Below are 71,735 nucleotides of genomic sequence, written 5' to 3' on the forward strand. Positions count from 1 at the left end.
TACTACAAGCTCTCATTCTCATCTCTACAACTACAGTTCAATACTGGAAAACAAGACTACTTGAAAGCCCTTTACTATGGCTACAGAAGGGTGGTTTCGACTGTAAGAGAAGAATCAGCTTACAATGTGTTAATTTCCAGCACCTTATTTTGTATCAAGCAGTCCTGTTTTGGTGTGGTCAAGAAGTATGGGCACGCATACTTTTATAGGGTTTAGTATCTTTAATTGGCATTTCTAAAAACAGTTTTATTTGCAGTTATTTCTTTAAAGTTATTTGTCAAAGGTATTTTATTCATTCTACTGAGAGGGTTCTAATGTGATCTTCATTCCTGTGCTTGCTCTGGTCACTGATGATGGGCACTGCTAGCATTTGGAGATTTGGTGGTAAGTGCAGATTCTACTGTTCTTCAGCTCTGCAGCAGCAGCAGGATCACTGGACCTTCTTAAAGACCTGCTTACACTTGACTCCACACACTCTTATTTCCTAGGAAGACAAAGGAATTCAAAGTTACAATTATAACATAGGACATATATATTACACATTCATCTCTATGTCCAGCTTAATTTGAATCCAGATTTCTGTCAAATCACACTTGGTAGCTTGTATGTGTTTTAGCCTACTTTCAAAAGAAATCACCTGCTTTGGATTCTTTTTCTGGTGAAAGGTGGAGTTAAGTTATTTTTGGATTTCAGATCTCAAAGGGCCAAATATATTCCTGGTGCACTGTTTTCAACTTGCAGTTTGTGCAACTGCTTAGGTCTTTGAAATGGGCATTCTCCATTTGGTGATGGATTTCAAGAACCAGCTCTGAATCTGTACATTGATGACAAAACTACAAATCAGCTGAAAGCCCACTATGGTCACAGCCAGAAAAGGACAGGTAGTTGGTACAGAAGATGCAATGGAGGCTGGGCACAGCAGCTGTGCTGGGACGGAACTGGACCACACTGGATGCTGAATGCTCTCTACTGCTCTTTGTGTTCACAAGAGCTTCTCAAAAATGCCAGCTTACTGCTCACTGGATCATGAGCTGTATAAATGCATAAATGGGTGCAGTGATGTTTACACCTTGCACTTTAATCTGCCAGGCCTGCTGTTGTTCACCTGACCTCACTGAAGATGCAGTTTAACCTTCTCCATTCCTGAAACTATTTAAGTTAGACTTGGGAAGCACACACAGTTCGTGCAGGCATGCGGGCAGGGGCTGACTGGTTTTGCCAGAAGGACAAAAAGGGGTAAAACGTCTTAAGGGACATAAAGACAAAAGGTTATGTATGAGCTAGCAGAAGGGATGGACCTTCTCTTTCTAGACAAGACTTTGAATAAAGCCATCAGAACACTCTGAGGGGAAAAAAGGGGCCGAGTTTCCTGGGAAGTTATGCACATTTCCTCATGGGGGACTTCGCTAAAGCAAAAGAAATAAAAGACCCTACACTGAGTCAGTAACATCACTGGCCTCTATTGCTAGGCCCTAGCAGGAGAAAGCACTTCGTGATGAACTGATGAAACAAGCAGACTGATACAGTATCTTAGTTATATTTTAATTAGGACCTGTTTCATTCACTTCTGTATAGTTAACCCAGAAGGAGGAGTATGCAGTAAGGGCTATGAGATCTGCTGACAATGACAAAATCTTACAGAGCAGAAGCAATCAATACAATAGAAAAGGGCAATAAAACTCAGAAGGAAATGGAGAATGGTCAAATAAGTCACTCACATAAACCAGAATCTAAGGAGGAAAAAGAACTACAAAGTACAGACCACAGAATGAAATGGAGAAAATGGGAGGTGATAAACTACTAAGTGATGTGGCACTACTCTCTGCAGAACTATGGAAAGAATTAAATTAACACTTGGCTCATTGTGTAAAGTTCAACAGGATCATAAAGCTATGGAAGTATCAATTTTTTAGAGGTAACTGCCCATTGTATCACAGGACTCTCAGGAGTACAGGACCCAGTAATCTTAACTGGTCAAAACCAAAGATACTAAATGGGACTCTTTTACTGCACGCTTAATGGAAACAGTTACATTAGCAAGGATTCAGAGAAATAAAGAGGACATCTTTTGAAGTTCCTGAAATACAAAAACAGAGAAGACTGAAATATTTGGGACTGGCATCTAAAATACTTGGCTGCTCCTTTTGCATGAAGCAATTTTGTACTGACTGTTGTGTACACATGAGACCGACTGCGCTAAATTGTACCAGTGCCATGGATGCCTGAATGAGCTGGCAGGTGTGATGCAAAACTCTTCAGAGCCTCCTGAAAAAGCAGCCTCAGATCAGCCAGGTTACCTTGGGGTGCTTGAAGTGCCACTACACATCTGCATTTGTGCAACTGAATGTGAATTTATGACTTCTAAAATCAAACTCTTGACAAGGTCAGGTACACGAAATGGCCTCACCTATAAGTCCATGGCTAGGTTGTATGGTATAGTAAAGCACAAAGCAGAGTAAGGAGAGCAGAAATCAGGGCTAAAAACATTGATGTTGGACACGAGAAATGGGAGGGATAATGACTGCAGAGCTGGCCCACAATAGAAACCAGGGTGTAAGCCCAGAGCACTTCAGGAGCAGCTAGTGCTATTGCTTCATATGGTTGCAGGCAAGCACACAGACGTGTAGGACTAAGTGCAGCAGGGTGTGAGCTGAACTGGGCCAAGCACTGTATGTCTAACTGCAACCTGCCAGCAGAGACTCTGAAAAGGCTGATGCTTGGTGTCATGGCACCAACTGTTGTGAAGCTGGGAGGCAGTGCAGAAACACTGAAGTATCTGTGTGTAGATAGAAGGAATACATACACATGGGGAATTCTGGAGTCTCCTCTTTATTGCTTCTTGCTTCTTCCCTCCTTTCAGTGAGCCCTAACCCCAGCTAAGTGAGCACTTGCTCAGTAACTTTCTCCCTACCTGTGTTCCACGAAGTATGTGGTACAGATGGGAAGATCTGCCACGTACATTCCCTTCCCAAACTGGCTTTCCTGATTTCTGGCACTTCCTGAGCACTGTTAGCAGCAGCATGGAGGTCGGTGTGCTTTTGCAAGGACTTCCTAACGGCTTCAGAGAAAGTCCATTTAGCCTGTGAATGCTACTGAGCACTGAACACAAACAGAGCCTGGATCTTATTATCTCAGCAGGAAGCTGCCTTTTACCCAAACTGATGAGAGAGCGATGATGCTGTAACTATGTGACAAAAGACCAAGCATCTTCTTTCAGGTCCTGTCAAGGAAGATAAAAATTACGATCTGCCAGAACATGACATGTAAAAGCCTTAATTGCTGCTTCAGTTCTGCGGGCTAGCATGCAGCCTGGCCTGCAGTTATTTTAACAGAACAATGCTGCTTCTCCCCCTCACGGCTGGCTGTCGAAAGCTAACTCCACCAGCTCCCACACCATGTGCTTCACAGACTGCACAAAGGATGTTGCTAAACGTCTTCCTCGGTGTAAACATTTCAAGCTGGTATGTCTGGACAGACAGTTAACACAGAAAGAGTTCTGCTTTGAAATCAGTCTTTTTAAGGGACACAAAAGTGTAATGGCTCCAAATGAAACTGTTTCTTCAGAAAGAAGTCAAATGTCACAACAACGCATAATTATGTCAATGTGAAACAAGATAACACAGCACACAGCCTGCTGCCTTACATCCAACCGGCTTAATGGGCTGCTATCTAAAACCTGTTACATGATCTTACCAGGTGCATTTCATCTCCTTCGATCCACTGAGTCCAGCCACGACCTTCTTTTTCTCCGTTCTGTACACAGAGAAGCTTATCTCCATCCCATGATACAGTGGTCTAAAAAATAGACATGCTCTGTGTTACTCTGATATTCCTATTCCTTGGTATTATGATTAGCTCCCTTAGAAGCAAAACTTCTAATATAAGAAACGATTCATGTATCTCATAAGAAGAACAATCGTAGAGCATTGCAATGCTTAGGATAATTACAAAAGAAATGAGCTTAAATACAAAGTTGCTGCCTGACTGTAAAACCCTGGAAAGAGAAGATAAAGTTGTTTAAATGCACAAAGAACTATCATAAAAATTGCTGTGTAAGAGCTCACTCCTTTCTCCCTGGTGATAGAGAACACCAGAAGGGATGTGCAGCCTAGCACTGTATTTGCAAAGGGAGCTGAAAACTTGAGATTGTTTTCTCCACTGTAAGAAGGATGCCCCAGATGCGGTACATGAAATCACCAACCAGCAGGCAGCTACAGATGAGCAAGGCTTTTAAACCCCTTCCTCCCATGTCTTGGTCTGCTGTCAAGGAGAGTGGTTTGGAAGTATCAGAAAATTGGCAATTTCGCCAGCACCTTGCTTTTTGTAACTGTAGCTGCAGGAGTACTGGAGCCAGGCCTGGCAGGTTTAGAGTGAGAGGAAAGTGCTGTAGGATTTCTGAATGCTGCTGTCATGAGTGGTTCAGTAGAACCTGATTGGTAAAACTACTTAAATGTAGGGGGTTGCATCCTACAGCTTGCAACTCTGCTTACTCTTTAGTGCCAGTTTCCCTTTTCCATCTCTCCAAGACAAAAAGCAACAGAACTCCGTAAAATATAGAAAGAGGGAATAGTAATGATTTGTGCTCCATGAGGAGAGTTTAACACCAATGTAAGCCCATGGCTTTTAAAACAGTTTGCTTGAGGTGAATCTGAAGACTAAATATGGAATTACTGTTTACCTTGTACAAGTCATCAGCTACTGCATGTACGAGTAGTCAGATACGGACAGAACAAGGGGACACAGCCTCAAGTTGTGCTGGGGGAGGTGTGGGCTGGATGTTAGGAGGAAGTTCTTCACAGAGAAAGTGATTTGCCATTGGAATGGGCTGCCCAGGGAGGTGGTGGAGTCACTGTCCTTGGAGGTGTTCAGGAAAAGACTGGATGAGGCACTTAGTGCCATGGTCTGGTTGGCTGGATAGGGCTGGGGGATAGGTTGGACTGGATGAGCTTGGAGGTCTTTCCAGCCTGGCTGACTCTACGATTCTATGATCTATCTTTAAAGGAAAACTTACTGCATCCAGCCTGTGTAGCTCCTGAGAAAAATCATCAGTCTAATGACTGATACCAAGACCATTAACCAAGCTGTTTTATCAGCCAATATTCTTGGTTATTGTCTGCCTTCCCTTTGAGAAATACAAATATTAAAGGGCTAAGGGTAAACCACACACTCTCTGATTTCTGTACATGGCCGTTTTGCTATGACGGTTATGAAGGACAGACTGTACTGCAGGAGAACATAATGTCCTCTTCTTTGTTAGCAGGAACAACCACTTTATGGCAGACAGATTAATCAGTACCAATTTTATCTTTTCTTTCTTTAGGTCAAACTGTAATGTCCCCTCTAGTAAAAGACACTGAAGACAGAAACTTCTCATTCAGACTGAAATAGGTTCTCTACTGAACTCTACTGAGAAGTGCACCAAGTATTAGTTGAGGTTGGATTTGGTGTGTTACATATGCACTGGTTGCTGCTAATATTCTGCCAACAGCTAAATAAGACAATGCTTGTCTTGAACCGTTCCCAACACAAAAATAATGATATTCCCAAAAATGTTGGTAAATCTCTTTAAAAGCAAACATTTCTTTTCAAAGGCTGGATCAGGATACTGCCATTGTATACATAGGAGTCAAACACATGAACAGGCCAGAAAGGCAGCTCTGTATGAACCTTTGGTTGCTCTTGTTCTTCTCTCCCAGCACACACTACCAAGCTAAAAAAATTATTTCCCATTTATGCAAAGATGCTTTTCTTAGAACAGTCAGGGTTCATAGCTAACCTGGTTTACCACCATTTCAATAATAACATCACCTAAGGCTTGCCTGATCACAGACAGAATGACCTTTGCCAGGATTTGGGGAAGCACAGCATCCCCAGGGAGACAGTTCCAATTCTTCATTTTCCTCCACAACCAAGAGGAGGAGAAGTAGACAAATGGAAGACACTGGAAAACTGCCATTTCCTGCTGGTAATAGAATCAGCTAGATGAAAATATAGTATTTCTCTAAAACTGCAGGCTCCAGCCTTTTTGGGCACTTAGTACTACTTGAAGGATAAATGGAAGGCATAATTTATTCCTTTCAGCTAAGCAGCACATAATTTAGTTCATCAGAAGCAAGCTTAACCTTTGCTCACTGTGCTAGATTGAAGCAAGCTGGAATGTTTTGGTGAAAAGAACTAGATAATAGGCAGTGAAAAGGAAAACAATGGTTGTGTCTCCTTCCCTCATCAGTCTCACTGAGAGTTCTGGGAAGAAGAAGGAAAACATTAGATAACATTCTCCATTTTGTCTCTCACTCTGCTTTGAGCTTCAGACCAAGCCACATCTCCTTAACCTCACTGCCACTAATCTTCCTTCTTATCCTCTTGGCTTCACCTTTATTTCTCTCTGAGAACTGGGGTAAGGTTGAGAGGGGCAGGGGAAGGTGTTGGGGTGGTTTGAGAGCCCCTCCTGGGGACTCAGGTTTCTGGGATGGGAGTTGTGTTTCTGAATTACTTTTAACTTGTATATTTCTGTATATAACTGTATATACTGTAAATAGCTGCTTGTATATTTGCTGCTGTAAAATAAATAGCTTCATTTATATTCCCGGAGGCCTTCTGAGTTAGCTGAGGCAATTCCAAAAGTGTGGGGGGGCAGGTAAGATCCAAACCATCACATTTTTAATTTGGCACCCATCGTGGTGCTAAATTTATTTGAGTGACTGTTAATTAGCTCTGGGAATTAAAATGAAGCTAATAAAGCAGCTACTGTATGCGGTTGGTGCGTTACTCTGGTCTGGTTTCATTTTCTTGGCATTTAGTTGGATAAAAGCTCAAATTGTTGCTTAATTTATTGATTTAGCTTATAAGAAGGCTAAAGCCAAGGTTTCAGATATGTTCTGGGTCTGGGCTGATTTGATTCTTGGTTATGCTGGTTTTAATGTCACTGAAAACCTTACCAGGAACATTACAGGAGCACTTATCAATAATGTGACAACCAATGGAAACACTGCCCTGATGAGACTAATACACCCTAAAACTGAGATGCCAAATCCCTGTAGTGATTTTTACACAAAACAAACCGTGGCAGGATTGGTGTGTATTATCCTGGCTCTTGTAGTTTTGATTTTCATATTAATTTTGGCATTATGTGTGAAAAATTCAAAACCAGCTTCTGTAAGAACTAGAAAAAAATCTGTCTCAAAACCAAATTCAGTAACAGTTTCTCAGCAATCTTCTTCCCCCCAGGCAGTGTCTGCACCCTCCTCTTTAGATTCTGGGAATTCGGCCAATGTTCCCGCCGGGAATGTAAACAACAACAATCCGCAGGATTTGGCAGGCATCCCAGGAGTACAGGCAGGTACCCAAGGTCAGAATGTTCCTAATAACAATGACAACACTGGTGACACCAGCTCAGCCAGTTCGAATCCCCAGCCAGTAGACCAGAATCAGAGCCCTGCTAAATCTAAGGCAGATTTGAACTCACAAGCTCCAGTTCAGACCCCCAATAATTCAAACCCTCCATCAGACACGTCCAAGTCTGTTGCTGCTCAGGCCCTTCTGGCACCTGCTAAGGCAAAAGCTAAGACAAAATGTGGTTCACAGGAGGATGTAAGAGAGGGGACCTCTGGTGATCAGCAAGAGGAAGAAGAGGAGGTAGTTAGTCTGCGAGACCTCGCAAATGTGCTGAGACATCAACACTCAAATGAGAAGAGCGCTGTGAGGTTAGCTGCCAAGAGAGAGGATGGTTCCCATGAGTTTAAGAGTGCTATGAGAAAGGTTCTGTTTGGCCAGGGACAATCAGGTCAAGAGGAGGAAGAGGAGGAAGATGACATCCAGGACTCCAAGGATCCTCTCAGACAGGTCAGGGAAGTTAGAAAGGAATACTCAAGGGAATCAGGTGAGCCAATCCTAAGCTGGCTAGTGAGATGCCGTGGCATTGGTGCTAATGCCCTGCAGGTAGGAGACAAATCTGCCAAGCAGCTGGGACCACTCACCAAGGAGAGTGGAGTGGACAAATACCTAGCAAGTCCTCTTGGTAGGGTTAGCTTGTGGACACGCCTTTTGTTGGCTGTGGCTATGAGATATCCTTCCTGAGATGATCTGCCATGGGCTGCCAAGAAGTGGAACACCACTGAGCAGGGAATTAAGCTTCTGAAGGAGTTTGCTGTGAAGGAAGTGCTTTATGGAGATCATGGCACACATGAACCTGATGACATTCCTCTTGGAACAGGTCTCATGAAGAAGCTTATTAAGCTTGCTCCTTCATCCTATGCTAACATCTTGGCCAGCAAGTTTCTATCAAGGGGTGGCAATGGAAGGTCTATCACTGTTGGTGAGTTCACTGACCAGCTCAGGCAGGTAGAGGACAGCTTGTCACATTCTGGCCTAGCCTCTGACATAAAAACTCTGGGTACAGAGCTTAAAGGAGGTATTGAGAATGGCATTAAGGAGAGCATGAAAGAACTGAAGGAGGATCTTAAAAACATTACCAATCTGGTAAAGGACACCATTCCTGCATCATCTGAATGGGTGCATGTTTCTGCGGTCAGGAACAGACGCCCACCTCCTGCAAGGCAATTCCCTCTCAGGAGGAGACAAATTCCACCCAGACATCAGCAATCACGTGCGGCACTGTGGATACTTCTGCGTGACACATACGGTGAGAACATGAACAAATGGGATGGTAAACCTACTTCAGCTCTTTCAAAGAGGGTCAGGGATCTGCAGAGGGGCAGAAACAGAGGCAGTAATGCCAGAAAAGTAGCTGTCACTTCTTCAGCTCCTGAGAGCAGCTGCAATTGTTCCAACAATTGCAATTTCTCTCACAGCAACACCAATCACTGTGTACACCCCACATGCCATGTTCAGCATTTGGGGTGCCCTGCCTCCAGCCAGGAGGAGGGATAGTGGAGAGAACCGAATCTATTGGAATGTATTCATTAGGTGGCCTGGCAGTTCAAGAGTTCGGAAATACAGGGCTTTAATTGACACAGGTGCTCAGTGTACTTTATTGCCATCAAATTGTAAAGGGACAGAGTCCATATCTATTTTTGGGAATCACTGGTGGATCTCAAGAGTTAACTAAGTTGCAGGCTGAGATCAGTTTAACTGGTAAAGAGCGGAAAACACATACTATTGTAACTGGTCCTGATGCGCCTTGCATTCTGGGCATTGACTTTTTGAGACAAGGTTGTTTCAAAGATCCTAAAGGTCACAAATGGGCTTTTGGAATAGCATCTGTAGAGATTGAGGATGGTAAATTGAAATTGTCCATTAGACCTGAACTTTCTGATGAATCTGCAGTTGTGGGACATCATGACATAGCGGACCTGGAAGTGCCAATTGCAACTCAAACTGTTCACCACAGGCAGTACAGAACTAACCATGACTCTTTGTTGCCCATTCATCAGCTGATTCATCAACTGGAGGATCAGGCTGTCATTGAGAAAGCTCATTCACCTTTCAACAGTCCCATCTGGCTTGTGTGTAAAGCTAATGGTGATTGGAGGCTGACAGTTGACTTTCGTGCCCTCAATGAGGTGACTCCACCCATGAGCACAGCTGTGCCGGACATGCTGGAGCTCCAGTACGAGCTGGAATCGAAGGAGGCTAAATGGTATGGAACCATAGACATTGCTAATGCTTTCTTCTCTATTCCCATAGCAAAGGAGTGCAGGCCTCAGTTTGCATTCACCTGGAGAGGAATCCAGTACCAGTTCAATCGTTTGCCTCAGGGGTGGAAACACAGCTCAACCATCTGTCACTCAGTCATCCACAATGCACTGGAGAAAGGTAAAGCTCCAGAGCACGTCCAGTACATTGACGACATCATTGTGTGGGGCCAAACTGCTGAGGAAGTCTTCGAGAAAGGTAACAAAATCACTGACATTCTGTTGCAAGCAGGTTTTGCCATTAAGAGAGACAAGGTCAAAGGACCTGCCAAAGAAATTCAGTGTCTGGGAGTGCGGTGGCAGGATGGTAGCCGTTACATTCCTCAGGATGTGATCAACAAAGTCTCCACCATGGCAGTTCCCACCAGTAAGAAGGACACACTTTCTTTTCTTGGTGGGGTGGGATTTTGGAGACTACACATTCCTGGTTTCAGTCAGATTCTCAAACCTCTGCATGATGTGACTCGTAAGAGAAACAATTTCGAGTGGGGACTTGAACAAGAAGCAGCCTTTGATCAGATCAAGCAAGAAGTAGTCCATGCAGTGGGCTTGGGACCTGTGAGATCTGGTCCAGACATTAAAAACATTCTGTACACAGCTGCCAGTGACAATGTCCAACTTGGAGCCTTTGGCAGAGAGCTCCAAATGAGACACGTGGTCGTCCACTTGGTTTCTGGGGACGTGGCTACAGAGGTTCAGAGACAAATTACACTGCAACAGAGAAAGAGATACTAGCAGCCTATGAAGAAGTGAAAGCAGCTTCTGAAGTGATTGGAACTGAGTCACAATTGCTTTTAGCTCCTAGACTGCCAGTTCTAAACTGGATGTTCAAAGGCAAAGGTTCATCACCACATCATGCCACAGATGCAATCTGGTCTAAATGGATGGCTTTGATAACCCAATGAGCACGAATGGGTAATCTTGACTGACCTGGTCTGGTGGAGGTGATCACCAACTGGCCGGAAGGCACAGACTGTTCCAAACCTCCAGAGGAGAAAAAAACCCATGCTGAAGAAGCTCCTCCCTATGGTGATCTCTCTGATCAGGAAAAGAACTATGCTTTGTTCACAGATGGTTCCTGTCGTCTTGTTGGGAACAAGCAAAGATGGAAGTCAGCGGTTTGGAGTCCAACCAGGAGAGTTACCGAAGCGAGAGATGGAGAAGGAGAATCCAGTCAGTTTGCTGAGGTAAAAGCTGTTCAACTTGCTCTTGATGTGGCTGAACATGAGAATTGGCCTATCCTTTACCTCTACACCGACTCGTGGATGGTAGCCAATGCTCTATGGGGTTGGCTAAAGGACTGGAAGAAGCATGGTTGGCAGAGGAAAGGAAAGCCTATTTGGTGTGCTGATCTATGGCAGGACATTGATGCACGGCTGGAGAGAACTCCAGTGAAGGTGCGGCACACCTTTTTTTTGTTTATTAAGTAGTCCATAAGCATTTGACTTTTTTAGTGCCACCTACCACATTGCATCAACTGCAGCTACACCTTTCATCAAAAATATGGTACTGACTTCCCACCTGCAGGAAAACACAGCAGTATCAGTTCTGGTTTTCTTTTACTTCCCTTCAGAGCACTGCCCCTATAACGTGGTGCAGAAAACGGCTGCAGTGCTTTAGAACTGCATGATGCACTCCATGCTCCATGTCGGTCCAGTAGTAATTCTCTGCTTATGAGAATGACCAGGCCTTCGCTTTACAACCGATTTTAGAAGGATTAAACAATGGAAGTGATGTCTCCTAACAGGTATCTATAGCTGCAGGACTCTGAAATGTGTCTGTGCTACTACAAACTTGCTCAGATTGTCACTGAAAGACAAGCTGGTTGGAACGTGGGCATTTGGTACCTGATGGACAAGCTCACTAAAGTTCACTGTAGTTAAAAATAAGGCACTTCCAGAAGCAGCATTTCCATTGCTAGCACAGGGATTTAGGACTGGACTGACAAATTTCAGATCAAAGCTGCTGTCAGAGAGGATCAGATCGGAAATGTTCAAATTCCCCACTTTGATTCCTTGCTCATAAAAGCAGTAAAGGAAGACAATGACTACAAACCATGTTCCAGGGAGTAGGGAAGTAAATGTGCTAAACCTCCAGGCTATGTACATGACAATATGTGGGAGGATGAGCAAGATCAGTGATTTGGACAGTGTATAATGTGTTTTTTTTTCCTTAGGAATGGCAGGGTTTGTTTTCTAACTGATATAAAATAGTATACAAATAATACAAAAATAGGCAGACTTGTGTATAGCCTCTGCCAGAAAATACACAAAGCAGAACATCCAATTCACTTTGTGCAAGGATCAGAATCGATTCTAAGACACTTACTGTTTAAATGAATGTGCAATAACTGATTTATCCTCTCTGCAATTTTAGCTAGATACAATTGCACATAAGAGTAACAGTTTGTCATTCAAAATTGGATTTGCTAAGTCGAGGTCACAGGTTTTCAGATGATTCTTGCTGATTGCACTTTCTGCATTCAGGCATTTTTAGGATACACAAAACCCTGAAGTGCTAAGCCCATCCAAAACCACCTCCCTATACAGCTCCAGTATCACAGCAAATGTTTTATGAATAGCTGGCTCAAAGCTGCTGATCAGTCTTGGGTTTTAGATATGGATCCAGCACTGCAGAATTTGAAGTTAATGACATCTTAAATTATATGGTAGAAGATTCTAGAGATCTCGTATCATTGTTCAAATGTGCTGAGCATATCATTTACAGGTCATAAGCAATAATGCCAAAAGACCAGACTCTGTGAAATAAGGCAGAGCAAAGGAAATGGCTTCTCTTTACTGATGCACAGAGACAGAACGAACCAAAGTTTCGGAGAGTCTGAGACAAGTCCAAGAGTAGACCTCTTCTCACTTGTGGCCAACAACTTGTAAAAGGCTATAAGTATCTACAGAAAGACCATCTCCTTTAAATTCAGCCCCTGAAAAAGACAGGTTATTCCAGTGAGGAGCTGGGGAATGCACCCGACTGCACTAGACCTGAGAAAAGACAACATCAGAACACCTCTTAGCAACACTATATGAGAAAATCCTGCTTAAGCCAAAAAGAAATAGAGAGCATTTGAAGAGGTAAAAGAAACAAAACATTAGAATCAGAAGGTTCAAACAAAGACATATTGCTGATCTCACACCTTACTAGGCAGCACAATGCATTTTGAGTCTTCTCATACTGTGAGGGATCCCTATTGAAATTCCAAGTGCTGTTGTTTTGGTGGCAGCAAAGTCTGAATTCCAATACCCAAACTAGATTAACAGCTGTGGATTCCATTTGTGGAACAGAGTAACCCTGCCTACATAGTTAAATAACCTTCATAAGCCATGTGATTTTATAACAGGGCTTTGCTCTGACCTTGCAGCAGTGTCAGTAAAATGTCAAGAACAACTAAACTTCATTGCATTTTTCCTGAAAACAAAGAGAGGAATCAGTTTCACATTAGGGATGTTTGTTTTCAGGTTTTTTCAGTGAACTTGTTAATAAAGTTTTTACTGCTACACTAAGCCAGCAGAGAGTGAGGGTACACAAAGCAAGCTTTCTCTGCTCAGTGTCAGATCCTGCCTTATTCTTGCATGTACTGGTACCTGTTTCACGCTGTAGGTGTTTCCTTAGCTTCACTGTTTATTACTAATGACGAAAAAGGAAAAGTCTGGTGATGAACAAGACATGGTTTTGGAGATGGTTTTCAACTGCTGTGAAGAGTATCTTTTTTCCACAGTAGAGTTTATTTGCATGAAGCAAGGTTTTATACTTAGTGCAATACTCAGGACGCTCACTAAACTAATCACAATGAGTAATTCCGAGGAAACTTCATTATGGAACTGGAGCTTCACTGAGAATGAAGATGGCAGAATCAAACATTCAGTTCAGGAAATAACTGAAGTTATCCAGCTAACTTTAACTTCCTTTATTCACCACACGTCTGGTCAGTGTTACCAACTGAACCCACAAATGAACTCTTCAAAGCATTAGAAACTTTATCAGACAGCCCAACTCAAACTTTACATGCTGAGCAAGAAAAGAATATCCTGAATACATCAAACTTTCATTTCACTTTGTAGTTCGAACTGTCAAGTTTTTTAGAACCCTAAATATTAAGCATGATTAAACTTTCAGAAACACATTGTTCATGAAACTGCATGAAACCAGAGAAAGTGCTATTTACTTAGGAGATAAATCTCTGGGGAAAAGCTCCAGGAGAAGCATGGTGGCACTACGGAGCTAAGTGACTGCTGATGTCTGCAGTTCTCAAAGACAAGCAGTGCTGCAGCTGGTTCCATACAGGGTGCCAGTAATACTTAGAATGCATGCAGTATCAACTGTCTTGGAAGTACCTTGTGCTGTGATGAGGGATCTCTCCTGTGCCCACACATCCATGTGGTCAATTATCCTAATCTCTAGTTCTGTGAAAAAAAATTTGTACCCTTAACTACATTAGTAGGGCTTTTGAGTGTCTCAAGATTCCAAAGGAGCAAATTTTCACCTCCCAACAGAAACAAGATCTTAATGGAATTGTTGTCAGTAACTGCTATTACCTATATCCCTCAAGAAAATAGAATCACCACAAAGCATGTTGAATACAGGAAAGCAAAACCAGGAGAAACTGAAACTGCTGAAGTTTATCCACTTCAATTAACTGTTTCAGAGAGTTCAGCCAGGCTTCCAGAGTGACCAGCTACAAAACTGAAGGGGAAGAGAGGGCCCATGTTCTCACAGGGGCATCCATTCCTGCTGTCTTTAGCCTTTACTCACCACAGACAGTATTGATTTGGAATTACTCCAGTTAAATTCTACCCTGAGGGACCTGAAGATGTGTTTTACAACTGAAAGGTGAAGGCAGTTTCAGTGTGTTATACACAAGCCCTAGCTTGTTGACGGTGCCAATAGTATTTTTACAGGTCTGTTAACTCCAGTCAAATGATACATTCTTCATTGAAAGAAAAAACAATCCGGCTCTACTGGGTGGTTTATTTCTAAGGTTCCTTTTGTTTGCCTCCTGATGGTTGCTCTGCTATGTAGATTAATAGTTAATTTGCAATTTGTCTTACCCATGTTACTCTGTGCTTCTCATACATTGAGCTACTTGGATAAAACTTGTCCAGTGGTCTGCTCAGTCCATGATACAAGTAACAGTAATTGATCCACAATCTCTCCCATTACACAGGGTGACTATTAATGATTAAACCATTTATGGCATGCAGTTTTGCAAGCCACAGAAAAGGAAACATCAGGAATGATATTCAACCTTTGCTTCTTCATAAGCCTGCTCAGGCAGTGGTCCAGTATCAACTCCATGACCCCTCTCTGGTGAGACTCTCTCTGGGCTCTCAGAGCTACTTTGTTACTTAACAACTGCAAGTTTTGCCTGGCGTTATGGTTATCAGATTTGGGTTGAAGCAGCCTGAGAAAAGCAGCTTCTTGCACTGCTCTGCCTTTGAGAAAACTCAAACTGAGGCCTCTAAGAAAACTGAACTATGAAGTGCAAGACACTGCTACAAGGCAAGCAGAGAGCCAGTGACCTTCCCTGCAGAAAGCTGTGCTGTTGGAGGCCATAAAGGCAGATGGAGGATTTCTGCAAGTTTCAGTGCGATGTGTGTAACTCATTGTTACTAAAACAGTCAGGGTTAGCCACGATGCCTTGGCCTTTCTGGGAGAAGGCAAGAAGATGCTTGTACCTTCTGCTGCCAAGGCTCTCAGAACTTTGCACTGAACAGCCAACATATAAAATGTTGAAGCAACTCTTGGAAGCAGGATGAAGAACGTTCCACTCCAAGTCAAATAGCTGCTGTAGTGACTAGAATAATCCTTCTCTAATTCCTTCTTTCTGGTCCAACATTTTAAGTTCTTCCCCATCATTCAATTTAGTTAAGTAGGACAGGGAATTCCAGCCTATTTATTGCATTCATGAGGAAATTAAGTGTTGTCAAATCTATTCATCATTTCAAAACCAGGACTAGGCAAGGGCCACCTTTCCACATCTTCTGAATCTGATTGTCCAGCATGGTGGTTTGGTTGTCAGACACATTTGGTAAGAACTCATTTCAGGTATACACTAGAGAGCTTCAGAGCAAAGTTTCTTCTTTCCACCCTGCAGAAGATGTTTTAGTCCTCCTTTAAATGGAGTTTAATTGTACTTATGTAGAAATAATGCTTATAGATGGTTCTGTACACTGACTCAAACACTGAGGCCTTCAGATATTTTCAGCACTTAAGCAGGTACTCTGATCATTGCTATCTTCTGATAATTACTTCACTGGGGCCGTAATTGTTCAGTGTACCTTGTTATCTGGATGGTCTCCAGCAGGCAAGAAATGCATGATGACACTGGAGCACTTCCCTGCACACAAACACTGCTTCTCCCTTCTGTGAACTTTGTATTCTACACTCTATCATGCCTCTAACCCTTTGTAACCAGGAGTCTTGAAACAAGAGTTGAGGTGTTCACTAGCTAGCTGTTACTATTTTCTCATCCTCACAGTCTTTCCCTTTCCTGCTGTGGAAATCTGCATATCCCAGCGTGGGAGAACAGCATCAGTTTTAAATGGCACTGTGTTTACAACGATTGAAACCCATCCATTCTCTTTTATAGGACTTCTCCTCTATAGTCTCTCCTGAAATATTTTTTTCTTATCAACTTGCTTCTGGTAGGCTATTACAGGCATCATACTTTCCAACTATCAGGAAAGAAGCTGATATTCTCAAGGTTTTCTGCTGTTAATTGATATTGATCAGTCATAAGTTAGAAAATATTGTCTCTCCGACAAGCAAAAAGAGCTCATAAGGCAGAGTCCTCTGTGTTTGCTTATTGACTGCGAGAAGATTTGTTCCAGTAGGCTAATTAATGCCTCTGTTCTAAAACTTACAGCCAGGAAGGAAGGAGTAGAACAACAAAAAGAAGGACAAAAGCTGCAGTTTCTAAGCTCTTACACATGGGGAGTAGTGCCTGAGCCTGCACTCAGTGGATTTCCTTTGCTGTAAAACTTTCCTCAGTGAAGAGATTCTGAAAGTCTGAAGCTAAACATCTTTATTGACAAACAAATGCCCCTGTGTAAATCAGTAACATTCCACTGAAGTTACCACTCATTTGGCAAGACTGTTTTGTGCTCCTGATCAGAATTACCATGTCTTTAATGTGAATGCACATCTCGGCAACCTGAGCAGCACAGGAAGCACTCTGGGGACAGTCACACAGGAGTTAACAGATGTGCTTTGTGAAAGGCCTCAGACCGCCACATTTTCTTGTGTGCCCGTGGTTACAGTTCTAATTCTTACCATGCACTTGCGATCATCCACCCCAGCTAAATCCTCCTCAAACTCCTTTCCCACATCGAATTCCATGATGTAGTTTCTAAAGGTGCTTAGCGTTTTAATGATCATATGATCCCCATTCTGAAGGATTTCTTTGTCAGGTTTTAGCAGGTTGGCTATTTTTCTGACGGCAACATTAACATCTGAAAAAGAAAAACAATTATTTTGATTCAGAAATTCGACCCCAACAAGAGTCTTGTAACTCTGGGGAGAACTAAAATGAACAAACAAATGGTTGTCTAGACCTTTCAGACCTGCTTTCTCACGAGGAAAAAGTCCACTGCAATTCTTTTCACTGTAACAAGTTTGTAACTCCGTGTTCTGACAAGGGAGCATCCTACAAAATACCATTTGGGTCTGGCAGTTAAGAAGGCCTTTGATATTTCTACAGAAGTCCTAGCACTTTATAGCAAATGCCAACACACAAAAATTAGATGCTAAACACATTATAGCCTCTTTACCATGCAGTAAAAGTTTACTCTTTTTGAAATGAGGGGCTTTTTGACTTTGAAATCTGCCACTCACCTCTTCAGGCTACGCAGCGCAATCTGTGTTAATGAAAGCTTCAATACAGTAAAAAGTAGAGGCTGCTTAAGACAAAAAAATTTTGCATAGGACATTTCTTAAGTGCATTCCTGAGAAAAGAGTTTCTCAGACAAACCATTTATGACTGCACAAGATAAACCAGCTTTACGTGAAGACGAAGACCCCCTCAGTATTTATTAAAGGAACATGGAAGAGACCTTACCCAGTGCTTTCAGATACTCCTCAAAATTGTCATTGCTGACCATTTTCCAGTAGCCATTGAAATCTGCAGGCATCCCTGCTTTAGGTGGCTGCCCAAAGCACAGCTTCGGAAGGGCGCTGCTTCCGCACCACACGGCTCACTGCCCTGCTTTGGGGAGAGGCTGAACTCTGCTTTCTTTTATCGTTTCTTAGACCATGGAGCTATGCAAGTCCTTCTAATCCGATTATTATTGAAGTGTTGCCTTTAAATCCTTCCACAAGGCTGAACCTCCAATATTTCCAATGACAGCAGCATGACTTCATTCAAACAGAATCAAGGGCACCAATTATCTGAAGATCCATTTTTAACCATATTACTTTTCATTTTTCATGCCTCATAGAAAGAAACCTTTAAAATAGCTTTAGTTCAGGATATTAGCCAAAAAACCACAAGTGCTTATCTGGTGTGGGGTTTGAGGCAAATCCTTCTTCCTTGAGTATGTTCCAGCTACTTTGTGTGCCCTTCTTTTCAGAACACAATCACACAGACTCTATCAGTAACAGTTTGTGTCTGGCCTCACTTTTAACTTGTTCCACAAGATCTTTAATTCTGGAGATGGCTACCGGTGGCTTCTGTTTGGCTAACTGAAGGCTCAAAAATGGCCAGTTCGATGGAGACCTGTATTAAGGCGCAGTGGTTGACTCTGTAGCTTGACAAATGCTGCACCACTGCTGAATGCACGCTCACAGTTAATTTAAACAGTGCTGAAACACAGAAATAACATTTCATAGAGATTCCATATTCTTTGAAGGCATCTTCTGTCAAAAATGAAATAGACTGAATCAGCAGAATAGGCAAGTAACGTAAGAGAATGGATTTTTCTGGCTATCATTAGGGCTTGAACACTGAGACAGCCTCTGCTATATTCATTTATTTTTCACTGAGTAGTTTCTAATGGACTGTCTGTCATTCATGAACCTGGGGGCTTACAAGTGCCATGAATGATGCATGCATTTTTAAGTGCTTGCATGAAAGCAAGATTTATTCCCATCTCTTGTCCAAACTGCCAAAGCACAAAAACTGGTTCAGGGCCCCAAAAAAAACAAAGCTCACCAGTAATAGGTATTTACATATATATATATATAAAGAAAAGTTTATTCTGCTGCTGAACTAGCTACATACTAAAACTCTCTGTAGGATTACTGAAATGAGATTCAGGAAAGTACTATTTTTGACCTTTAAGTAACACTGAGATAAATGTTTATTTTCACAAAGAAGCTGTTCTTTATATATTTTAAGCTATGCTCCTCAGCATCCTGCTTTTCTTAAGCACTACCACTATCCTGTAGCCCTGTATACCCCCACATTCCTCTCCCTCTGTGGTTTGAATGGGAGAGGAAAAGGCACGAAAAGACCTGTTCCCTGCCCTGCAGGCATGAAGCGGGGGGAGCAAGGGGCCCTTCCAGCATGAGGGGTGCCCGTGCAGTGCCCATGCTGGGATCGGGCTGGGATTGGCTGTGGCCTTCGTGCCTAGGCAGTGGTAACTCTGCTCTTTGTCTAGGAAGGGTATAAATATTGGGGGACTGCCCGCTCTTGGGGTTCCCGCCTTAGAGATCCTGCCTGCCTGAGCGTTCTGCCTGCCTGAGACTTCTCCCCCACCTGGATAGATTCTGCAGAAGGAGCCCGGCGCTCTGCTCCAAAGGACTGCTTCACCCATTAATGCCTATTAAGGTCTTAACGACTCTCCTTCGGCTTCTGAAAGAGAACCCCAGCGGACAGGCAGACGGACCACCCTTTTCAGGCAGCCCGACTGTGAGTTGTTTGGCTCAGCTTTATTATTAAGAAAACCCGCTATCATTTAATAGCTAAAAGCCTTTTCCAACTTCTGACTTCCAAAAGAGTCAGATTATCTACAGCATCCTTGTGCTAGTTAGAAGCAAGCTGGAATGTTTTGGTAAAAGAACTTGATAACAGGCAGTGGAGTGAAAACAATTGTGTCTCCTTCTCTCACAGTCATGCTGAGAACACTGGGAAGAAGAAGTAAACTTTCTCCATTTTGTCTTTCACTTCTGCCTTTGCCTTCAGACCTGGTCACATCTCATTAACCTTGCTGCCACTAACCTTGCTCCCTAACCTCTTGGCCGCACCTCTCTTCTTCCTGAGAACTGGGGTAAGGTTGAGAGGGCCGGGGGAGGTGTAGGGGTGGTTTGAGAGCCCCTCCTGGGGACTCAGGTTTCTGGGAGGGGAGTTGTGCTTTTGTATTGTTTATCCTTTGTATATTTCTGTATATAATTGTATATAACTGTATATATTGTAAATAGCTGCTTGTAAATTCTGCTAGCTGTAAATAAATTGCTTCATCTATATTCCCAGGGTCCATCTGAGTTAGCTGGGTACCTACAAAGTGGGGGAGGGCAGGGTAACCCCTAAACCATCACACATCCTGTAGATCTTCTCAAACGAGCCGAATCTGGTAATTAAAACTAAATTAATTTCTGTATCTAGTTTTGGGGGCAGGTTTCAGGAAAATAAAATAACTATTTTTATATAAATTCCTGACTCAGGCACATTAATTCCCTGCCTCCACAACAACCACATACAAACCCATGAATTTCAAACACTACATGAATTCAAGAAACTGAGGCACATTCCCTTTATTAACAAGGAGCAACTTTCTCAAGGACTTCACACGAAAACACATCCGCTGGGTCCATGCACACACCGCAGACATCAGTCGTTGAGCGGGTTTACTGTTGTGCTGTGCAACTTGAGAGGCTGAAGCACATCACCTTCATTCTTCCTCTCACTCTCTTCAGTGTAGATATTATGCTGTGCAATGTAGGATATAACCGAGTCTGGCACGAGGTATTTTACACTTAATCCTCTGCACAAGGCAGTGCGTATCTGTGTGGCACTGATTTCATTCTGAATCCATTCTTTCACCAGAAAGATATTGTGCTGAAATTTAGTTAAGAGATCTGATTCATTGATATACTGAGCAGGATCAGAGCCAGCACGGCTAATACAGACCAAACCAAACTTCTCCACTATTTCTTTGATGTGTTCTTCCTTCCAAAGATTGGGTGTCTTAAATGTCTGTAGAAAATCAGCCCCACAGAGCAGCTTCAGTTCTGGTAGAACTGGAAAAAGAAATGAGATATTTCTATACTTGTCTATTTTGATAGGAAGTTAATACTTAAAATCTGTTTTAATGCATCAATATTTAAAAAAAAAAATTACTTTCACTCCTGTTTCCTTTCAAAAAGGTTGCAAGAAAACTTCATCTAGGACTTTATGTGTTTGGTCACAATTTATCACCTACTTCAGCATCGCTCACATTATATCAAGTATTATCTGTACCATTTTAAGTGAGAACTATTTCTCCACTCAAGTGAGACACAAAAGGGAAGAAGCAAATAAGGAGAATTACTGCAGCACAAAGACTGGCCGTGGTTGCACCTGGCCACTACACCCCAGCCTGCCCTGCTCACTTTGCTCAGGTACCAACTCCAGCTGGTGAGCCCTCGCATGTTACCACAAACGGCTCCCCAGCCCTTAAGGGACCACAGATAATATCTACATACTGCCACATCAGCCAGACAACAACCCAGATTTCTCCTGGCTTTGTGCACCTGTATCACCTAAAACATGATGGACTCTACCCTCACTGGTACAGTAAGTCCAGTAGTTGACTTACCAAGTTTTGTTTTATTTCTAGAGCCATTTGAACCAGCAGAATATTAATCAGATAATATTTTGTGTCATGTGGCTGTGACTTTTCTGTTCTTGCACAGAGGTCTCCATTTTACATTTATTTGTGATTGTAGACCGTTGGCATATATGCAACTCTTATACAAACACTTGAAGTCAGCTATTTGAGAAGTGTGAGGCAGGAAAAGGATACCCTAGGTGTCTTAAGACTGACTCAGTTGTGCAGAGGTTTAGTATACCCCACTGAATTAACTACAGAAAGCATTTCTTCCAACATCCCTCACTACACACCTTCTGACCTCCACAAAGGTGACAGGGTACTGCACTGCACCTTCCTCTGCTCTGAATGCAAAAGCACCATAGGAGGACAACTGTATGGGACAAGGCTAGTTTGAAACATTCACAGACTGTCCACATACTTAGAAGTATAATGATGGGATTTTTAGGAATATGCAACAGTTTCCTCCCCATAAAAGCCTCAGTAAATTTTTGATATCCACACTTGTAAGGTCAGAACCTTTAGATTCAATGCTCTTGACACTTGAGGTACTGCAGAAGTACCTGCAACAGTGGTCTGGGATTCCTTGTTGGGACCAGGGTAACAGAAGTACTGAACTCTGAAAGAATGTCCCAGATACTTCTTGGCAGCTGATGAACAATGTGACACCAAGAACCTTGAAAAAGCTGATCTTTTCTGCTTCCTTTCTCCCAAGCCATCCTCTGCTCACCTATTTCCTTATGCCAGCTCCAATCTTATTGTTTTTCCACTCACAGATTCTACTCTTGCTTTCCAATTCCTTATCCTCACTTCATGTTTAGACTGTTTTCAGTCCATTGTTTTCCAGAGCCTTACCTGGGTTTTAAGTCACAGCTTATTTTTCACTTACAGCAACCTCCACAATAAACCAGTACTCTGACCCAAGCTGAATGAGAGCCAATGTACAGTGGAGCTTTCGTAGTAGCTCTGGGCTTCCACACATGGCAGTCTTAGGTTACTGGCAGCTAAATCAACAGATCTCAGGCTTTACAAACAGGCTGTCAATTCCACAAATACATCTCTGCCTGTTCTACATCATCTGTGCCAATGAGAAAAATCTGCCTTTGGCTTTTCAAGAACACTTTGCTCAATGATGATCTGCAGCTTCCACTACAGATGATGGCATAAAACCCAAATGTCCATTGCAATGCTCCAGTTTTGGACAAGGGAAACAGTCTTTATTCCAGGTTATGGTATGTCTGGATCAGGGGAATTTCTGCTTGCTATTGATTGGCATAGCTCAGTCAATACTGGTGTACAGAAATGAACTGCAATTCTTTAAAGTGTTGGGCAGGGAAAAAGGAAAGTGTAAGCTAAAGGATAAATAAGTATTAACACAAAGTAAGTAGCTGGATTTAAGGTCTAATTAAGGGAGACTGCTGTTGGAATATGCCAAGGAAAAGCATTCAAGAAGCAACAACAAAGTTGCTCACGTAAGGCAGAGGAGTGAGCTGCAAGGGTTTCAATTTGAAACAAAATTAAGACAATCAAGCATTTCTTCTAAGTAGAAGAAATATTGCATGTGACACTCTATTTGGTGAATCAAGGAGGAATGACAAATTCCTGGGCACTGAAATACAGAGAATGAGAGCTCTGTAGTGTTATTATTTTTAGCTTCATCCTGACTGGCTCTCACCAAACAGCTATTTCAAGTTTATTAAAACTGCAGTTGTTTGTCTATACCTGGCCTCAGTGAGCTTTTTTGCTTTCAATATATATTTAAAGGAGCTGGCTATTTCACGTGGAACAACAGATCCTGAGGTTCACTGGCATGCAAAGACGACTTGCAGTTCAGCAGGCATACATTTAGTAGAAAATACTCATTATGGAATTTTGAATTTTGCCACTGCCTAATTCAGCCATGAAACTGAACTTTGGGAAAGCTTCCATTAGGTGATTTAGCCTTTCTAAAACTTGTCACAGCAGACCCCAATTCAACACATTTTGTTGTTGGGAGAGTTGTTTTACAGAGAGGCGGGAAGGGTGAGAAGGGAGGAGGACCTGGTAACAGTTGCCTGTCATTAAACAGTTTGTGCTGAACAACATTACTTCCTCATAAAGGAGAACTCTATTCTGCTCTGCACTTCTCACTAGCTCTTGATTATTGCCCCTGCCATACCACACTAGTGGCCAAAGGGAGTGGGATGAAACCATCCTGCCTCTCTTGGTGGGCCACATGTTTAACACAGCCAAATCCATATCTCCGCCCTGTCAGTCAAAGCACTGAAAGCAGAGAAACTAAGTCACAGCAGGATGCTAGCCTGTCTCTGTGCAAAGCAATGGACTGTTCTTTGTGGATAGCTGTCAGACAAAGTAAACATTAAAAACAAAACTCAACACACAGCCACGATGTACTAGACAGAAGTCTATTTCTTGCCTATCCCTTTTCTCACCTAGTTTTTGCTATGCCTTTTGGTTTTGACTGTAGCAGAATCCTGTGAAGATGTCTGATGAATTCTAAACTGAGACTATCTTCTGGGAAAGGAAAACTATTTTTAACATTTGTTTTCTTGTCTATTTTTACATAAAATGCTATAGAGCTTGAAAGAACTATAGAAAAATAGCCAAGCCAATTTTTTTGTAATGGAAAATGAAATCAGTCTTTATTACTTTCACACTGATTTTCCTTAGTGCAGCAACATGGAATAATCAGACTTGTCACTTGCCAACAATCAGTAACCCACATCAGACACAAGATTCAACTGCAGTCTAAATGACTTGGGATTTTTTTCCTATATCATCTATATAAAGAGACAACTCACCTTCTGGAAACTTTAGTGTAACCATGAACAACATAAATGTATTATTTATATCCAAGAAGTGCTACAGGAACATATGTGCTAGATCAAAAAGCTAGCAGCATCCTAGCAAGTCAAAGGTTTAGGGAATGTGATCAAAAAGCAAACCCAAAACCAACAGTGTTTCAAGAACCTGCCATATTTTACTGTCTACAGAAGCTTTTCTGTCCAGAGCTGCAACAAACACCAGTGCACCAGCAGCACCACTGCTGTGATACCAACGAACTCTGTTCATTGCCTAAACTGGAATTACAGTTCTAAGTAATCCTTACACATCTTGGTATTTTTTTAGTCATATATTCTGTGCTTTGCAAAAACAAGGGGTCCACAACATACAGTCTGGCACAGCTAAACTCACTGCACAGCTAAACTCATGCTTGTAAGTCCAAGAACTAACACAATTCCAAAATAAGTCTCCTGTCTGTGTGTGAGTCACAACAGAGTAACTGCAGAGTAGCCCTACTGGCATTTGGCATGGCTTGGTTTTGGCAGGCAGCTTCAACCCCCAAAACCTACCAGCTATTACAGTCAGCCTTTTCATCAGTCTAGTTTGGTAAAGCTATGCTGTTTTTAATGCTAAACAAAGAGTTGTGGTTACAGTTATGAACCAACCTGAGTGCTGGTAGGAAAGGGAATCCTCTGCAGATCTCTCTATGGGCGGTTGGTTTTCCATTAATTCCTTCTTGGACTGGAGCAATCTGAGTGATTCATTGTAATGGTGCCTGCATAGAAAATAAAGGCTTCTGTGTGAGGTAATCCTCTCAGAGATGCACAAAGCGATTCCTGGCGCTTTCAGTCTGCTTTATGCACTTTGGATTTGAATACAATTTGCTAGGAATTAGCATATTCATTCTACCATGATATTAGTGTCAACATAGTCAGTATTTTGCAGAATTCCCAAGCAATCCCTGTTGCTGCACTTTGGTTTTCAAATTCTTCTGGAAATTCTACCATTATGGCAATTTGAGCAGCAATGTTACCTTTCAAACAGTGTGCAGGTTTCTGTGTGAAACAGGATGAAATCACACTTCCATCACTAATTTCTTGATTAAATACAATCCCTCATGATGATGTTTCCATAGTGTGTGCTCAGCTTTTAGGAGGAGCCATTCTTGTTGAGGAGAGCTTCCTCTGTTACACAAAAGATGCTCCCTGCATTTTTACCTTGTGCTTGTCCGTTTAATTAAAAGAATCAGGATCCCAAGAAACTCAAAATGCACATCTCAGAAGATTTTCCACATCTGCTATGCTTCTAATTTTACCGAGTTCAGATGCATGAAGGCATGCAAGGATCCTTTTGGCAGTTTCTTCCTGGTTCATATGACCTCATTCTTTTGCTGCTCCTGATCACAGGTGCCCCACTGTAATACCGGTACTGATGGTAGTGGTCCCTTCTTTGATCATGAGGGCAGTCTTAAACACCTAAACTTGCTTCCTTCCAAATCAGCATGTGTTCAGAACAGTCCCTGATTTGCACCATCCTGAGGTCTTTCTCACATTAGCACGAGCCAAGATTGTTTCAGGAAACAAGCTGGTGGTTAGGACAGACACAGACTGAAGGTGGTGTCTTACTTGCACACATATAGCCTAAGTGACCATCAGGTCTTGCACAGCTGTTCCAAAGCAGGTTACAAGTTACAGGTACAGCCTGAATTCAGTATGTGTACAAAGCCCTTTGAATGCCCAGCCTAGGGAATTAGTCTGTAGATCAGTGATTTAAATGTACACTCTCAAATCAAGCAAATACTTCTAGCCACAGGAATAAATCACCAAATGTTGACTTACAGATAGGCTGCATAAGTATCTCCAGTAACTTTGGATGCTCAGCCATTATCTAAAGAAGCTGCACAGACAAGAGGGGAGGGACATAATGGTAGCAGTAACTTGGCCTGCACCTCCTTGCATCTCTATTTGAAATCCTGCCTTGTAGTAAACAGGCTGATGCTATGTATAAAGTACACTAGCTTTGTACCGCGGACTGATGGTCTTGAGCCACCATGCAAAAATAATAGCTCTGGGCAAAGAGCTCACTGCAGAACTAACATTGCAAGTGCTGCAAACTCCAAACTGCCAAAAGGTATGTTCAACAGCTGTTTGCAGTGCTGGGGCAGGGAGGGTCACAGTATTCTAAAGTTACACCAAAAAGGACAAAGCAATCTGTCAGTTTATCAAGAACTTTCTGAACTGTTGTAGAGCTTCTGGGAGTTATCCACCCCCACACAATGAATTCACCCAGACTAGACTCAGACAGATGGAAGTTAAGGAATGAAGCTTTATATTCACAGCTTAGCACAATATACAAGCAGGTATCTACAAGATATTACAGGTATTTGCAGGTATACAAGTTAAACGTAATAGAGAAACACAATACCACTCCCAGCCAGCCAGAGTGCCCAGGAGGGGTTCCCAACCACCTTCTTTCCACCCCCCTCTCTTATCCCAGAATCTGCCTTACATGCAAAGTGAGTTGGAAGTATTTGCAATGGAGGTCAGAAGGAAAATGATTAGTTGGGTTACACAAATTCCAGGCAGAAGCAGTTAATATGATAGAAGCAAGAGACACAGACTGCCTTATCTATGGTTGTGTCCTTGGTTTTACACGTCTCAGCAAACATATGACTGAAGTAGATGTCACCATTGGGTTCTTTTTCCACAGCCTGTAATCTAATTTCTCTCATTAAAATGTTCCGGTTAGCTTGAAACCAGTACAACTGTGTAGGAAGCTTTGAGTAATGATGTAATTAAATCATGAGCACAACTTAATGGTAGTTGGGCAAGAGAGATCTTAGCCACTTTTAAATAAATTCATATTTTATCTGCTCCACAATCAAATCTACACCATAAGAGAATGAAAGTAGTTTGTCGCTTACTAACAGCAGCAACAGCAGCCAAGTGGAAAATAGCTCTTGTTCCCTGCTCCTTGAGATAGTCTCCAAAATCTCCATGCTCAATGGAACAGTCAGCTAATAGCACCACTACAAGTGGGACATGAGCTGCCCTGCCTAAAATTCTTTTGTGTCATAACTATCTGGGAGCCCCTGCAAAATCCACAGACTTTGATGGAATGTGACAATTTCATCGCACTCAGGTGAAACAGTACTGTAGGAAAGGCCCTTTGTGTCTCCTGGGACACAATGTTCTGCTGTAGTTAAGGGTACAATTCAAAATACTGATAAGAAGAGACATTTAGGTTCAGTACATTTTTTGCCTAGCAATAGCAAAATCTCTTTCTATTGGCACTAAAGTTTCCTATCTGAAGTACTTTTCAGTGAGGGCAGCAACTGGTTCTTCGACCAGGGAACAGGTTAGTAAGAAATCTCTTCAAGGATGCACGGATGGATAAACCTGCTGGCACAATAAATCCAACAGAGCTCATCTGGACTAGGAATGCTCATGAAGAATAGGTTTGCTTGTAAACTTGCGTACTTTCTGATTAAGCTCTCTACATGACTTGCTTAGAGACTTAAAAATAAGAGAATTAAGAGGAATACCAATAATTCTGCTGCAGAACTCTTTCAGTAACTAAAATTTTGCAAGACTCCCTTGTCAGCAGTTTTCCTCTCACATCTAACAACTTACAAGTGCAGTAGTGTAGTATGCTGTGTTTATGGGAAAAGCCTCTGCCTTGCCCCAGGGAAGGAGACTCCAGTGGGGAATACTGACCACACAGACTTTCTGAAGGAAAGTGATGTGAACCTTCACTTCTCACAGGTCTAATCTCTGTCTCACAGCAGATGATGCCACCTGCAGACATATTCTGCGTTGCTTGGGTGTTTTACATGAACGAGTTTTGTGCATAGAACTGGTAGCCTGACAGATTTTTGGCAACCAGCAACTTCATAAATGTAAGAAAATAAATGTAAATACCTTAATACTTTTATTGTCTCTGTCCATGTCTCCTGCTCACTCTCCCATGGATCAACCCGAATCCAATCAGATGTCTCCAGTGCTAGTTTAGCCATTGCTATGCGGTGCCTTGCTGAAACCAAGCCTTTCTTTCCATAGTCATCATTAACAGGAGACATTATGCCTTCAATCACCTGATACCTTCCTTTTGACATAAAGAAAGGAGAAAAAAAAAGTAACTTTCACAGATTCTTGATAATTCAGGGTGCATGTGACCTTGGGAGGTGATCTAGTCCAATCTCTTCACAGCATGGTTAACTTGGAAGTTAGAAGAGGCTATGAACAACTTGATCTAGGTATTGTTTTTAATACAGAAGCAGCACTGAAATTAAAAAGGAGCCTTCTTGTACCTCTTAACTGCTCACAATTGCTAGCAGTATGCTCATGCTATTAGATGATTCAAAAAAGGAAAGCTGGATGATCTTACAATTTTCAAGTATAGATGTTCATAGTTTATGACGGAAACTATCAGAATTGCTAGATATAATTCAGTTTGATGTTCCAATACCTACAGCTTTCATACAGCCAGAGCAATGGATTAAGTAACTGACCACTCCATTGTTCTCAAGCATCTGATGTTTGTTATTTATCAAAATCATTGTGCTTCTCATTGTGTTAAAGCAAGAATTGTAGGCTATTACTGCAGCTGTGATTCATGCAATTCAGACAAAAAAGACTGAAGAACAAAGATGGGGCTAAAGGAAACCAAATTGAGGCTTACAGTACTATGGTCGAAACTTCAGCTTAGCAATATTAACGACCCTTCCTGTCTGTTTTATCAGGATAATCTCATTTGAAAATATGCCCATATTTTCCCACTCTTTTCAACATAATATAATCATTAACACCACAAGCTCCTTTTGTTTAGACTGTGCACTTCTGACCTCAAAGCAGGAAACAAAAATGTATCTCTCATTTTAATAAATCAACAAGGAAATGAAGAACTGATATGAGCTGTGTCCCTCAAGAAACAGAGGAGAAAGTATTTTCAAATAAACAAATGGAACAAAATCATTTCTAATGTGACAGCTGCATTTTGAAGAACTGTGATATATATCATACTGAAGGAGAAAACAATCCTCTTTTTTTTTTCTAATTCAGTTGTTTCAACAGAGAAACCTCAAGAACACAGCAAGTTTGCTCCATTGTCTTATAATGAAAATGACACTTCTGGACTCATAATTCCTGATACTGGTGTATGACAATTTAACAACTGAAAATGACAGTTTAGTAACTTAACTTCTGATGTCAGAGTTCTTTTTCCCAAAAGAACTTAAGTGAGTTGGGCTTAAAAAAGGGCATGAAACTTCTGCAAGGTTTATAAGCCTAGCACCTGTTAAAAGGTCAGTCCAAACTCTTCCCTGTTTAAAATATTCTCCATGATCAACAAAGAGACAATTCTTTCCAGAAACATGGAAAGATGTGCATATAACTCAGTCCATTTCTTGATAGGAAACATTTTTGCTTGGCATCTGAGCAACAGTTAGTCTCTGATGCTTTGATATTATACAATGCTAGAACAAACTCCCCTTTAAAAGCAATGAAATTAGGGGTTAAATTCATTAATATGTTACCTTTATCTAAAGGGTTTTCTTACCCAGTGATTCTTTTTCTACCTCTCAGTTTCTATTTTAAATTAATTTATAAAATTTAAAAATTAAAACTGTGAGATCATGTTTTCCAAGAATGATTGCAAGTCTACCATATCCTTGTGAGCTGCAGATTTCAGTCTCTTGTCTGGCCTAGCACTGCACGAATTGCATAAGGTAACAGCTTCAGATACCATATTAGCTTATTCCAAAACAGAAATGAAACCAAATGGAGGATCAAAATTAAGTTTTCTACTACTTAAGATACCAAAGTCAAATGCAGTAACCATTTGAGATACTTCACAACAACTGAGTAACCCATCCCTAAGCAAACATGATGCACATGGGAACCTCTCACCTGAAAATATGAGAATATTGTATTAGTGCCTCTAAATAGCTTCTGTATTAAAGTAATAGTCATGTTTTCCCTTGAACCCACAAGGAATCAACAGTTATCCTCCCAGAACTCAGCCTACTAATGCAGGAAAACAAAGGCAATGATTTTTCATTGCTCCATTTAAACCAGAACGTTAACTTTTTTTTGTAGGCTAAAATTAAGAGGGGTGGAGGGATGTCTGGATGTCATCTAGGGAAGAAAATGAAACCAAATCCACCATGTGAGGAATAGATACAAGTAATCTCAAATATTTGAGTTCAAAGCAATTTACTAACTAAATAGCAAAAAGATACCATCCTCTGCTTACCTTCCCATGACATGTATGTAGAGATGGCCAAGCATGAAAAAAAGAAAACAGGCAAGACTTTAACTTGATATTCAGCCACCTCCTGTGAGAAGAATTCCACAGAAGGAAAATCAAAGGGGTAAATAATTCAGCGATCACTGCATTGAAAGTCTACATAAACAAGAAGTACATCAGAGCAGCAATGGACAATCTTTTAGGCTAGCTCTCCATAGGGTGGATGACTTCATCTTCACCACATCAGAGTGCTTGAAAGATGCACTCCCTGAATTAGATGAGGTGTGCAAACACCGCAGTGACAGATGCCATGTGAGTACTGAGACAAACATAAATCACACCCAGCCGCCTGAGCGAACTACAGGGCCTGAGGCTGCAGATTTACCTCTGCAGTCAGCCAGCCGCTCACGTACATGGCAGCCTCAGGAATTCTCCTTCAACAGCTAAGTGAGCACACACAATATCAGTTCTCAAATAAATGCTGACTTATCTCCACACACCACATCTACAACAAACATTTAATACCCAGATCTCAAAATGCAACTTCACTTCTGTAGAGTTGCTGGATTTGGACAAAGAGAATGAAAGGCACTTTCTTGACAGCTATGAAAAGGAAGGTTAAAGCTATTGTCCTGAGAGTGACATTGTGAATAACAAATTATTGTAGCTCTACCCACAGGACACCCTATTCTGAAATGCTCTCATCCAAACTGACTTCTGCCACATATCCTGACTGGAAGCAATGCTTTTCTTCAGAGATACTACAAAACAGACAGCTAGGATTCGAAAATCAATTGCAGGGAACAAATCAAATGCCACTGCCAGCAGGGGATGCTCACCTGTTAACTTAGTACATTTTAGAGTACGACAACAGAACTTTTGGAACAGGAAGAAACCTACATTTCTTCCACTTAAAAAACCCATTCCTTAAATTCAGAAAAGGCCAGGAGCTAAACTACATGCACAACTAACAGTATTCAGAAAAAAGAGTTTTAGCTGACAGAAGTCTTACAGTCTTGAGGGATGCAGTGTAGCTTGAGATAAGATACACATTTTATCTTCTCTGATTTGCACCTCTGCAAAGTGCTCTCTAAACCTTTAACTCTTTCTGAATGCTGAGACACACATGTCCTACTTCATGCTTCTTTCAAGGTTAGAGCCTTAACCAAGTACTGCTCTATTTAAGCAAGCACTGCTTAAATCATGTAATTAAAAAGCCCAACGAAGCAGCAAACCAAGCACTTGTTTCCTTTCCAATTTAAAATTTCAGTTAAACTCCCTCTCTGAAAATGTTTATCATATATGTAATAAGGAACTAGGACTGATCTGTATTGCTGTACACACTACAAACAACTAGCATCAAACCAGGGTTATTTGTATTGCTTTCAAATCCCTGTTACCAGAATTGTTGAAGGAAACCAGCTTGAAGTCTGTGTGTGGCTGCTGTTAAAACTTGTTCCTACCCCTTTCTTGAAGTATCAGCTCATTTGAACGAGGTGCTGCCCTTGAACAACAAAAAATTCTAAGTTCCCAAGGCTGGTGAGTGACCAATTACAGAATCACAGAAAGTTAGAGGCTGGAAGGGATCTTGAAAGATCACAGAGTCCAACCCTCTCTGCCAGAGCAGGATCACCTATACCAGATCACACAGGATCGCATCCAGCTGGCTCTTGAGTATCTCCAGAGAGGGTAACTCCACAACCCCCCATGGCAGCCTGTTCAGTCAGTCCTTGGACTTCTCAGCTCTGCTGCCCAGCACTGTATTTGACACAATCCATAGATTTGCCACACTTTATCCCAAGTTCCCTTAAGATGCTATCTCATTTCCCTTCACCTCTGTCTTGCATCTGTCTTATCACAAAAAGAAATATCTCTCCTTTTGTATTCCCCTTCCTTTAACTTCTGTCTTGTCTAGTCTTACCTAGACATAAATATCCTCCACTAGCAATACCTGGGAAACAAAGTTTTAAACATCTTCCACAGCACTGTTTCTTTGCACTTTATGGTCAGATATGAAAAACAGCCAAATAAAAGCATCTGGCATTAGATCTTAACAAACTAGACAGGCATTTGCCAGTCAGTGCAAGTGTCAAGAAACAATTTTAAACCAAGAGATTGTATCTGAGAAGATTCTAGCTTTGTGCAAAGAGTCACATTCACATGAGTAGAGCAAAAGCCAGATAAAGACAATCATTATTCGGTCATATGTAGCTACATTTGTTGTACTTAAAAAGTGGCATGACAAAATTTGCTAACAGATACTACGAGCAAAGGGATGAATTACTTGATGTGTGGCAATGAAACTGCAGATACTGCTTAAATGATCAGAAAAGCCCCTACTTAAAATGGGGATGTATGAAAAATAAGATTAGACAGCATTTGAAACTGAAGTCATGTGCAAAAAGCTGGCAGACAGAATTACTGGAGATGTCAGTCAGGGCACACATCAGGGACAGTCGTGTCACTCATAACAGTAAAACCTGACTGTGAAGCCAACTTCAGTCAAGCTACTGCACATTTCTGCCCGATATGCGATTGAGCAGAAATACCGAAGTAGCACCATAAGTAATTCATTCTCATAGCCTAAGAAACATCACCCCTCACAGAGACATAGAAGGCTGGGAAAGACCTCCAAGAACAGTGAATCTAATCATTAACTTAATTCTGCCATGCCCACCACTAAATCATGTCCCTCAACACATGCTTTTTGAATGCATGCACAGACAGTGGACACCTCGTTCCTAGGCAGCCTTTCCTGGCAGACTTAACCACTAATTTTTCCTAATGTCCAATCTCAATCTCGCCTGGTGCAACTTGAGGCCATTCCTCTCATCCTGTCCCTTGTCACCTAAGAAGCCTGACCTCCCACCTTGTTACAACTTCCTTTCAGGCAGTTGTAGAGACAGACAAGGTCTTCCCTGAGCCTCCTCTTATCCAGACTAAATAACCTCAGTTCCCTCAGCCTGTTCTCATAACGACTTGTACTCTAGACTCTTCACCAAGCTAATGCTCATGCTAATTCTTCACTAAGTTACTCTTTCAGGCATTCAGTGTTTATGGTAGCTCAGAGTGCTTTGTTCTCGCTGAGAGGGGAATCAATGTGAACACAGCAGACCAATACCTCACTTCACACAAGCTTTAGTAATGTATAAACATTGTCCTCCAGACCCAGGCTGCAACTAGTGCTTCTCAGCAAATAAGCTCCAATTTCTCCTCTCTTTCTCTGTATAGCCACAGAGGCAGTAACATGAGAGAATGACCAATTAATTTCTTCAGTGGGAATGGTTCTGCCATAAGACAGGTACCTAGAACTGAACCTTTTTATAGATGTTTCCAATCCCTACTGTTTAAGAACCTGTCTTCACCACAGCAAGCAAGACCATGTACCAATACATATCTATATTTACAGTTGCTTCAAGTAAAGCTGCCTCCACCTGGGATGGGTAAAGCTTCCACAAGCTGAGAAATTCCTAGTTTGCAGACATCCTTGGTAAGCTATGTAAAACGTGCAATGACAAGACTGCAGACATCCCAGACACAGAAGTCTTTTCTTTAATGCAAGAAGTACTTACACTAGTAAGACTCCACACTAAGTCAAAAAGCAAGTCACATCTATCCAGAATGAAGTGCTGATGTTAGTGAGGTGCAATGTAATGCACAACTTCCATTTCAGACTTTCAGATTTTCATTTTTTATCTGATTTTCACTAGACTTAAGCAAACTGCTCTGAGTAAGGGTTGATATCTTGTCAGAGAACCCTAGAAGAGAACAGACAATGTGCTGTGATCCAGACAGAATCACAATTAATTTCCCAGTTCAATCCCTCTTTCAAGGTAAAGAGCTAAGTTACTGGACTGTAACATATGACTTTGGTCTCACATTTCCCTTCCACTCCACACTTAGAGAAGCAGTTACAAAATTACAGTAAGAAAAGCCATTTCAAAACCCTTTTTAACCCCTTATTTCTAGTCCTGAGGGAGCAACAAAGCATTGTAGTTACAATACAGACTCCTAAAGACAGCCATCAGAGCTGGCTATGTAAATTCTTCCTCATGAAGCCATAGTATTCTCACAGTCGGTGGTGAATATGTAGCTGCTGCTTTTACTGCACAGTAGTATTAGAGGGTTACTAGAATCACCCTTCTCCCTCAATTTGACAGCCAAATTCCCTTTCCTGTTCAGATTCCTACTGAACCACCTCTTTAGGAACTTCTCTGCCAAGACCCAATTAACTAGGATTCCCTTCCAACCTCTTCCAGCAATATATGTATATATTTTAGCTGCCAGATGGGGGACAAAAACACACACACACACAAAAAAAGCCTCAGCAGCTAAGCAGCTGATCAAGCCTACAGTTCAGTGCCTCTCAGAAGCTCTTCTGATCCTTCCTTAAGTGCCTGATGTTACCTGCTTTTCTCCTTTGCTACTGAAACTCTCTGGCCCACCGACACATATCTTTTCTGATCTCCTTTATGAGGGAACTGTTTTTCTATGGGAGATAACTTGTACATCGTAGTGAAGGCAGACAATGAATAATTGATGTTTTATCTTTTCCTCAGTTTCACTCAGCTATCAAAATCACTAACTGTAATGCTTCTTCAGGTTAAAGCACAATATAGCATAACAGCATGAAATCCAAACATAAATGCTTCTTCCCAGTTTTGAAATTCTTAGCCATACTCTTCACAGCTCAGCCTGTTCCATGAATACAATCCTAAAACTGCTGACAAACTTTCAGTCCATTTCCATCAATGCCCATGCACTGAATCAAAGGAAAAGGTAGTGATGGACTTTCTATGCAGAATATGCCATAGAAACCTCATACTGAATGATCTGTAAATAGTATGAAGATTAAGCCAGCTGTAAAGTGATAGCTTGTCTACAGTGAGCCTTGAAACTTTTCCTTCCTTTTTCACAGGAAAATGTGGTGTCTGTGTGATCCTAACACCACCTTACTGACCTGTTTGGTGCAGATGATCTCTAGCCAGTTCAAATAATCGCATATGCATGTTTGTGATTGGGTTAAAGGAGCCACAGGCTAGAAGAATGACAGGTATCCTGCTCTTCATTCTGACAGCAAAACATTAGAAGTCCACCCTAAAAAAATAAATTAAAAAAGATTAAAATACAAACACGACAAAGAGCAGCCTGCCCATTGCTCCTCAAACTAAAAGCACTGTGCTCTAAGTCTCCACTCCTGAACACTGACAAAGTAGAGCAGTCCTCCTTATCATCACAGCACGCAGGAAGAACTAGCTCAGAAACACATCTCCTTTCATATTCATTAAGAAAGCATCGACAAGTTCTACTCCACACGCAGAGATGTCTAGAAAGTTTTCCCAGAGATTCATATTGTCACTGTTATAAACTACTGTCATCTTTTTCACATGATTTTGTATTTTTAACCTGCTTTTTTCCAGAAAGAAAGCTCTCATTCTGTATGTTAGCAGGACAGACTGCATTTTTGTAAGTAAGTTCTTACAGTGGACTCTTGCAACATATGGCAAAGCCCCATATTAGCAGCACTCAAACCTCAGCCTGACTTCCTTAGAGGTGGGCTGGTGGCCTATCAGTCAGACAGGAAATACTTCTAGCCAGATTACCAGCAACTGTTTATGCAGTTCAGCCGGTGATGGTTCATCAATGACAAGGAAGTGCAGGGAGGACCAACTACAACCCTCACAGAAAAACACAAAGGACAGTAAAAAGCTATGAACAAGGTGAACAGGTGGAGAACAGTGCTGTTAAAAGCCCTGCAGGTGCTTTTACAAACAGCCCTTTGATAATTTAGTTAAGCTCTCAGTTGCCTCAATGAAAAAGCACCAGAAATCAGCTTAAATTAGTCACTATGCTTTGAGCTACTTATTTGCATAGCTCTTTTAAAAACTGATACAGCACATATCTGGCATGACAGAAACAGTTGTGTCTTGCATACATACCTGTGAATCCCATTTTTAGATGGGGCTCTCTTCTTTCCTACAATTTAAAGTCTCTGTAATGCTTACACACTCACACATACACAACTCTCTGCCTCTCCCCTGGCCTCCAGCCCTCTCCACCCAGTAAAACAGTCTTACTCCAGAAGGCACTTGCATCTCAAACTTCAGAAGTCAGTCTTGGGCTAACCAACCGAATTCAGGAGAGTGAATTCAAAGGATTCTGTGCGCTATTAAGTCAAATCCTATTTGCCATCTGATGTGTACCAAAACAAAGTAGCTCAGAGACTATTTCTGTTTCCATTTCTTATATGCCCTTCTAATTTTTTTTCACAGTATCACAGTATCACAGTATCACCAAGGTTGGAAGAGACCTCACAGATCATCAAGTCCAACCCTTTACCACAGTGCCCAAGGCTAGACCATGGCACCAAGTGCCACATCCAACCTTGCCTTGAACTGCCCCAGGGACGACGACTCCACCACCTCCCCAGGCAGCCCATTCCAGTGCCTAATGACTCTCTCAGTGAAGAACTTTCTCCTCACCTCGAGCCGAAATTTCCCCTGGCGCAGCCTGAGGCTGTGTCCTCTTGTTCTGGAGGTGGCCACCTGAGAGAAGAGAGCAACCTCCTCCTGGCCACAACCACCCCTCAGGTAGTTGTAGACAGCAATAAGGTCACCCCTGAGCCTCCTCTTCTCCAGGCTAAACAACCCCAGCTCCCTAAGCCTCTCCTCGTAGGGCTTGTGCTCAAGGCCTCTCACCAGCCTCGTCGCCCTTCTCTGGACACGCTCAAGCATCTCAGTGTCCTTCCTAAACTGGGGGGCCCAGAACTGAACGCAGTACTCGAGGTGTGGTCTGACCAGTGCAGAGTACAGGGGCAGAATGACCTCCCTGCTCCTGCTGACCACACCACTCCTGATACAAGCCAGGATGCCACTGGCTCTCTTGGCCACCTGGGCACACTGCTGGCTCATGTTCAGGCGGGTATCAATCAGTACCCCCAGATCCCTCTCTGTCTGGCTGCTCTCCAGCCACTCCGACCCCAGCCTGTATCTCTGCATGGGGTTGTTGTGGCCAAAGTGCAGCACCCTGCACTTTGAGCTATTGAACCCCATCCCATTGGCCTCTGCCCATCTGTGCAGGCGGTCAAGGTCCCGCTGCAGAGCCCTTCTGCCCTCCAGCTCAGTCACATCTGCCCCCAGCTTAGTGTCATCTGCAAACTTGCTGATGACTGACTCGATGCCCTCATCCAGATCATCTATGAAGATGTTAAAGAGGATGGGGCCCAGCACTGATCCCTGAGGGACACCACTAGTGACTGGCCGCCAGCTGGATGTGGCACCATTCACCACCACTCTCTGGGTCCGGCCCTCCAGCCAGTTCCTAACCCAGCACAGAGTGTTGCCATCCAAGCCGCGGGCTGACAGCTTAGCCAGCAGTTTGCTGTGGGGGACAGTGTCAAAGGCCTTGCTGAAGTCCAGATAGACCACATCCACAGGCCTCCCCACATCCACCAAGCGGGCCACCTGATCATAGAAGGAGATCAGGTTAGAAAGGCAGGATCTGCCCTTCCTAAACCCATGCTGGCTGGACCTGAGATCTTTGCCATCCCTCAGGTGCGCAGTTATTGGCCCCAAGAGAACCTGCTCCATCAGTTTCCCTGGCACTGAGGTCAGGCTGACCCCTTTTCTTAAAAAAAAAAAAACAACAAACCAGTAAAGGTTAAGTCAGTGTTTTACAGCTGCCAATTCTATTGGTTCATGTGCAGAGTACCTGCAGCTGCAGCCTCGGACTGTACCACTTAACAGCATTCACTGCTTCTAGCAACAAGTTTTAATATAAACACAGGTCAGGGATGCTAGCATGTGCCTCTCCCGTTTTGGAGATGCAACTCAGGATTGTTTCTAGGGGTGTTTTTATCTGTTGCTATTGGTCAAAGACGCTCATCAAAGTGCTTAAAACCTCGTAAACTTGCTTTTTGCTGCTGCTCTTGTTTTGTTTGCTACCCATTTGCCTTATGTGCCTCTGTGTGACATGACACGTTGCATCATGAGTAGCTGGGGACTCGCCTACGACCGGCAGCCTTGACCCTGCCTGACCGAGCCTAGGGACTGCAAACTGCTTGCCCTTAAGCTAGGATACAGCTGCACAGCTGAGCCCGAGTATAGGTAATGACATAGCAGCGTCCGAGCAACGAGTTGCGACACCGGGACCTGCCGGCACACCGGTCCGGCCCGAGAGCAGACTCGTTGCTCTACACAGCGCTTGATCAGACCGCTCCAGCCTGCAAACCTGGATCCGGCTTTCCCAGGCGGCTGACCACTCCAGTGCCTTCCTGAGAGCCACGGAGGCCTCGCTTCGCGTCTGTGGGTTCGTGTCGGTGGGCCTTCGCAGCCGCCGTGCTCAATCTGCACCGAGCGAGCGGCGAAGCCCCATGGCATCATCACCCCGCGGCTGCGGCTCCGTTTCTCCGGTTATGCTTTTGGATCACAAACACTGAGACTCTTAACCAGTGAGCAAACTAACTCTCTGCACTCGTTTGTGAAAGTTCATGCTTCACCTTTAAGCGGCAGTTTGTGCTGCAAGACTCTCCAGTTACAAGCATTTTCTACCAACCTTTCCTAAACCATTTACATTGAGCTGACCGTATAGATACATTCTGCACAAAGTTTCACCGACTGCCTCATGGAATCTGTCTGCGTTCACTGGAAATAACTGGGGAAATCTTCTCTCCATATGTGTAATAAACTACTTAATAATTTTTATATCAGCCTCATTACAATTCACTTCTAACTCAGATTCAATCCCCTCCTTAACATACTCTTAGGGTCTGCAATTGTAGCAGCTATAGGAAGCATGTTTCACAGCACTGTCCCCTGTTAGTGTCTATCCCTCCAGAGACACTAACAAATTCACATGTGAAAACTGTATGCAAATTTCACATGTTCTTTATTCAGTAAAAGCAAACTCAAGGTGTTCTCTTGATCTATATAAACAGTTCTGTAGATGCATCTTCATTGCATGAGGACAAGCCTTTTTGCCTTGAAACAGGTAGCAAAACATCAGTGCCTGTGATGAACTGGAAATCACCACTAGAATATCTAACTCACCACCTATAGTCCCACCTTCTTGCTAGATAAATTCTGTTTCTGTTGCCACAGTTGATGCTGAACTCTCAATAAATCAATTCATTCTGGACTAAGAAGCAGAAATGTTTTAGAACCACACCTCTCAAATGACAGCTCATACAATGACATTCCTCAGTATCCAGCCCTGCAAACAGGCTTACAGAATCTTATCCGACAACTTAAACCCAACGACGGTCCCAACTGCCAAGCAGTATCAGTCAGCACCTCACTCAAATATGTGTTCAGGGAGGAAAATACACCCTCCTACTTCCCTGTTACACATGTCAATGGCAGCTGTAGCTCTTAAAACTCTGATATGCTCTCCTATGTTCAGAGGAAGCATAGTTTACATTTCCTTTGCTATAATGAATGTTGTAAACTGAATGGTATTTTGTTTCTTGAAGGTAAGTTTTTCTTTCTATAGACCTTTCTATTTCTTACCTAAACCAGATGTGTTGAATGGTTTGGTTAGCGTTCTTACTCATTTATAGTCATTTATACTTCAGAGGCTCTAGGGAAAGACTTCAACCGGTAATTTGTAACAAGACACAGCAACTGAAAATTCAAACCAAAACAACAATAAGGAAAAAAAATCCAACCAAGAATGCACAGTAAGCATAGAGTAGAAGGGCATTTCTAAGGTATTTTCATACCTGTAAATACCCTACACACACATATGTAACTATGTAAATACAACTCAAACCAGCAGCATTTTTATTCCAACCATGGTGTATCCTAAACTTATTCAACAGCCATAACTTCTAAGATTTCAAACAATACCTTTTGATTCAGCCTCTGTCTCAGTTGGCACTATCTAGGGGGTCAAAATAATTAGACACCACCCAAAGTAACAGACAAAAAAAAAAAAGAAAAAAAAGAAGAGTTAACTGATCTTTTCAGCTATGCTCACCTAGGAATTCAGAGAATAAAACCTCAGAGGAGAAATCCTCCTGACCTGCTCATCTTACACAACACAGTGAGTCACTTCCATTAAGTGTTCATACAGTTACAGGCTTCTACAAACACTCCATTCAAAGTCATATACATTTTACCTACACATGAAGCAGATTGTCTTTCAACTACTTTCACCAGTTGAATATAAACTATAAGCAAGTAGGTAACTATGTTATTATAAGGCATTTTCTGAGTCTGCATATTGTGCCAGGGGAATAGATTTCTGTTTCATGTGCTCCCTAAAAATAAGCCATTAAGACAACCCTGAATACATCACGAAGTTGTGTCTCCTGCCAAATGGCCTACAGACCAAGAAAGCAGCCATTTCTGCATCAATTTAAATATGCTAATATAAATTTGCACCTATTAGCTGCTACGTGTTTGCAAAATGTCACCCAAGTGTAACATCAATGAGGTACTTTGTTAAATAAATAATCTGTGATTAATTTGTTCCCCAGCTGTTGTCCTACACAATGCATATTCCACCAGTGCTGCTCCATAAAACCTCCAAGTGTTTTCTCCTACTGCTGCTGCCAAGTCAAGCTAAAATCTGGAGTGCTCCTGAACAAGTTCTATACAGATGACTCAGCTGCTAATCCAGTTTTGTTTCAAGGCTGTATAAAGAAATCCCCACTAAGTCAAACGTGCATCTTGATCTCCAGCAGGAAAAGAGAATTAAAAATGCACAATGCACATGGACTGGGAGGGGAAGAAAGGACAGTGTGACATCTAAATGAGGGCTGCAACCAAGAAAGCAAACTGTCTCTCTGTGGTCTCCTTGGTGCCCAACTTTTAGGAGTGCTGCAATGCAATGATGTTATCAATCACCAGAAGCAGCAATTATTCAGCACTTCTACAATTCAGGTTCTCATCTCTGTGCTTCCGCTTCCATAACTGTGAAATTAGAAGTAACGTTCAACTATTTAACAGGATGGACCTGACTTTACCCATACTTTAACTGAAGTGTCTCTACTTGTAAGGCATCTTTATCATGTCTTCTTCTCAGTTCTCCCTATTACATCTGTGGCAAACTTTTATGTATAAGCTGCATACTTGCAAATGCTCCATGATCAGTAAACAATGATCTCAAGAAACTTCTGAGGGTGATTAATTCTTTGAAGGAATCATGTCTGTACTTGTGCAGTCTTGATGAAAATATTCTATCAACTGAGAAATTGAGACAAAGAGAAAAATCTGGATACAAACATACAGCACTTACTTGGAAGAAATTGTGATACCAGTATCCCCCTTATTTTAATAAACATCCCCTGTGTATTACAGGGAATAAGACACTGTTACACACATAAAATTTTAAGACCTTTTCTGTCCTACCCAACAGTTCTGTGTCCATTCCCTCAACATTTAGACATCAATTAAGTACAGGCTCCCGAGAAGGAATGCAACCAAAACTTCCAAGAGCAGGCTCTTGGTTTTACATTAATTTTCTCAGCACACCCTTATTAAGCTTATAAAGTGTCACTGGTAAATTACATGTTATAGGAAAACAATCAATCTTTACAGTCACTCACAGTACTAACCAATTTTTTAGATGATGACAATGAAAGTGACAGACCTCTACAATTCTCAATTTACTACAACTGTCAAACTTTTATTCAAAAAGCAGAAATAGTAAACTGTACAATAACATTTTCAACTGTTTAGGGAGTCACTACCTGGCAAAGGATTTTAAATTCACAGAATCACATAAATCCTTAGTTTCTTGAGACAAGAGAAAGAAAATCATCAGTACTGAGGCTCTCCCTGTCTGCTGTAACCACTGCACCTCGGAACTATCTTCATATGATTGAAATGATTTGCTGCTGCCTTGCTTAATATCAGGAAGATTTTAGCAGAGGCTGCTCTGCTATTCAAGTGTTTGCTGCATCAGCAGCATGTCTGTGTGTGCACCTCAAAGGATCAAACCAAATTCAAAGCACTTGAAATCCTACTAGGTAAAAGCACCAACAGAATTCCAGAATTGTAACAGAACTACTTGTAGCATGTTAGTGAAAAAAAGCTTGTTAAAGCAAGAGACACAGATGCCAGACTGAGCCATTAAAGTGCTTCTGGCTGATGTGATTGGTATAACCATGTAATGTAGTGTAACACTTGACTCTTTTATAAAGAAAAAGAATCACATTTGATTTTTGGATGAAGAGAAGTCAGTAAACTTTATGAGTTAGTTCTGTTAGTTCAGCTTTTCTGCTGACAGGACAGACACTGCCTTTTGCTGCATTTCTCACCAGTGAAAGGTAACACGTCTTTTATCATCTTGGCTGTCTGTCTTCAGCAAGAGAAAGCACAGTCACTCTGGATAGTGTGAAAGTTTTGCTTTGGAATATCATAATTATTGGTTTTAATGATGAAAGAGGCAACTTAAAGAATAAGGTTTGAAGGATACAAGTTAGAGGATGTTCCTCTTTCTTGCAATACCCGTCTACGGCCCCTGCTGGTGAGCATGTCCAAGTGCTCTGCCCTGGGCACATGCACCAACAGCCTTGGCCCAGCAGGTGGTTGCTTCTAAATGTTTAGAGGTGAGCATCTGCAGCTTAAAAAGCTTTCAACAATAGAGTACATCATGTGGCTGTAAATACAAAGGTAGATGTCTTCCAATGAGGCCACTGTAAAAAAGGTGTTAAACCATTATAATTTTCATCAGGTGACTCCTGCAAGTTCTTTTTCTATTGCCTATATTCCTACAATATGTCAATAATAGGTGACATTACAGATGACCACAGTTAAGTTCTGCTGAAAGTCAGTAATTGGAGCCATATCTGATTAATTATCAGAAGCACAACGGAGTGCTGAGCAGTGCAGTCTGATTCATGAGCTGTTAAATTAGTAAACTGGAGGACAAGACACTGATATGAGCATGCTACAAGGCAGACACCCTGGAGGTAAAATTTCTGCCCAGAGCAGGAATACAGTGAATCCTAGCACAGGATAAAAATGTTATCTCCTCCTGAGAGGGTGAATCTAGACTAATTTAGATGAAATTTAGATTTGAGCAAGTTCAAAGCTGCCCACACTCTCTTTTACTGGGCCAAATCTTTACCTCATATAAATTCAGGCAGCTGCACTGAGCCCAGCAGGGTTACACCAGGTGACATTAAGGATGTTACAGTTGCAAGACAGATTTTCAAAGTCAGAAAATAAAAAGTACATTTTAGTAGCTAACCCAAATCATAGCAAACCCCAATATACAAGTATTGCTTAAAAATATTACTAGATGTCAGGGTTTTTTTGTGCTGCTACTAATGAGCCACAGACATAACAAAAGTTACTCCAATCAGTAAGTTCCCAGCATGTGCTGTCACTGAAATCAATCCTCCACAAGTGACAAATATTTACCCATATATCCCCACCTTCCACTTAAATAATAAACATATCATAAATATCTGCTTGAGAGACAAAATGAAAAATGTATTAACTAGAGTGATATTTTATTTGTTCATCAGAAAGTTACTCACCCCAGCCAAGAAAAATTTTACAAGGTGCACATAAATATTACACATAGCCTAATATGACACAGTAATCCTCCCAGATAGCTTCTTCAGGGCCACATGATGGATCATATTATTGTTAAATTCCAGTCACTCAGGTGCACTTCACTTCTTTGACTTTCACTGGAAAGCTATTGGCAAAGTCTATGATAGGACATGTATTTTCTATCAGGTTCCACATACCAGAAGTCTAAAGTTGCCCCTTCCAATCCCCACACTGGCCTTCTAGTCAGAAAATGCAAGTCCTATCACAGTTTTGGAATCAGCCTCAAAGACATCCCCAAACCTAATTAGCACCAAGGTCACTGCAGTCTTCACTAGAGCAGCAGCTGACAGAACCTCATAAAAATCCCCTGGGCTTTTTGCTATGTATTTGTGCAAATGGCCCAAAGCACAACAAATACTGTCTTCAGAAATGCACAGGGTTGGTTTGGCTTTTTGTTTGTTTGTTTTTCCTTGCAGCAGAGCAGCTCATTTTTAGGCTTCTTCCCATTCTTCCCTCAGCTTTGTCCATGCAGTGATTTTCCAGGAAAATTGTTCTAATAAAAAAATCTACTCAAGCTTTTTCTTCTAAAATTGTAGAAAGTATCTGAAGTAAGCTACATACTTCTATCTGCATGTATGGGTCAGTCATCCACAAAGAACAACATAATTGATTTTTAGGAAAGGAGGATATGTGCAGAACTACAACCTTGAGTGGCTATTTTTAAACAACAAAAATTGGTTATTTAGCTGAAGCATCACTTTATCTGCCAAAACAATCTCTCACTAAAACTTCAAGTGTTCCTTCTGAGAAGCCATAGAGATTTTTCTCTTCTATCAACTTCTTCTGCAATTTCCTCACAATTAGCAAAATACATTCAGCCAAACCTAAGGCAAATCTAACAACAGAGATACAGCTCGCACACAAACGGTAGTTCCGTAAGCAAAGAAAGCATCTTCAATCTCTACAAGCTGCTCCTATAAAGCAGGCTTTAAAAGGTAGCAAAACTAACCAACCTCCTAAAAGTACTACTATTGAACACTCAGAAGCAAAATAGTCATATGCAGGAATCCCAAGATAGTGCAAGATTTACAGAACATCCAGGAAGACCCATGTTAAAACATCAACACCACCATTTACTTTTCTGTTTCAAAAAAGGAACAATTATTTGCTAATCAGGATGAACTCTCTCCTGCCTGTAGTTAGGAAAGGAAATCTCACTGATTCTATGGTTACATAGCCAAGATCTTCTATTGAAGTAAAATGTTCAAATAAAACTACAAATTTGACTAACACAGCTCTCTTTCTACGCTTTGAGGTTTATGTGACAACCTCCAAGCAGGAAAAGAAAACTCTGCAATATATAGAACTGCTCTCTCTTAGTTACTGCCAGAGGGAACAACCCCATTCAACAGCTGAGGTTAATAATGAAAATAGAAAGCTAGTGTTTGAAACCACATGTTCTCCTGCACCAATTCAGCAGCATCCAGGTGTCCCTACGTGTAGCATACTTGACAGTGAGCCAGATATTTGCAGTTAAATTTTTAAGCCATCAAAGTGAAAAGCATTATGTGCATTCTTACGCTAATACTTCTATCACTGAGGGTTTTGCATAGCAGTGAGGCAGTTTAAGTAAATTGTTCCTAAGCTCAAGAGCTCATTCTGCTTGTTATCTTTATATTTTAATGAAACAATCAACTTAGAGTTCTACTGCTTCATTTTTGTACAAAGAATTCAAGGAAATTATACAAGCATGTGTGTACCCTGCCTATTAGCCACAATGTTTTGCTTGCTCTTGAAGGGTATCTGATCTGTATTGTGATTTCCACCCAAAGAAAATGTGAGCTTCTGAGACCACTGCAATGAAATCAGCTGCCTCATTACAACTGCAGCTACCACTGTAAATGTTTCTAAGTTTTTCCAATAAGTGAAATAAACATTAGTAACTATACGGCTGTATCGTCTGAGGTCGTGGTAGCAGACAAAATGCTAACGAAATCCTTGGTAATTCTCCTCGGGAGAATTACTAAGCCTAACACATAGGTTTTTTTTTAGCACTACAGAAAACCTGGATGAGCCCATGTCTTGACTACTGTGAGCAGTTCTGGTCTCAGCTCAGGAATGGCAGTTCAAATAGTCGAGTGAATGGAGCTACCCCTGTTGCAAGAGGCAAAAAACCCCAAACCGTCAGGGACTGGTTTCAAGAGGAGGATCCCAGATGAGGCTATAGCTGAGCTTTAGGAAGTGATGAAGGCACCATCTAAGTTGAATGAAAAACTTCTTCCTGCATTTCTACGGTGTGGGGAGGTCACTGAAATGGAAAGAGTTTACCAACAAGCAGGTCTGGTATCTCTAGTGAAGCAGCTGTGGCTGGTGGCAGGGAACACAAGGGAAGACAAGTAGCCAGGTTACTTTCCCTGAATTGCATCTTTTCTCTCCCCACTGCCTCTGAGAGATCACTGGGCTGGACAAGCCATTAGTTTGACATAGGATGTCATTTACCATGTTTTTGAAAACATCCATTCTAGCTTGTAAGCCTAATGGCTAATTCCTTAGTGCCTTCTTGTTATCATTAAAAAAAAAAAGTGTGTGCTGGGCAGAGGGAGTTCTACAACACTTTCTGAGCACTTAACCAACAATATGGAGAAAAAAAGTGTAGTTGTGAAGTTGGCTCTTGAGATGCAGGCAGATGTCCAGGATAAATACACCCTGCTATGGACAGGCCTGGCAGCTGGGGGTTAACAGCTTTACTCTAGGCCACATGCAGCAGTAGCTACTTAAATTTTTGTGGAGGCCTTAGAAATCATCACTGCAGTGAAATCTGATTTGTCTCATTATTTTAAAAGGCAGAACCTTAAATAACTCAAATTCCCTTGTGACAGGACTGTCACCTGTTGTGTTCTCAGTGCCCCTGCCCAGACAGACATCTGTGGGCTTCTGAAAGGTGCTTTAGACCATCTGAATGCTAGCTAGCTTATGATAGCTACGGCACATTCTAAAATCTGCACTTCTGAAGTGTGAGGCATGAAGCCAGTTTACAGCTTGAATCGCACCATGTGGCTAGACTTAAGGAGTAAATAATAATAATGCCTGAAAAAGGGACTCCTAACAAATAGTCTGTGGCTGCAGAGCTTAAAGAAAACAAACATCAGGGATCATTTATAAAACCAAGAAACAGCTGTTGCACAAGGGGGGAAACAACCTCGGGGCAGGAGAGAAAGATGAATACATTTCACAGTGAAAACCACATAGATTTTTTTTTCAAGGAATCATGCATCCTTCTCTTACTTAACTCTCACAAGCACTCGAGCAGGTGCTCTGGGAAAATGGCCATATCCTGAGCTGCATCCCCAGCAGCACAGGCAACAGATTGAAGGAGGAGATTGTGCCCCTCTGCTCTGTTGAGATGCCACCTGCAGTGCTACGTCCAGCTCTGGAATCCTCTGCATAGGAGATACTGACCTGCTGGAGCAGGTCCAGAGGAGGACACAAGAACGATCTGAGGGCTGGAACACCACTGCTGTGAGGCCTGGCTAAGAGAGCTGGGGTTGTTCATCCCGAGTACAAGGCAGCTCTGGGCAGCAGCCTTTCAGTACTTGAAGGAAGCTAATAAGGAAGGTGGGGACAGACTTTATAGCAGTGTCTGTTGTGATAGGATCAGGAGTGATGGTTTTAAAGAGAGGAGACTTAGGCTAGGTATAATGAAAACATTTTCCATGGTGAAACAGTGGCACAGGTTGCCCACAGAGGTGGCAGCTGGAAACTTTTAAGGTGAGGTTTGATGTAGGCTCTGAACAACCTGCTCTGGTTGCTGATGTCCCTGTGTACTGCAGGGGGATGGCCTGGATATACTTTAATTAAGGATTAGATAAACTTTAATTATGTCATTCCATGAAAAAAATAAAAAGGAAGTAGAAAAAAGCTTTAGTTTGCTGTTTTAAGGATATCTATATAGGTATCTATATGTTCCTGGGTAGATGTTTATCGTGCATTGGAGGGGCAGAGTACAGCAGAGCAGCTGCTGACCTCAAGCCGTCTCTGTGGTTTCCCAGCGCTGCCGGCACACGCCGGTACCGCGGCCGGCACACGCCGGTACCGCGGCCGGCACACGCCGGTACCGCTGCCAAACCCGACAGGCAGCCTCAGCCCCGCAGCTCAGCTCGGGTCTGCAGGCGGCACACGGGCACTCACCACTCCCCAGCGAACCGCCGCCCCCTCACCGCACGCCCAGCTCTGCCCTCTGACTACCTCGCCTTAGGGTTTTGTTCCCGCTCCGGGCGCACGGACCGGGCACCCTGCGAAGCCGTGCGGGCCGCCTGGCCCAGGCCGAAAGGCAGATCCAGCGCCCTCCGGGCTCCCCGCTGGCTCCGGCTGCCTGCGGAGGGGCGAAGCCGGAGCGCAAGCGGCACCGGCAGCTGCGGAGGACCTCGCCCGGCCCTAGCGCAAGCACAGGCCGCACCCGAAAAGGAAGGGTCGCGCCGTACTGTACCCGCCTCGGCTTCTTGCCGCTGCCGCCGCGCCCTGCCGCCCTCCCTTTCCTTACCGCTGGCGGGGCGCCGGGGCCTGGCCTGTCGGTCTCTGCCGGGAAAGGCCAAGCTCGGTAGCGCTGCCGTTGCCTGCCCCGTTCCCGCCCCCAGCGCCGCCAGCCGTTGGGGCCAGCTCGGCACTGCCGCCTGCTCAGCGCCTGGGACACGGCGCTTCGGCCGAGGGCTGTTAGCCGTTCTGCCCTTGTGGGAGGGCAGGCAGTTGGTCTGACTCCCGTGCTCACCGCAGGGCGTCGTTCGAAACTCCGGCTCTGCTGTTACTTCTTGTACCGGTGGGCCCTGCGACTCCAGGGGTGTGCTTTCCGGACAGCAACAGTCTGCGACCGAAAAGAGTTTTTGAGTTCTTACAGGTTTCTTAGAGGCTTGGATTAGTGAAGCTCAGCTTTCTGTGTTTGAGCCTCATAGGTTAACACACTCATGGAATCAGAACTAACTTGGAAAAGACCTTTTAAGAGCATCGAGTCCAACCATTAACCCAGCACTGCCAAGTCCATCACCAAACCATGTGCCTTGGCACCACCTTCCCCCTTTGTCTGCTACTGAATGTTTTGCAAACTACAAAATGTCAGAAAATCTGCCTGAAGTAGATTCTAGGGAAAAGTAAAGTCCAGAGAGTTTTTAAGTATTTTCCTTATTTGCTGTAATTCTTAGGAGTGTAGAATCCAGATTCATCTGTGAGGTGTCAGAAGGTCACCAATGAGTTTTAGAATCTACTCACTATGTCCTGTAGTTACAATGTGAAAGGAAAGCACAACAACTCTTCTGGTCCGACAACAGTGGATTGCATTTTTAACCTCTCCACGCGAAACACACATGCACTGCGGCATGGAGACAGGAGCTGTGGGTTGGCCTTACTGAAGACTGACCGGTGCATGGTTTCAGCGTTTGGATCTTCGGCGTATGACTGGAAGCAGGCTCTGTGCTCTTGGCATAACTTTACAAAGTCTGAAATCCATAATAAGCTCTCAAGATACACACTTTAAAAAAGATCCAGTTAAGCATGTCAAGTATCATGTCTTCTGCTTCTAAGCATACATAAATGTGGGCTTGGGTCTTTCTCCCCGGTGCTAAATTTCTCGCACAAGCAGATGATCCCTGGAGCTGCTACCGTGGGATGATGAAAGTGGCAGTGTGGGCAGCGCCAAAACTGGTGTTTGCCGGTGTGTGGCTCTGTGTTTCTCCATGCCTCTTCCTTGTGCTTCTTGGGTCCTGGCCTGTTCTCATGAAGTTTTAATTTAGAATTTAGTGTATAATGTAAGATGTTAGGAAGATAGTATTGCTAGGGATGGAGTCATTGTAAAATGGTTTAATACAGGGAAAATGTTGGTCAGGAAAACTGCGCAAACAAACCCTTGCATATAAGCAGCCTGGGCTATAGGTGCACAGGCTTTAACGTCCTCTGCGTTTATGTAATGATGAAAAGCCAGTTTTGAAATTACCTCATGTGTATGTATAAATATCTTTCTTACCAAGTGATCCACCGCATTTTGGAAGCAATAACTACGGAACTGCGGTATACTGGGGGGGTTGGAAAGGACCTCTGGAGGTCATTCAGTCCAACCTGCCCTCCTAAAGCAGGATCACCCACAACAGATTGCTCAGGACCACCGTGTCCAGGTGGGTATGGAAATTGTCCAGAGGAGGCCCTACAGCCTCTCTGGGCAGCCTGTTCCTGGACTCCAGCACCCTCACAGGAAAGATACTTTGTCTTCTGTTTAAGTGAAGCTTTCTGTGTTCCGCTTTGTGCCTCTTGTCCTTTGTCCTGTCACTGGGCACCGCTGACGAGAATCTATCCCCTTTCTCTTGCCCACTCTGCACTGAGAAGGTCCCTTCTCTGACTGTTCTTCTCCAGGCTAAACAGCCCAAGGTCTCTCAGCCTTTTCTTGTCAGAGTTGCTCCAGTCCCCTCAGCATCTTTGTAGCCCACTGCTCCCCACTGAACTCTTCAGTAGTTTCCTGCCTCTCTTGAACTGGGGAGTCCAGAACTGGACTCAACTGCTTCTGAGAGAGAAAAGTCTGTTTTGAGAAATACCATGAAGATGACATCCTAGTGTGTAATAGAGCATCATTTTTGCTGAGCAAGCTTACTAAACATATAAAGCTTACTCAGAAAGGAGTAGCTAGAATTAAAACCTCCTCTTTGCAGATTTGGAATTACTATTATGTGTTTTGGAAGTAAATAAAATTCTCTATAAAAGGAAACATTGTGCTTCATTTGAAAAATCAAATTATCTACCCAAAGATTAAATCTTGTGCATCAAGCTTAAAAATAAATGTATTTAAGGTAGCACAAATGAATATGGCTTCATTAATTTCAATGTCTACTGTTCTCTACTAGCTGAGGTTCTGTCCCTTGCTGTTTTGGTTGTAAAGCGAATCATAGTTGTACTAATAAGCATTTTTTTGTTGTTGCCTTTAAATAAGCTTTCCATTTAAAAGGAGAGCTTTGAAGAAACTGTGTAATAAATTAAATGCTCTTTGAACTCAGTTGCATCTAGAATAATTTGCTAATGGTAAAAAAATGGAGCAGTAGATCTGGTCCTAAACTGCTCTCTTTGTTGAGCACTCCTGAAATGGATGAAATTACAAATGGTGCCTGAAGTACAGCAACACAAATGAAATGATTTGGGAAGAGATGTGTTGGGAAGGAAGTGTGCAAGAGCTGTAGTGCTAAGATGCCGTACTGTAAGGCAAGAGCATACAACCACAAGAAGTTCCAGGATGATTATGGAAGATGAACTAATAAAAATCTATATTCCAGCAACTGAGACAAAGTTACCTCTGCAAAATCATGTAATGTTCTGAAAGTTACCTAAAGATAGTGATAATCACTGGACCAGCTTCTGCTCTTTGTCACACTAGGCTTATTATTGTGGGTTTCAATTCTGGAGGAGTTCCAGTGGGAGTGTGGAGCAACAATACTTTTCTGTTATTCTTCCATTGCTATTAAATAAAACATTCATTGTAATCCCCATGTCCAGGTGTCAAAAGCTATGAGTATGAAATACCAAGCTGGAGTTCTTCCAGATGCTGTGGATCAGTAGCTGTACAAAACTTTGGCATTTGCTGCAGTTCTTGAAACCCAGAGCTCCCAGGGTCTTACATAAGTTACGGGCATCAAGGCTCTGGAATTAGGTCTTGTAGTTATAAAATCTGCCAAAAGAGCAACTCAGCGAGTCAGCATCATCTTTGAGTTCTTGGCATCTGGCCTTTACTGATGTGTAGTTCAGATCTGAAAAAAATCCTGTTGGGAGGAGAAGGGGAAGAAAAACATGAGGGAAGTGTTCATTAACCTTTACCCTCCGTTACAGAATCAGAGAGCATTAGCTTGAAGTCTTGGCCTGAACAATGAGGCGATCATTCGCTCAGCTTAATCTATGAAGTAAATACACACACTTTTATTTCTAAAGTGCTTAACTGCTGCAGTTACAGTGAGTTTGAACATTAAATTAAGTACGGGTGGATAAGAAAATGTTAATTTCTTGCAAATGAAAATCACTCAGTTGCTTGATTGCTGTAAGAATTAAAGGCAAACATTAGCAAATCTGTTATTACTGCGGTGAGCAGTGGAAAACAAAAGGCTAAACTGCAGCACAGAAGGAAAGCAGAGCAGGCTCCAGTGGGCTATATTCCTCTGAAGATAAATGAGCAGAGTTAGGACAGGGCAGAATACAAAGCTATATTTGAAAGCTAAGAAAAAAGCCTCTTAACTCAAAAGTGTTGAAATAACAGTCATAAAACTTTTAACCATGGCTGCAAGGATGGCTTATTTAGGAGATAAACACTGAAAGGCAGAGAAATAAAAAAATCTTGCTTGTTTTACTCTCCATGATGATCAAAGCAGTTTTTTTTTGTCACAGGTGAACAGAATGGAATGTGTGATTAATGTCCTTCTTTTTATGAGAGATTCTGTCCCATATACATTTTTAATTGGTTTGGGTTTATTTTATTCTTTGGTGTTTCTCCTTAATCCCTCACTGTTTGTAAAATTCTGTAAATATATACTGCGGCCGCGGGAAGACAGCGGAGGAGGGATCTGGGTACTCAAGAGATGACTCAGTGTGAGCTAGCTGCAAGTAGTACGCTTTATTGAGGCAGTACAGCAGCTTATATGCTACTTGGAAGAGGCGTGCATAACTAAGTTTGAGATTGGTACATGTGGAAAGTACAGATTGGCTCAAGGTTATGTGTGTGGTACAGATAGGTTAACTTTACAACAACAGCCTGTAGAGTCAGCCCCCTGCGGCTGGCTGGCTCTGCCTCCTGCAGCTGCGTGTGGGGATGCCACCCACCGCCTGGTTTCCTGCCTCCAAGATGGGCTCAAGGACACTTTGCAGTGCGGGCTGCTCATTGCTTATCAGCTCATGTCCTGTTAACAAGAAATCCTTCCACAATATATCACTTGTATCTTGGGAGGCATTGGCTTCCTATCAGTTTATCTCTTCCTTTTGGTCTCTGATTTAAAGTGATTGTGTTTTGAATTTTAGTGCAGTTGCAAGAGTTCATTTGATTATCCTGTTTCAGATAACATTCCATATTCTATTTCCAGTGTAGTGAGTGGCATTATTGGTTGATTAAATCTCAGTATTAGGGTTATATTTGGTAATTTAATGGCTCCTTAAAAAATTGTGCAGTGTAACGTGGATGCAGACTGAGAGAATTTTTGTGTGGTCATTTAAAAGTAAATTTGTTAATGCAAGAATCATGGTGACTGTTTTCCAAGTGAATTTTCTAACCATATTTGGCACGCTTTAGACTATCCACCCAGGGATGTGGTGGAGTTCACCATCCCTGGAAGTGTTTAAAAAGAAGACTGGATGTGGTGTGGCACTTAGTGCCATGGTTTAGTTGATTAGATGTTAAGTAATACATTGGACTTGATGATCTCAAAGGTCTCTTCCAACCTGGCTGGTTCTGTGATTCTGTCATTCTGTGATCTTTTGATGGATGTTAGCATGAAATTGTATTCTTCCCAGAGAATCTTCAGAATTTTACCTGCAGGGTTTTAAAATAATTGCACTGGAAACTGCAGCATCATTTTTGTGAAACTTCTGCTTTTCTCTTAAAGCCTCTGCATCATTGAGAGTTTGAGGTTTAATAGTTCTGCTGAGATGAAAGTGAGAGCAATACTGTTTTCAAAAGGAAACCATTCCTGTTCTCCTGGCTCAGTTCTAATTCTGAAAGGACTGGAACAAAAATTACTGGTACTTTAATATGTTTCTGTACAGCAAAGTTGCTGTAATGTCCCCATGAGTAAACCAGTGATGTGATTCAGTATTGGCATTTGTTGGATCTCTGCATGCAGGTGTGGTTGGACAGATGTCCCAGTGCTAAATGGGACAATGGTCTGGTGAGAGAAACAGTGGCAGGAGCAGGATTGGGAGCAGAGCACTATGCAAGGAGGGTCAAGTCAGCAAAGCCTCCAGAGAAGAGACTCTAGTCACAAAAAAGATTGTGATGAGAGGACAGTAACAAACTTTACATCTTGTTACCAAGAATGAAATTGGATTCAAAAGAAATATTTGACTTGGTACTGACAGATCACAGTAGCTTCCTTTTCCACCTTCTTAGCCTAAACAGAACCTTTCTGACTTTACATTGGTATAACGTGGGAGAAGCTACAAAGCTTTCAGCTTTAGGAATCTCTTTACAGTGCAGGGAACAGTCCTGTAATGATTGGAGTAATTAAAATGCTTTTAGTTCAAACGTAGCGCTAGTCAAAACTGAAACATATCATGGTGGCATATAAGTTCTGATCGGGTTGGGACTATATAGTACTTGCAATCTGTTATACAGAAAGGGCAGGAAGAAAAGAAAATGTGTGGGCTTTCATAAAATTTGGTATCTGCCACAGTTCTGTTCTACAAAGATAGTGAGAGGATTGTGTACTCTTTCAATGCACAAGAAAGATTGATTTCAAAACCTTGAAGGTTTGTTGTGAAACTGAGCTGTCATCTTTCAGGGAGCTCTGTAATTTTTGGAATAGCTTCTCGGTAACACAGAGTTGTGTAACACAGAAAAATGGGTATAATATGTGGGTTTCATTATTGCCTATCTGAGAGGAATTGCTGTGAAGGCTCATCATTTCCCCACTCTAAGTAATGGAGGTAATCCAGGCTTCTGTTCATGCTGCCATAGCCACAGAGGCTTCCTGAAATGCTCACGTTTGTTGCTGTTTTCTGAGAGCAAACTACAGTTATGTGGTTTTTCCCCCAGGTGACCTTCTTTTCTTCTCTTCTACTGGTATCAGGAAGTAATTGAGGAAGGTTTTGCTTGCTCACAACTGACCCTACAGTTAGTTCATCAGGATTGTTGCGGACGAAGTGGTCAGTAGTGCAGGGTTTGTGTTTTGAGGAGGCATAGCATTTCTAGTGTTCCCACAAGAGAGTTGCCTCTGTGCACACGTGGTGATGGTACTCATGCTCTTTGAAAGCTGTACGATTTCAGTAGGCAGCAGAAGGTGTTCCTCAGGCAATGGTCAGCTCCTGCCCGTTCTTGTCAAGCAGATGCTGCCTTTTCTCTGCAGCTAATACTGCCATTCAGCTCAAGGGCACTACATGAGTTTAATGGGGAAAAAATATCAACTGCAGTATTTCAAGGCACAACAATTACATGTGAAGTAAATATCACATTTTACCTCTTTTAAAACATATCTCTCTTTCTTGGTTTCTGTTATGTTTGTCAGCAGGGGGATTTCTCTCTCTCAGCTCTCACCAGTCTAGTTTTTAATGACATGCCTAGAATATTATTTAGTATGTTTTATATAAACATATTACATATAATGCTCAAAGTCTTGATTTTAGTATGATTTAATACAAAAGGTCCTTTACAAAACAGTATTGTGCAGCACAAAGCATCAAGGCTTTCATCCATCTTTATTGTCTCTCATTTAGGCCCAGATCCACACTTCCATGCCAGATGGCAACTGCAGAGGAGTTTCAAGTTATAGCTGCAATAGATGAGAAGATAAGTGCCTCTTGAGGAAGGGAAAGCCAGATTGCATATTCCCTTCAATTGCACCTGATGACTTATTGGTACTCACTAATTGGCTTGTCCATACACAGGCCGTTCAGAATCTGATGGCATGCCTAACTTGTCTGTAGCTCTGCTCTTCCTGCAGACATCACTGGTGAAATAAACCCTTGCAGAGAAGAGTATTCTATATGAAGCTCTGTGAAAAGCAGACCTAAGGATTTGTTTTTGTTTTTCCATTACTGCTGTGTCAAGTTTTTTTCCTCTAGGAAAGCCATCAAATCTTGCGTAACCGTCATTGTTATTATTGCAAAACAGAGGAGCTGACTCTGGTGTGCTAATGATTGACAGTATACATGTGTTAAGAAAGTGACAGAAAACTATGGGAAGTAGGGCTTAAGATGAATCTTTTAATAGAGATTGTCTTTTCTCACATTATTTCTGAGTGCATTTTCATTTTACTCCTGGTTAGGGTATTTAGACAACAGAGAATCAAGCAAGCCAACTATGAAATGCATAAAGCAACTCAGGAATGAGAAACTGCTGGTTTGTTTTCACTACTTAGAAGCCATCGGCAGCTGAAATGTCTCTAGAGCTTTAGAACAGTGTTGTTGCTTGCCATTGTTGTTGATGAAAGGCAAAATCTGTGTGTGATGGTACAGCATATAGCCGACCTTGTAGTTAGTCCTTTGAAAGGTGAAGTAGCCACTTAGAAAATAACATCCCTTGTGCAATGAAATGTCAGTAATTTTCTAGCTAATGCAGAGCCTGCATTATCTTCCAGTATCTTCAGATTAAAACATTTTCCCTAGATAAATTTTGCTAAATGCAGTGACAGCTTAACAGAGTTATGTGCAAACAGAAAAAAAACAGCTTTCTGTGTTATAAATGAGTGTTAGTTGTCCTGAAGAAAAATCAAGGACAAAGAGGCTATGTAATTAAGATCTTAATGTTCAGTATCTTTGTTGCCCATGCATCTGTAATCACAGAGACCAACAAACCCAGAAATATAGATGTTTAAGTGCAACATATCAGGGCTGTAATGCCACATAAATAGGTAAAGAGGATATCTTGTTAAATAAACATGACATAAAATAGATCACTGGGAATCAATGATACGTCTCAAAGGTATTCTTCACAAAGGAAAGTAAGAAAGAGTACAAGTACACCAGGACCACATTCAACATCTATAAAAATCATTGGGGACATTCACAGTACTTTAACTGGACTGTGCATTGAGTCCACATCTTATAAGATATTGTTTGCTTCAGAGAATTGCTAAATTGACTTTTCCTGTTGAGGGCTCCACGAGCAGCAGATGAGATACAATCACAGACAAGTATCCAATCAAGAATAAAGCTGTTTAACACTTGGATAGTTCTGTAGTCAAACCAGCAGCCCTCAGGGAAATGAAATGTAGACGTTGCAAATGTGTTAGAAGTCAATGAACATAGATTCCTAAAAATCCTGGGTCAGACCTTTTCATTGCTGTGGTGGGGTTTTTATTGATGGAGTTTTTTTGTGTGTGTGTGGGGGGGAGTGTTTTTTTTTGTGGTTTCTTTTTTTCCCCCCTCTACACAGCATCCAGACCTAAAAGATAGTGGGGTACTTGCAAGGGCCTGGCTGCTACAAATGAGCCAATAGCTCACAGCTGACAAGACTTCAATTCCTTTCCATATGCGTAAAGGAATTACCCTGCTCAGCAGCAGGCAGAGGTTGGTGACAGCAACACCTATTTTACAGACCAAAGCAGCTCTGGTTTGTTGGTTTGGTAATAGCAGTGATAGGTTGTTCATATGGCTGGGCATGCAGGATATATGTAGGTAGCTTTTGCTGTGATCTGGTTTAATGAAAACATCATTTTGCCAAAAAAGGGCTACTTTGTTGTCTAACACATTCCTAAAACTCTGAGGATAAATAATTGCAAAGTAAGGGAAGAAAGTCTGATATGGTTCAAAATTCACATATTAAAAACAGCAGGGCTGGATGGACGATGAAACAGTAGGGTAACCTCAACAGGACATTTTGGAAGGAACAGTGTACTCTGCAGTTTTCTGAGACCAAATGCTCACTAACAGTAATGATGCCCTAGTATACATCTGTAGCTGAAATAGCTTAAAATGTTAAATTGAAAGTTATTAACTGTTTAGCATCTATTGCAACGTGATTTATGTTAACATGTATATGTTCTAATGTAGTACAGCAGATAAAAATATTAAATGGGAGCAAGCTTTGACCAGATTTGACTGGTGGAATCAAAGCTGTGAGGGCCTGACTGATTAGTTTTTAACTGCAGTGACCAGAAGTAACCTGAGGTGAAAGGGAAGACAAGCAAATTTGGAATAAGTAAGTGAAATCATTTGGACTTCCCACAGTCTGTAATAATTTGTAGGAAATCACTGACCTACCACTGTGTCTGGGGGCAAGGGGGTGTCTTATAAGAACTGAATAACTGTCCAATAAATCTAATTTTCCTGGCTTTGCAGATCAGAATAACAGTTACCTAACAGCGGTCATCTAGTACCTGAAGGGGGCCTACAAGAAGGCTGGAGAGGGACTGCTTACAGAGGTGACAGTCATAGGACAAGGGTCAGTGGTTTGAAATTAGAGAAGAGTAAATTTATGTTGGATGTTAAGAACAAGCTTTTGACTATGAGAGTGGTGAAACACTGGAACAGGTTGCCCAGGGAGGTAGTCGAGCAGCCATCCCAGGAGATGTTCAAGGTCAGGCGCAAGAAAGCTCAGAGCAGCCTGAACCAGTGGAGGGGGTTCCTGCGTGTTGTGTTGGGTTGGACAAGCTGATTTTTGGATGTCACTTTTAACCCAAGCCACTCTGTAATTCTATGAAAAACTGTTTGGGTTACTGTACAGCTGAAGATAGGTTTTTCAGTGGAGAAAGAATGCTGCTCCTTGAGATTAAATGTCAGTCATTCAGAGTGTTAGAGATTATTTTTTCGGTCTTATTTTTTTTGTTCTCAGTGAACATTGACTGAATTCAGTTCAAAACTACTAAGGCTGACTTCAGTTTAGGATTGTTTGATGACAACAGAGGTGATGGAGATGCATATTTTTGGTGAGATGGAACATCCTGTGCTGGTGAATGAGAGCTTTGTTACAAATGTTTTCTTCTGAGATGGCAGTGATGGGGTAACAGGTCTGCATGGGAACAGCAGGGACATTCTTGTGCTTGCTGTTCTACCACAGAGTATTCGTATGTATGAATAGTAACAATAACGTGTGTGCCTTTTTAAAACAACATTTAACATACTCCAGCCACTGCTTTTATTTGTTAATATGCACACATCTCTGCAAACACAGCAAGGAGTAGTTCTGTGTTTGAGGTCAGCCCTGTTAAAGAGGAGGCTGCTTTCCAGATAAAGATTCAGAGTGCTTTCCGATGAATCATTACTCCAATAAATCATTGTGTGTACATAACAGCCTGTACAAGTTAGGATATTAATTTCCAAGCAGTGGCTGTCATGAATATGTAGTTGAAACAAACCTGAGCTGAATAAAGTGCATGGCCTTTCCATTGCAAGCCCCTATCTGTAATTCACTGTACATTCATGCGGATACACCGACAAAGGTGAATTAGTTCCAGACAAAAATGCATCAATGCTCTATTGAATAGTCAATTATTAAACACATAATGGAATATGTGGTTATCAAAGCATGCTTGGAATGTGTGTAGGGTACATATTTTGCACCTGAATGGAGCAGAATTGGCAGATTTTTTTTTTTTTTCGAATCTTGGCAAAATTTTATTAACAGAGGATTAAAATGAGACATTGCTCCTTCTGTACAAAGAGTGGATTTACTTTACCTCATTTACCTTCTCAAGGACCTAATTTTGAGATCTCATTCTATGTCCAAACCTAGAAATACAGCAGGAAATGTTATTTTCATTGCCCTCAAGAAATAATCTATCCTGTTTTCAATGTTCCATTTTGTGGAGAAACAATGTTCTTGTGAACCGCGTGCGGAGGTGAATGTTACAACGTAAACATCCTGGCAGCTGCTCTTCTGGCAATTTGGTTGAAGGAAACGCAAAAAGTGAAGAAGCTAGTGCTGAATGATGAGAAAAAGATCTCAGGAATGTCACCTGAGTGAGGTTTTAAATGTTGTTCATTCCACCAAGTCTGTGGGGAAGATTTCATTCAGGGGGAAAAAAATGGTTGACAATTGACCAATGGCACTTGACGTTGTCAACAAACTACAAACGTTATCCGGGCCATGATTAATACATGGGATCAAGTGCATGTTTCTGATTAATGCTAGGCAAACTGCAGATTTATTGGAGTATGTTTAAAGACACCATTTAAATCAACAAAGCAGTGTGTCAGGGTGTCCATGCCACTTGCAGTGGGTTTCAGCAGGACTTTATTCTCAGTTGCATTAAGTGTAATTGTGGATAGGTAATCAAGACATTACTATGTATATATATATAAGACATTACTATGTATATATATATATATATATATATATATATGTTTTAGGAAAAAAAATCCTGATCTGTGGCAATGCTTTTTAACTTTTTTTCCCCAATGTAAATATATTTAAAAAAGGGAAATTGCATAACTGTAAGATGTTGCAAGAATTTCTTGGCTAAGGAGATGACAAATAATCTGTCTGTAGGGAAGTATCGGAATTCATAGAATCATAGAATCAGCCAGGTTGGAAGAGACCTCCAAGATCATTCAGTCCAACCTAGCACCCAACCCTCTCCAATCAACTAGACCTTGGCACTAAGTGCCCCATCCAGTCTTTTCTTGAACACCTCCAGGGATGGTGACTCCACCACCTCCCTGGGCAGCCCATTCCAATGCCAATCACTCTCTTTGTGAAGAACTTCCTCCTAACATCCAGCCTACACTTCCTCCAGCACAACTTGAGACTGTGTCCCCTTGTTCTATTGGTTGCCTGGCAGAAGAGACCAACCCCACCTGGCTACAGCCTCCCTTCAGTGAGTTGTAGACAGCAATGAGGTCACCCCTGAGCCTCCTCTTCTCTAGGCAGAAGCTCAGAAGTCAAGACTGCCCTTACATTGCTTCTGTATGTTTCTGCAAGAGTTTTAATGCTAAAATTAGTTTTTCATTCTGTAGTTTAATAGAGTATCTCACAAAAATGCTGACTTTCCCTGCATGATCATTGTGTTGTGAAAGACACTTAGGACCAGAATGATTTGTATGGTTATACACAACAAATTCTTAGCTAAGTTACTTGATGCATGAAAACAAAAGGGAAGTTAGCAAAAAACTTGAGATGACATTCCTGTATCAGATGCTTAAATGAACCTTCAAGTAGATAATACTTCTACTGTAGTAAAACACATGTCAAGGAGATTTGATGGTTGTGTAAAAGCTGGTGAGCTGTATTTCTCTTCATGTCATGACACACTAAGTCCTAGTTGTCTGAAATCATATGATGACTTCTTGAAGTTGACTGAAATGCGGTAGACTTTTAACAAAGGGTTTAAACAAATAGTGAATGTGTGTAGTTAAAGTGTATAGGGTTAACACTCCTGGAGGAGTGACCCTGAACCTGACCCTAGGGGTCTTGGCCCCTCCCCAGGGGTGGGCCACACTCCAGGTGATGGTTAGCCCACTCCCCCCACTTCCTGTGGTATAAAAGAGACAGGACCTCCCTGTCTCTTTCTCTTCTCTTTTCCTGCGTTCACTCATGACCACACACCCATACTGCATACCAGCACAACACGTGGCAGCCACGAGGCAGAGACACCATCACACTACTCGGGTTGTATCCATCCCTGTTTGTATTTTGCTGTTTTCCCTTCCTTATCCTTTGTAAACTCCCCTACCTCCAATCCCTTTTTTTTCCTAAGTTATTGTTAAACTTTTCCTTTTTAACTTCCAAATCGAGTGAGATTGATTTATTTGGGTGCCCCTACCTTTATCTCTCTCCCTGTCTTTTGGGAAAGGGAGGGGGAAGAGGGGAGGGCACTCTATAAATTCTATAAATTGTCATTGGGTCTACTAAATTTATAAGAGTCTCTGGGAACCTGCATTTGAACCCAAGACATTAAAGTTACCAGTCCAGATCCTCAGCATGTAACATGCCATTAAATCTAACTCCCAATGCATCAATGTTCTAGTGAAGATTTCAGAAGAATTAGCTTTGTTGCTGATCATTCGTTCTGTGGGAGGTTCTGTAACATGAGTCCTTCAAGTGGAAACCTGCCATTAATAGTAATGAACTTCAGGCACCTGTAATTGAGGCATTTGCTGTAGCTGTCAGCAAGGCTTCTCCTGATGAACTCAGTTGTTTTTCTGCCCAGTCACTGATTGAACAACCTGTGATAGCATTTTTTGAGTACTGTGTTTCATTTGATATGGGGTCTTTATGGTTAAGGATGTGATCAGAGTATGATGAGAACTCTCTGGAATATGAAGTTGTCTTGGTATGCAGGAGAGGCTTCTTTATGAGATTTCTTTGCTTATATTAAAGACTTCCTTAAGTCCTGGAGGAAGTCCTGAGGTAGTTCAGATGTTTGGGGAAAAATGTGCCCTCATGATGGCCCCAGTTGTGGTGCCTCTGTTTAGAAGGGAGAGAAGGATGTGACCAGTTACTACAGGCTGGATGGGTGGGCAGAGGCCAATGGGATGAGATTTAACAAGGCCAAGTGCAGGGTTCTGCACTTTGGCCACAACAACCCCAAGCAGCGCTATAGGCTGGGGACTGAGTGGCTGGAGAGCAGCCAGGAGGAAAGGGACCTGGGGGTACTGATAGATAGTAAGCTGAAGATGAGCCAGCAGTGTGCCCAGGTGGCCAAGAGAGCCAATGGCATCCTGGCCTGCATCAGGAACAGTGTGGCCAGTAGGACAAGGGAGGTTATTCTTCCCCTGTACTCAGCACTGCTCAGGCCACACCTTGAGTGCTGTGTCCAGTTCTGGGCCCCTCAATTCAAGACAGATGTTGAGGTGCTGGAAGGTGTCCAGAGAAGGGCAACAAAGCTGGTGAGGGGCCTGGAGCACAAATCCTATGAGGAGAGGTTGAGGGAGCTGGGGGTGTTTAGCCTAGAGAAGAGGAGGCTCAGGGGTGATCTTATTACTGTCTACAACTACCTGAAGGGGCATTGTAGCCAGGTGGGGGGCGGCCTCTTCTCCCAGGCAACCAGCAATAGAACAAGGGGACACAGTCTCAAGTTGTGCTGGGGTAGGTCTAGGCTGGATGTTAGGAGGAAGTTGTTGTCAGAGAGAGTGATTGGCATTGGAATGGGCTGCCCAGGGAGGTGGTGGAGGCATCGTCCCTTGGGGTGTTCAAGAAAAGACTGGCTGAGGCACTTAGTGCCATGGTCTGGTTGATTGGTTAGGGCTGGGTGATAGGTTGGACTGGATGATCTTGGAGGTCTCTTCCAACCTGGCTGATTCTATGATTCTCCTCCTTAGACATCTTAAGTACAAGTAAGCTTAAAAAAACCCCAAACTCAAAACAAACCAAGCCCCTACCCCCCAGAAAAAGAGAAGAAACCAGCAATTCCATTTGTTCCAACACCCCCTGAACTTTTCTAGGTTGCATTTTCTTTACCTTTGAGCTTAAACCCTGTTCTTGGTTCTACATGAGCTTTACATGAGGTCCATGCCTGCCTTTCTGGATCCTAGTCAAAGTCAAAGGTTGCATGATTGCATAATCTACAGTGATGTGGTATCACTGCAGTGTCATTTCTTCATGCTGCTAATGTTAGAGTAAGAGGAAAAATAATCAGTAAGCCAGTTCTTTGTCTTCTGCCCTATCCAGACTTCTTTGCAAATGTTTCTGAGACCCATTAATGTATAACAAATGCATTTTGATTTTTGTTATAACTGCAGTAAGTCTGCTCTTCTGCTGAAATTTGGTATTTCATTCCATCCTGTTTGGTTCAACAAGGCCAAGTGCTGAGTCCTACACTTGAGTCACAATAACCCCATGTAACTCCATGGGTTGAGGAAGGTGCCAGGTGGAAAAGGGTGTTGCAGCATTGGTTAATATGAGTTAGCAGCATGCCCATGTGGCTGAGAAGGCCAACAGCATCCTTCTTGTATCATCAGAAAGAATGTAGCCAGTGTTGTGATAGGCCTGATAGGCCAAAAATGGGCTTATCCATGCCCTGGCTTGCCCAGGCATGTTTCCCTGCTCACTCTCCTTCTGTGCTGGGGGAAGCAACTGCAGGAAAGGAAAACAAAAGCCCTGGTTTCACCTAGTATGGTCAAGGTTGAAAAAGTGCCATTCTGATTGGCTAATCTATGGCCAAAGCCTTGTTAGTCTCAGGCAGATATTGATAAAAGGCATGAGCAGGTAGCACAGTGTGCTGCTGCCTCATTGCATCCTGAATTTGCCTGGAAACTCCATGCCCTGGAGAGCTTACCAGGAACAGGCTCTAAATGCCTGCATGTGATCAGCCTGCATAGCCAGCGCGACCTTGTGCCAAGACTGCACATGGTATTGCATCCTGCCTGCCCCTCTTCAAGGCTTCTGCTGAACTGGGAATCAAGAAGAACCAGGTCAGAGACTATGCTGTAGTCCCTCAGCTTCATGAGAAGAGAGCCTGGGAAACTCCAACAGCAACTCCTCCACATGCTTTGGGTACTGTCTGATAATATTTTGTGAGAAAATACTTACAGCCTCTTCTAATTCCTTGATTGCCTTCTGCCATAAGCAGAAAGGAGCTTCCTGTGTCCTCTAGTGGATAAGTGGTATAATTAACCACACGTGGTATAATCAACTACAAGGATCTTCTCTTCCAGTATGATGTTTGCGTTTGCCACTTTAAGAAATAAGTGATTTAGTTTTGCCTGTTCCCTGCATGTATAAATTTCCAAACTCTGTGTTTTGAACCTTGTGAATGTTTTCTGGTGAGTTTTAATGTTAATAAACAGTTTTCATGGTTATTAACAAACATCACCTGGGCAGCAAAATGAATACAGATTATTAATTTTGCATAATTCATCACAGCCAGCAGGACTAGGGCAGCGGTCATTGCCTTGCTGGCACTGGTGAGGCTGCAGTTCTAATACTGAGTTCAGTTTTGGGCCTTTTGTCCTGGGATACCCAAAATTCCTTTCTTCTCACTCCCCCTCCACAGGTTTGAACGGGGGAAGGCGACGCAAAAACTGCTTTCCACCCCCTTGAAGGGGAGGAAACCTGTGGGCTTGAAGGGGGAACAGCAAAAAGCACCTTTCTGAACGTTTTCAGACCCGTGTGGAAGCCCACTCTGGAGTTGGGCTGGTGGTTGGCTGGGTTTTCAGGCCCAGTATAAAATGGTAAATGGACACTTTGTCTAGAAAAAGATAAATAGAGCAAGGGAGAAAGCAAAAAGGTTCCCACCTTGAGAGTTCTCTGTCTTTACAGAGTGCCCAACAGGACAGGTTCCTGCCATTACTGGACCATCCCTGCTTTTGGACAGCTCCTACCTTTTTGCACGGCTTTCAGTTTTGCCCTGTCCCTGCTTTTGGATGGCTCTCCCCACCTTTGCACCCCTCTGTGCAAACCTGCAGGCCTGGCAAGCACTGGGGTCCTTTGAGAGAGAGCTGGCAGTACCTAGACTGGCCACTCTCAGACCATATCAGCAGCTGACTTCCTGGCTGCCTCCCGGCCCGGGGAACACAAGCAGTTTTGGCTCTCCCCTGCTGCTGTGAAGGCAGCATCATTCCACAACCATCCCACTTGTGGAAGAAGTGCTCGAGATGTTTCTGAGCTTGGTGGCTCTGCCACTCGCCTTGGGACTCTGCCGCTTGGGCATACACCACTGGGTATTGCCTGCGGCGTCAGAAGGCTGCTCCCGCAGAGGAATCCAGCAAGGGATCACTGCCGAATGCCTCTCTCACCACCATGAGTAAGATCTGCTGTTCCCTTAATCTGCTGCTCAGCCTGATTGCTAGTGGGGTAAAGCTGTGTTTATAGCTTAGCCTTTTCCATCTCCTGACTTCCTAAACATCTAAATTTGTCTACAGTATCCTTTTTTGGAAGACATTCCCAATCAAACTGAGTCTGTCAATAAACTGAACTAATTTTTGTGGATAGTTTGGGGGCAGGGTTCCAGGAAAAGAAAATAATCCTGGTTTTGTAATTCCTGACCCAGCCACATTAATTCCCTGTCTCCACGACACCTTTCAGTACAAGAAAGACATTGAGATGCTGGAGTGTGTCCAGAGAAGGGCAGTGAAGCTCATGAAGGGTCTAGACTACAAGTCTTGTAAGGAATAACTGCAGGAACATGACTTGTCTAGTTAGGAAAAGAGGCTTAGAGGACACTTTATCCTGCTGTACTTGAAAGGAAGTTGCAGGGATGTGAGGGTTGGTCAGTTCTCCCAAGTAACAAGTGATAGGACAGGAGGAAACATCCTCAAGTTGTACCAGGAGAGGTTTAGTTGGACATGAGAACATTCCTTCACTGAAAGGGTTGTCAAGCTGTGGAACAAGCTGTCCAGGAAAGTGGTGGAGTCATTATCCTAGAGAGATTTAAAAGACAGGTAGTGTTGAGAGACTTGGTTTGGTGACTTGGCAGTGCTAGGTAAATGACTGCAATGATGATCTTGCAGCCAAAATAATCCTATGTTTCAGTTTCTCCCCTTGGTATTTCTTGGTAGCAGAGTATGACACCAGTACAGAGCCTTCAGAGTTGCATAAGCAAAGGACTCCTGTGCCAGCTGCAGGAGTATTGGTCTTTTGAAATCTAATACTGTAAACCACAGTGAAATCAATGCCAGATTGTTTGTAAAGTAAAATTGATAAACCTTGAAGGTAAAGCATGGCATTGAGTAAAGAATTAGTTAAAACCAACATTGCAATCCTTTATGAGAGGAGAGTGTCCTTTTGGAGGAAAGGATCTCTTGCATATAGAAAAAGGTTAAATCATTTGTGTCTTCAAGCTCTAGATTTTGTTTATGTACACAATGAACACAGTCAATCAGGTACAGAATAGGCTGCCCTCTTTCAGAAAGGGAAGCAGAGAGGGAAACAGCAGTAAAGAGCCAGGGAGAGAAATCCTAAAGCTTTAATGTATGTCGACATTGAAATGCAGTGAGTGACTTCAGCAGTGCCATATTTAGAAGGACTCCATTTCTTTGCAATTTGCAAGAAATGGCACAGCTCGGTGAACAGGATTGAATAAGAAAAAATAAGCCTGATGTTCTTATGGAGATAATGGACTTTCCTTAAGGGAAGTCTTAAACTCCAACAAAATACCCAGGGGGAAAAAAGAAGGCATCTATATCTAGGGAATGTAATACCTGATGTAAATCTTTTTACATCTAAATGAAAGCTTCTTAACCCAGGAATGTTTCAACCATCTACGGAGATGATATTCCTAGAAATAGGCATATTAAAGGAGGCTTAGGTTAAAGGAAACATAATTAACACTTAATTTATTCTCCTCCCAAGTTCCCTGAGCCCATACATAGTAATGCTGAATTGTGAGGCAGGCAGTGAAGGGGTTTTCTTGCAAAGCATTCTGCCATAAGGATGCAGGTTCTTGTTATCTCTGAAATTGCTTGATGGAACTGAATTTGTGTTTCCTACTAATTTCACTTTCTTTAAACATGAATGATTTGAATCGAAGCAGCAGTAGGAAATGTAGGTGCTTTTTTTTTGTTTGTTTTGTTAAGACTTGCCATTCTGTGAGTTTAATGATAGTAGTACTGATTTAGTCAAGAAATGGATTTGCCCTTAAGTGAGAATAAGAATCCTTCAAAGGACATACTTCAAAAACTCTAGGTTACATTTTCTCGGCTCAGTCACTGGCACTTGTTACAGAGAAGCTGATGATCAAAACATATGTTAGCTTAACATCACTGTGTCATGGAGGGCCTGTAGGCCCCAAAAGAGGCTTGTTTCTGCCTTGCCTTGCCTGGACATGTTTTTCTACCAGGACCTCTGGTTGTAAACAGGTTGTGTAAGCCCCCACACACCCAGCTCATATCTCCCTGGGGTAAGCCCATGTGATCCCCATATTTGGGAAAGTCCAGGCAAGAGCTTCTGCCTATTATGGTAAGGTTTGGCTGACTGCCAACCTGACTGGTCATTCTAGTGGCCAAAGGGACCATTAATCTCGGCCCACATTCAATAAATTAGGGGTGCACAGGTAAGCAAAGTGCTCAGCTCAGACCCTCAGGCATAGACCCTGCATAGCTCAGCTGCTCAGACCCCCACGCTCGGACTCCATTGCATAGCTCAGAGGCTCAGACCTCACGCTCTGACTCATTCACAGCTCACCTGCCCACGTACCTTTCTTGCAGAGCTCATTTAAACCTGCACCTATATATATATATGAGGAGCCTATAGCCTCCTAAGCCAGCTGTGCACATCTGCACGCTACTGTGTTATCAGGACCAGATCCTGCATTGCTTTACCTACAGAGCTCAGACTCCCAGCAGCCGCACACACATTGCGTGCCCACTGCCTGTCATTGCCTGGCAAGAGCCACTGCCACTGAGATAACCAGGTAGCAGACTCTGGATTGTCTGCACACACACATGGCCTGCTAGCTGTGACAACCATGCCAGAGACAGCACGATATTCTCCTCAAATCCTGCCAGCTGATAAGTCCTGGACACAGCATCCAGAAGAAGTCAACAGCACCAAAGGCAGAGATTGCCTCTTCGCCAGGAGAAAAGGTCAGAAGCCTATTTCCTCAGAAACTGGGAAGATTTATCCTTTCCCCTCAAGCTGGGAAGATTCCAGCCTCCAAGTCCATGGGTAGAGACCTCCTGAAGTCTGGACATTAGACATAGGCTGTGATGAAGCCCCGGAGGGTGATTAATAAGAGTTGTGAGTAAAAGCTTTAATCCCTCTGTAAATATCTGTTACCTTTGCCATAGAGCAGAAAGAGTTTCAGCCCACCCTGCTGGGCAAATAGCATAGAGACCCCAAGTGGCATTAAGCCATGGGGAAAATTCCTCTCTCTGTTTATAGTTTGAATATTTGCTAGTTAATTATCAAATTCCTGTACATATTTTATCCTAGATTGTTTTCATAACCGTGTAAAGAACAATTTAATATTAATATGCAGTGGTTGGGGATGGTGAGAGTTCAGAATATTGAGATTAATAAATATATATTTTTATATAAAATTATCTCACCCCAATTAATTTCTCCCCTCTGCCAAATTGGCGTAGGTAGCAGAATCCCCCTCCGTGACACCCTGTTGGGAAATATATACTGTCTGCTTTTTAGAGGGGGAAAAATGAAGGGATTCTTAAAACTGTTCAGGTAGAGGGCCACAAACTAATCTTCAGGGTCAGATAACTTTCGAAAGTGACAGACTTCTCTGTGCAGGTGACGTTGATCACAGCAGTGCCAGTAAGAAACTCCTCTTTTCATACCTTCTTCAGAAGCATTTATGCTCGAGTGACATTTCTTGCAGTAGTTGCAAAGTGTAAAGTGTTTTCGTTTTCCCCCCCCATCTGTAAAAGAGGTTTGTTGGTGTGAGCTTGAAAGAAAGAAGACCATACAGTGCTGGGCCATGGGTTAGACTGGATGATCTTTGAGGTCTCTTCCAACTGGCTATTTTTTCTGATTCAGTGATTCCATGAGGAAACATAATGCAACTATTTTAAAATGTGGCTTCCCCTGCCTTGCAAAAGGGAAGAGTTAAAATGTCATGAAGAATAACTGAGTAATGTTATTCCTTTCAGCAGTAGTAACAGGCAGTGAAATCTTGGTCTGTATTATTCAGCTGTTCAGTGTGCAATACCTAAAATTAATTCTAAAAAGGAGACAAGCCATGGAAAGTTAAGAGAACCAATATAAAAATTAGTAGGAAGTTGTAGCAAACTTTTGTATGGATGAGGTTTGTTCATAGCTACTTTCTATACATAAAGCCTTCTGCCTCGTTATATACTACCTACTAATGGGGTTGTCTAAAAAATGTCATTTGGTTCATTATGTGCAAAAGAGAATGAAATGTAACCCACAAAACCACCAAACCCAAAACTATGAATGCCTCTTTGTTGAGTCTGCAATGAAATCTACATCTTTGTTAAAATTAAGCACTGAAATTGTGCCAGTAGTGCAACTGATACAGAAGGTCCAGTGAGTAATCATTTTCTCCTCAGATACGCTTCCTGAATTAGCATGGAAAGTACTGTATAGTTTGTATTTGATACAAACAGAGCAGAATCCTCTTTAGCAGTATTTGAAGTGAAACATTGGCATCTCTGATAAGAAATCCATGCAATTGTTACAAAAAGTCCATAACTAAAGAAAATATGAAGTGAGGAGAAGCCAGATTTCATGCACTGGAGAACAGCACAGTAATAAGCTGCTTTACAGGGAAGACTGAACTAATGAGAAAGGCAGGTCTGAAGAGAATGCGTTGACATAGAGAAGGAGATTGTTCTATATGGTGTTTAGCCTTCAGTTCAACACAAAGCAGAAAACTATATGGCTCACCTTCCCATTTGGAGTTGCTGTGCTTAGGGCTTTCACCCATTGTGGATATACTTTGGTAGTCCAAACGAAGTCTTGAATGGGTCACACGTATGTTGTTCCCTCATCCCTGGAAGTATGAGTTGGGAAAAATACTGTTGCCCAAGTGAGCATTACAAACCACAGTCCCGTTTTAATTTCACATTCACACAATTCCGTGTGACAGCCAGAGCTGCTCTTCTCTGTTTACAATGGTAACAATGTGGAAAAGAGTGGGGAAGTCAGAGGACAGATTTCATTTACCCTCAAAATAGGTGAAGTTGCTAAGATGCCACCAAACTTACAAATGCTGTGATTTAATTTGAGGTGTTGTCTTTTAACATTTCTCCCCAAATCTATTGTCGCTACCAATTTTCACTTCTCCTCATGGCATAAATTTCAACAGGAAAATAATATGTTCTGCTTCTAATAACTAATGTCCACAGCCATTCTGCTACTAGCTTCATACACAGCTGAAAAGTCCTGTTCCCATACGAAAGAGTTATCGCAAGTGGCACAGTCCTGCCATAAGCTCTTCCCTTCTGAGATGGTTAATATAACATTGCTCTCTGAATCTGGAATATGCGCTCGCTTTCCTGCTTTATGCATCCACATTCTTACTGATGTTTAAATTAGAGGTCTCCAAAACAGCTTCACAAGATGCATCACTCAGGGAAATTGTTTCCACCTTTCCTGTGCATCCAGTCTTTTTTTTTTTTCAATTGGAAATATCTCTTTTTACACTTGTGTTGTACTGTTGCATCTTGATGAATCTTTGGCTGTTACAAACTGCATGAAAACAACTAGTTCAACAAGCTGAGATCAGTTGCTGAATCAAGGAAAATGCACACAGCAGAGTTCCCAGTGCTGTACTGGCATTTTGTCTGATCTTAGATTCAACTGAAGATCTCGTGCCCTAGTCTTAAAGCTTTTCCAAGGTATTTCAAAGGGCTTCCCTCAGCAACCTGCTCTAACAGCTGTGATAGACACAGCTAAGGACCTTTGTAGCACAGCTACTCTGAGAGATGAAGAAGTAAAATCTAATTATGCTTAAAGTCTACTGCAGGCTTTTTCAGTTGAAATTTCTTCAACATAGTATGTTCAAGTTTTGTCACTGAAAGCATTCAGATTATTTTGGGTCAATTCTCAGTTAGGGTAGAGAAGACTCTGCTGTGTTTTTTAATAATAGATGTGAAAATCAAACACTAGGAATATTTAAAGATATTGGGTTCCTACAAAGACGTATTTTAGTATTAGCTAGCTTAATTCTAAGAACATTACTGTGAGTTAATTATTTAAAGTTTGGGAGCTGTTATTAGAACCAATTCCTTCTCCAAAGCAGAAAGTACTACTCTGTGGTCTGTACTGATCCAATATGCTCATTCTGCTTGTTGCACATAAGGAGGAAGGACTTCACCTCTGTCAGATGTGTCGCCTCCTGCACCTAAGAGTTTGGTTCAGCTTGAGGTTTTGGACCTTTACAATATTTATCATAGTTTGAAAATGTGTTTTTCTCGGCTTCCCTTGTGCATCAGTGTGCCTGCCTCTGCCTCCTTCAGAGCTGTGCTTTGAGGCTAACCTCCTCCAGAAACAGAAGAGACAGGCAGCAAACAAATGCATAATGAGATGTCCTGCAAAAGCCAACAGCTCACACTGCAAAACACAGGAAATGTTCCAGCTGATCTCAAGAGAAACAAAAGACAAGTGTTCAGCTGATATGAAGCCATCGGCAGCAGCTGAAATCACAACCTGTTGCCTGTTGCCTGGCTTTCATTAGTCTTGGCCCTGCAGAGTCAATGTATCTATAAAGCTTCTCCTTTTTTTAGGGGAATAATAAATAATAACAATAAGCTGTATAGTTTAATGTGCACCTCTC

The 71,735-nt window shown here is 42.3% G+C and overlaps 2 protein-coding genes across 9 annotated transcripts; both read right to left on the reverse strand.

Moving 5' to 3' along the window:
* Window positions 1-201: 201 nt before the first annotated feature.
* RBP1 (retinol binding protein 1) lies at window positions 202-19,682 on the reverse strand. 2 transcript variants are annotated; one of them, XM_064165447.1, is made up of 5 exons: window positions 19,360-19,682; window positions 17,722-18,464; window positions 16,938-17,116; window positions 3,694-3,795; window positions 202-484 (listed from the first exon to the last, which is right to left on the reverse strand). In XM_064165447.1, the coding sequence occupies exons 2-5, from the start codon at window positions 17,792-17,794 to the stop codon at window positions 431-433; spliced, it is 408 nt and encodes a 135-aa protein (XP_064021517.1). In that variant the 5' UTR covers window positions 17,795-18,464; window positions 19,360-19,682; the 3' UTR covers window positions 202-430. The 2 variants fall into 2 exon arrangements, with proteins under 2 accessions (XP_064021517.1, XP_064021516.1); XM_064165446.1 differs by having other exon boundaries at window positions 17,722-19,682.
* Window positions 19,683-20,339: 657 nt separating this feature from the next.
* NMNAT3 (nicotinamide nucleotide adenylyltransferase 3) lies at window positions 20,340-48,577 on the reverse strand. 7 transcript variants are annotated; one of them, XM_064165441.1, is made up of 6 exons: window positions 48,488-48,572; window positions 39,946-40,059; window positions 35,400-35,536; window positions 28,114-28,297; window positions 24,859-24,968; window positions 20,340-20,840 (listed from the first exon to the last, which is right to left on the reverse strand). In XM_064165441.1, the coding sequence occupies exons 3-6, from the start codon at window positions 35,506-35,508 to the stop codon at window positions 20,431-20,433; spliced, it is 813 nt and encodes a 270-aa protein (XP_064021511.1). In that variant the 5' UTR covers window positions 35,509-35,536; window positions 39,946-40,059; window positions 48,488-48,572; the 3' UTR covers window positions 20,340-20,430. The 7 variants fall into 7 exon arrangements, with proteins under 7 accessions (XP_064021511.1, XP_064021510.1, XP_064021509.1 ...); XM_064165440.1 differs by lacking the exon at window positions 48,488-48,572 and adding an exon at window positions 43,929-44,276; XM_064165439.1 differs by lacking the exon at window positions 39,946-40,059 and having other exon boundaries at window positions 48,488-48,577.
* Between the last annotated feature and the right edge of the window lie 23,158 nt (window positions 48,578-71,735).

Source organism: Pogoniulus pusillus, chromosome 26 (assembly GCF_015220805.1).
Source record: "Pogoniulus pusillus isolate bPogPus1 chromosome 26, bPogPus1.pri, whole genome shotgun sequence".
In the NCBI taxonomy this organism is placed as follows: domain Eukaryota; kingdom Metazoa; phylum Chordata; class Aves; order Piciformes; family Lybiidae; genus Pogoniulus; species Pogoniulus pusillus.

What these genes read in the sequence shown, in the direction of transcription:
- RBP1 (XM_064165447.1), bottom strand. Translation starts at nt 17,794, where the DNA reads ATGCCTGCAGATTTCAATGGCTACTGGAAAATGGTCAGCAATGACAAT. An exon ending in GGAGTATCTGAAAGCACTGG is followed by an intron (nt 17,117 to 17,721) that starts GTAAGGTCTCTT and finishes TTTCTTTTTCAG; the next exon opens with ATGTTAATGTTGCCGTCAGA. An exon ending in TGGATGATCGCAAGTGCATG is followed by an intron (nt 3,796 to 16,937) that starts GTAAGAATTAGA and finishes TCTATTTTTTAG; the next exon opens with ACCACTGTATCATGGGATGG.
- NMNAT3 (XM_064165439.1), bottom strand. Translation starts at nt 35,508, where the DNA reads ATGAAGAGCAGGATACCTGTCATTCTTCTAGCCTGTGGCTCCTTTAAC. An exon ending in AGATCATCTGCACCAAACAG is followed by an intron (nt 28,298 to 35,399) that starts GTCAGTAAGGTG and finishes TTATGTCAAAAG; the next exon opens with GAAGGTATCAGGTGATTGAA. An exon ending in GAGACAATAAAAGTATTAAG is followed by an intron (nt 24,969 to 28,113) that starts GTATTTACATTT and finishes TTTTCTATGCAG; the next exon opens with GCACCATTACAATGAATCAC.